The 72,089-nt window shown below is 40.6% G+C and overlaps 3 protein-coding genes and 1 long non-coding RNA gene across 6 annotated transcripts in view; 2 read left to right on the top strand and 2 right to left on the bottom strand.

Moving 5' to 3' along the window:
- nap1l4a (nucleosome assembly protein 1-like 4a) overlaps positions 1-5,777 on the bottom strand; it is an 11,372-nt gene extending 5,595 nt beyond the window's left edge. For both annotated transcript variants that reach the window (XM_051381985.1, XM_051381986.1), the window contains exons 1-9: positions 5,706-5,777; positions 4,887-4,924; positions 4,506-4,578; positions 3,461-3,605; positions 2,807-2,893; positions 2,197-2,331; positions 2,023-2,094; positions 1,778-1,917; positions 1,385-1,530 (exon numbers count right to left, since the gene is read on the bottom strand). In XM_051381985.1, the coding sequence (XP_051237945.1) occupies positions 1,385-1,530; positions 1,778-1,917; positions 2,023-2,094; positions 2,197-2,331; positions 2,807-2,893; positions 3,461-3,605; positions 4,506-4,578; positions 4,887-4,902 (814 nt within the window). In that variant the 5' untranslated portion in view covers positions 4,903-4,924; positions 5,706-5,777. The remainder of the gene's footprint in view (positions 1-1,384; positions 1,531-1,777; positions 1,918-2,022; positions 2,095-2,196; positions 2,332-2,806; positions 2,894-3,460; positions 3,606-4,505; positions 4,579-4,886; positions 4,925-5,705) is intronic.
- A 16,989-nt stretch (positions 5,778-22,766) lies between these two features.
- Positions 22,767-29,620, top strand: th (tyrosine hydroxylase). 2 transcript variants are annotated; one of them, XM_051382779.1, is made up of 14 exons: positions 22,767-22,979; positions 23,257-23,340; positions 23,460-23,663; positions 24,848-25,022; positions 25,125-25,213; positions 25,344-25,411; positions 25,511-25,561; positions 26,068-26,213; positions 26,335-26,470; positions 27,154-27,223; positions 27,311-27,367; positions 27,845-27,940; positions 28,056-28,189; positions 28,818-29,620. In XM_051382779.1, exons 1-14 carry the CDS (start codon positions 22,896-22,898, stop codon positions 28,975-28,977), a joined length of 1,554 nt encoding a protein of 517 aa, XP_051238739.1. In that variant the 5' UTR covers positions 22,767-22,895; the 3' UTR covers positions 28,978-29,620. The 2 variants fall into 2 exon arrangements, with proteins under 2 accessions (XP_051238739.1, XP_051238740.1); XM_051382780.1 differs by lacking the exon at positions 23,257-23,340.
- A 1,599-nt stretch (positions 29,621-31,219) lies between these two features.
- On the top strand, positions 31,220-39,275 carry igf2b (insulin-like growth factor 2b). The gene is made up of 4 exons (XM_051382319.1): positions 31,220-31,425; positions 32,356-32,506; positions 34,019-34,200; positions 35,658-39,275. The coding sequence occupies exons 1-4, from the start codon at positions 31,351-31,353 to the stop codon at positions 35,895-35,897; spliced, it is 648 nt and encodes a 215-aa protein (XP_051238279.1). The 5' UTR covers positions 31,220-31,350; the 3' UTR covers positions 35,898-39,275.
- Positions 39,276-46,844: 7,569 nt separating this feature from the next.
- LOC127353235 (uncharacterized) lies at positions 46,845-53,107 on the bottom strand. The gene is made up of 2 exons (XR_007881257.1): positions 53,026-53,107; positions 46,845-48,677 (listed from the first exon to the last, which is right to left on the bottom strand). It is a non-coding gene; the product is annotated as an uncharacterized LOC127353235 (long non-coding RNA).
- Positions 53,108-72,089: the final 18,982 nt, after the last annotated feature.

The raw sequence follows: 72,089 nt of genomic DNA on the forward strand, positions 1-72,089 counted from the left end.
CCCCACATAAATCAATTATAGAGGAGGCAATGTCTGACTGAAGATGGAAACGGTAACGAGTTGACAATTTCATATATCAGGCAACGAATCAATCCTATGTTTAGGTGTTGGCAAAAATAGTTTCATAATACTTTCTCACATATCCTGATAGGAGAGATATGGTTGAGAAAAAGATGCACTTCCTCAGAGATCAGGTGTGGATTTTGTGCGACTTCACATGGAAAATGAGTGATGGCTTGTTCACTAATAGACATCCAGATCCCAGAACTGCACACCTGAACACGCTCAAGGAAGAGCTATTTATATTCACCAGTTATATAGCAAGGCTGTGACTGAACCAGTAAGACAAACATTTGCTCAGCCAATGAGTGATCAGGTCAACTTCTTAAAGTCAGAATAAGTCCAGGCATGTCTGACAGGTAAGTTGACTACACAGGAAAGACAATACAGTCATTCAAATAAAAAGGTGTATGTCACCTAACTTTCTGATCCTTTGACAACTAATGACTCATTTCAAGACATTTTACTCAAGGTGGGGTATACAACTGTGGAGAGATCCAATAACATGACAAATGCCATGATATATAGTTAACGACGACACAGTATGACACATGTAATGTAACTAACTTAAACTATGCTACCGTCACTGCTGCGATGGCAACATGCAGAAAGGACGAGACTGTTTCCCAGAGCCAGCCCATCAGCTCCAGACAGCGTTACTCACTGAGCTGCAACTAATGATTATTTTCATTATCAATTAATCGGTCAATCATTTTCTCAATTAATCAATTAGTTTAGGTTCAATATATTACAACAGACTAGGGAACAATTTTGTAAATGCTTTCGGTAGTAGATAGATAGCCTCTTGTTTTTTGTTTGAGGTGGTCAACTTTGCCTTAAACTGTTGGTCAGACATTTATATTATTTATTTAGACGTTAAATGTCAGTCATTAACTGATTGTTTCGCACCTGAAAAACATAATCTCTTGAGGCTGGAAAATAATGGTCAAACCAAAGTTGATGGAAAAGTTTGATGGTCCAGTGGGCACAGCTACAAAGTCTAAAGTCAGTGAGCAACAGACATATTGACTAGTACACACAGCAGAGGCTAAATCTGACAGTTTGAGACTCTGGCGCCACCTGCTGTTGAATTCAGCTCAATGCACCAATGGTGAAACCACAAAACATGCATGTGAACATGTTGCCACACAAGTGCATGTGTGTGGTTCTCTCTCTCTTTCACTGATTCTAGGTTTTGAGGTTTAAGAGAAGAAAGCTAATTTAAACAACATACCTAAGTTGTTGTAAGACGTGAGTAATTGCTTTGAATATTAGATTTAAAATCATCCAAGAGAAATCCACTACATTTTGTGTGCGCTCTCACCTTTGACAGGGTTAAAGAAGTTGAAGAAAGAGTCGTTGGGGACCTGCTTGGTAACAGTGCGGACAGTGCCACGGCCTTTATGCTTCTGCTTCTTCTTAATGGTTTTCACCGTCACATCCTTCCCCTTGTGCCAGTCTATCTGACAGCTAGAGTGGAGGAGGTGTACACAACAGTGAAGAGGCAGCAGAAAACAAGGACACAAAAAAAGTTAAAATTTGGACAAAGTGCCAAGAGGAGGCTGATATGTGGGATGTAAAGTTAAGAGAGCTTAATATAGAAAGAGTGAAGAGATATGCTTTACAAACCACACAATCTGTATCTCTCCTCAAACCTCAACATCATATGTGTCAAACGCACAGTTTAACAAACACGTTTGTGTGCTCTGGCTCTTACCCTTCACAGTCAATGATCTCTGGCCCCTCGAATGAGAAAGGATCTGAGGCATCGGGCTCTGACTTCATCTTGTAGACTTTAGTGAGGACTGCATTGTTGAAGTAACCATTGGGCTCAAAGTGGAACTCTAATGTGAAACTCTGTGACGGGAAACACCGAGAGAGAGAGAGAGAGAAATAACTTCACTGAGCATTTAAACTCTACTTAGTTTATTAATTCAATATTTACAGCATGATAATACTGACCATTGGCTGCCCTGGCTCAGAAAACTTCACTTGAATATCTTTCAGGTGCTTTAGGATGGGCTCATCGTGTTCCTGGTCGTACACAAACAAACAGTCATATCAGAATAACAGGATACTGTTCAGAAACAGGGTGAAACGTGTACAGGAAATGAGAGATTAAGCATTTAAATGTACCTGTAACATGTCACTGAGCATGTCTACACTCTTGAATATGGTGAGCCAGAACTCAGGGATGCCTTTTGGGTCTTCCTCTGGTGTGGCTTCCTCTTTCTTTGCATCCTCAATAGCAGCTTTTTCCTTTACTTCCTCCTACAGGCAGTGCAGCAGAGCACTCATCAAAATCCACTGTTTAAACAACTGTCAAAACAAACAGCTTAATGAATCTGGTTTAAGTTTGCAAGTCTCATTGAGATTAAGATCTTTTACAAGGAACAGATCTTGTTTACAAAGAAGTCAGATACACACAAGATCACAGCAAGACTCGTCAGTCATACAGTCGTCACCGTTTGTTAGTCCTGATTCTCATTAAAAGCACATTTCACAGCAACCATGTTGTTTCCCGTTTGTCCAAATGACCTTTTTCCTTTTTTACTTTACTGAAGTTGAAAATGATTTTCCCAATAGGTCTTGCACTCATTCCTTCATCCACCAATGAGAGAAAAGATTGGTGTCTTTTTATTTTATTCAAGTAATCAGGCAGATTGTTTCCTGGGGAAAACCAGAAAAAGTAGGATTCGGCAAAGTGATTAGGCTCTAAAGACAAACAAATTAAAGAAGTACTTACAGCTAGCTCCTCCTCTTCCTCTCTGTCACTGTGCCACTCACACTCTTCGTCTGTGGGTTCCACTGTTCCTGTAACAATATCTCGTCTCTGTGACCCAAACACAAAACGCACATATTACAACAAAGATGATCATTTTAGACAAATACTTGAGAACATTAGCGTGAAATATCTGTATATAAACAAGCATTCAAGCCAGATTATTTTCAGCTAGCACACTGAAATCAACACCATTTGAGAGAGATACTGACACACACACACACACACACACACACACACACACACAGACTGACATATATACAGCATACACACAGCACAGACAGGTGCAGCAGGATTACAGCTGCCAGTCTTCAGTGTAACTAAGAATGGCTGAGTTCTTGTCACTAGCTCTGGAAATAGCCTTGACTGACAAAAGAACAGTTGACTACTCGTTGTGGCGGTTTTCAATTTAGCACCAAGGATGCGTCCTCCCCAACCTCAGATGGGACCAGAGAGGCACACTTCACCACCCATTAGTGCAGGGATCAACATGTGTGATTTATTACATTATGTATTTTGTCTTTTATTTGTTTGCATCAACATAAAATGAGCAAAGAAACGTCTGTGTGTAGCATTACAGTCAGGCTAAGTAAAAACAACAAAGATTATTAACTGTACCTTCTCGAACAGCGGCTGATAGAGGGCAGCGTACTTCCTCTCTAGCTCATGGACCTCCTCGTAGAATTTAGCCTCTATGTTGGCACACTGCACCTGTAGCCTTTTCAAGGCATGCACTCGCCTCTTCACTACTTTGGGAAGCATGCTATGAGAAGAGAAACATGAGAACTGGTGTGAATTTGAATCATTTCTAGTACAATTAACGTTATGATCTATGTTTTAGAAGTAAAACTGTTATACTGAACAAATTCTTACACAATATTTCCACTGTTAAGAATAACAGAATAGTTTACTGTATTGAACCTCAGCTGGATCATTTTATATATATTTGATTTGCATAAATTTGATTTCAGAGCCTAAGTTATTAATAATTAATTAAGTATTAAATACAAACAGTATAAAATGTCTTGTACGGGTCTCTCACGTCAAAACAATAGCAAAAGATGTAGTTTGATGTCGCTGTAAAGCAGTGTGAGATAATAGGAGTTGTCACTGATAAACAACCACCATTGCTGATGAAAATCTTTATTCACACTGCGTTTAATCGTGTTCACTGACTTTCTTCCTCTCTCCGATATATCTGATGCATCCTGTGTTTACCTGGAAGTTGTAGAAACTAGCAGCAAGTAGCAAACCCACCGTTAACTGAATGAAGTTACAGATTTCTCTAGGATTGAACATTGTGGGATAGGTCTAGCTTTTATGGGCGTTTTAATGGTAGAAATGTTACATATTATATCTTAAAAGTATTTCACAAACACTACCAGATGATATTAAGATCACAATCCTAAACGTTTATATCATCTTTACACAATACCCTGTTTAAGTCGTGTGGAAGTAACAGTAATTTCCATCTTTTGATTACCATTTATATCAATATATGTGCACTGAATGATATTAAAATCTCAAAAGGAACGTATAAATATGAATGCTGTTTGCTAATAATTGTTATTTTTCACAAAAGCTTTTACCATTTTTGCCCAATGCCATCTTTCCAGTTACCTTCTCTCTCACATAACACACACAATTAACCATCTGCACTGACCTTTCCAAGAAGTGGAAGCTGACAGGTCTGTCCATCTGCCCACCTGGATTTTGCATCCCTTGTTCCCCTTTACCTACCAAATGAACAACATTAATGCAATTAAACTTCACATTATCATTAAGCAAACTGATAATTAAATTACATTAGGGTTGTGCCATTCTTTTTTTTTTATTAACATTGGGTTTAAATTGTGAGTTTATCACAAAATCAAATTTAATAGCACAGTGAAACCTGCCAAATTCAAATTTTGATCATCTCAGGGAGGTGTTAAACTTGATTTAAGAGGTTCTAATACACATTTAAATAAGTCACAACCAAATAAACCAACTTCACTCACAGTGAATACATAATTAAACCAAGTTAACTTTTAAAATACTTTACCTTTATTGGCGTCCATTACCGAGTGGCAGCTCCTTCCTCTGACAGAAACACAACAGCATTAGACACACAACTACACAGGGTGAATCACTGACTGACTAACTACTGACACAAAAAAATAAACTGTATTTCAACACCGGGATTATTTTCAGGGTGGCACAAAAAATAAAAAAAAGTTAGCATCTCTCAATTTAAAAAAAAAAAAAGACCACCGCTGCGATGTGACAGACACCGAGGCGACAGATCAATACACACTGATTAACACCTTGTTTTTGGGGCGGTGTCAACCCCCCACCACCCCCCTAAAATAAATAAATAAATAAATAAATAAATAAAAAATAAAAGAGGGGATCTGACAGCAGCTAACCGGGCTAGCATGAAACTACGAGCCAACGTGCTGTGAACAATGCTCGAGCTAACAGTGCGAAGGTTAACACTTTACATTCACCTCGTTTTTCTCCTCTTTTACTCCCATAAAGGTCATTACAATAAAGCACGACCGAGGCATCAACCCTGTGTAAACCCCCCCCCCCCACCCACGTTTTCTTCCCATCATGTAGCTAAAACTGGTCGTTGAGGTTACAGCTATGCTACTTAGCCAACCGCTAGCCCGCATTGACGAGCTAATACCAGCTAGCCACCGTCGGCTCGCGGGTTAATTAAAAAGCACCAAGAGTGAGATAAAAGTGAGACAGTTTGATGAGTGGCTGTCGGATTGGTGACTTCAACTCGTAACGTTAACGATTAACGCGCCAACGCGGCCGCTGCGTGCTCGTATTAACGCAATGTTTGTTAGCCTACTAGCTGCTTTAGCTGTCTTACCTCTAGCTGAGCGGAGTTCAAGCTGGTCGCGTCACTCACGCGTCTCCGCGTCAGCAACCCCCCCTCCCTCCCCCTCCAGCATCCGGGCTTCTGATTGGACGGCGTGGTGCTGCGTTCAAGTGCTGGGTTGCGAGAAAATCTCAGTGCTCACGGGTGGAGGATTTAAAGAACAGTGTGTTAGTGGAGGTGAAATTACACAACAGCAGGTTTAGAGGAAATTAAAAAAAAAAAAAAAGGATAAAATGTTTCACCTGAAGATATCTCTCTATGTGTGTGAGAACTGTGTGGAAAGGCAAGAAAGCTGCAGTAGGTTACATTTGTTTAATAGGAATAGGTTTTTGTCATATGGTTTTTTGCTGAAACTTTACACGAGGCAGATAATCTGTGAAGAAATCCAGTTTTTCTTCCAACAGTATTTGCAAGAGCCCACCACGGCTGAACGAAAACAGTCAGTCAGAGACCAGAAAGATAGTTGATTGTTGAGTTTCATTCCCAAATACTGACCCTTTGGTACCAGGGAATGAGACTCAGCTCTTTCTCAGACATTTTTACCCACTGAAGCTTTAATTTTAAAACTTCACATTCACTGTGCTTTTCATATTATCAACACTACTACTACCACTACTACTAATAATAATAATAACTTTATATATACAGAACCATTCATGCATAAGATGCAACACAAAGTGCTTGACATAGAAGCAAATAATCATGACAATTGTTATTAAAAAGAAACACATCATTGAATTAAAACAACAGGATAAGATAGAATAAAAAAAACATTGCAACACAAAGCAACGGTAAAAATATCTTTGTCTCCTTCTTCTCTCTATTTTAAACAGCAACACCGTTCATGGTTGCTGCCAAACTGTCTTATTCTGCGATAGTATAAAGATCACACATTGGCCCCACACAGATGTAGATGTTTTGATTAAACAGCTTATGAACTACAGAAGTACAAATGAGGTGTGTCTGTAAGCAGATCGGTGAGGTGGTTATAAAATGTGAGTGTGAGGGTGAAATTAAAGCACAGACAAAGAGCAAACATGTTAGTTGGCAGGCCAGGGGAAGAGGGTGAGATGATCTTGCAGGTCTGCTCATGTAGACTCCTGACTAGCCTGTTCAGGTGTAGCTACTGAGTCACTGACAAGCTCTCAGCTTCACGTTCTGACATCCTTGGAGAAGAAGCCAACACACAAAGACACATCAGGAACAATTTAGCTATTGAACTACTGTCTGCTTCGCTGGACGCAGACAAGTAGGACCACATTATGATCGGTAGAAACAATTTATACTCCACTCTGTGAATTCATTAAACAAACTCAAAACTCATCTACCAGAGCTACTACTAGAGGTGTATACCATATAAAAATACCATATAGAAAGAGGGAACTCAGCCTTCTATGGAGCAGCACATATCTGGAACACTATAGCCACAGAACTGAGGAACATTACATCTCTTAACTCTTTCTCAAAATCTATAAAACAGTTTTTACTGGACATTCAAATATGCTTTCATGATCTGGAGAAGTGTTTCTGTTGTTGTTTTACTATTGTTTGTGCTTATGTGCTGTTGTATGTTTTCTTTTAATGTTTCTGATATGCCATAAACATGCGAAGAACTGCAGATGAGAATTAGCTTTCTTGGCTAAATCTGGCACATTTACATAGTGGACTTCAGTCTTAATGTGCATTGTCCCTTTTTAAATAAATAAACTTCAAACTGTAAAAGAGAAACAAAGATAGGGCCGACCCTTGGGCCATTAAACTCCCTACAAAAACAGTGACATTCAAAATTCTTACTTAACATAGTATCTGCTATAATTGTGCCACTGTGATCTGCCCAAGTGGCTCCCAAGTTGGCTAATGTGCCCCTAAGACAAAACTGTCACTGTGTACATTTGGGGACAACTTCAGCTTGCACGTACACGCAACCCAACAACAAGTGCATGCTTTAACGGCCAGGCCAAACTTCCTGTTTGAGCAGTGTCTGCTACTGCCCTGCTTCCAGCCCTTTCTTTCTACTCTGAGTTTGCCTTTGATAAATACAATACAATAAAAGTCTTGTTAGACAACAAATGAACTTCTGAGAGCTTAAAATCTGAAGCAGATATTTATATTTTTCCATGTATGCAACATCCTCAAGATATAGACATTTAAACTGTAGTGAAAGGTGTATATGTTGCTGGTATAATGTCAATATGACTATAAACATATAATTTTCACTGTTTATTTGTGCGCAGCTTGCAGAAAAACTGTCTGAAGCTGGCAATGTGGCTGCTCTAACCCTTTAACATGGGCACTAAGATAAGAAGAGGTTCTGTGTGACACACAGGTCCATATTAACATAAAAAGTACAATACATAGAAAACAACACAGAGATATAAAATCATTGCAGAGGTAAGAGTTGCCTTCTTAAATTTTACATCCTGGCCATCCCTAGAGACCCGTGCACGCCACTGCAATCTCCATGTTCTGAATTCTGACTGCCATATTTCAGATAACAGCTTCATTGGTATAATACATTGTAATAAACTTATTTAGTTCAAAAGCTACATCTGAAACTTCCAAATGAATTCAGAAGTCTTGAGTGCAACTTGTGATCCATATTGGACGAGTGTTTTTTTTTTAAAGTAATAATGATTCCATCTTAAAGCATCTTGAGCTTTGTGAGATTTATCATCATCATCTTCATCTGCTTATCCAGGGTCGGGTTGCAGGGGTAGCAGATCCAGCAGAAGACCCCAAACTTACCTCTCCCAGGCCACATTGGCCAACTCTGACTGGGGGATCCCGAGGCGTTTCCATGCCAGTGTGGAGATATAATCTCTCCACCTGGTTCTCGGTCTGCACCGTGGCCTCTTCCCAGCTGGACGTGCCAGGAACACCTCCTTCAGGCTTTTTGAGACTTAGGAGGACTCTAAATATTTGTATATATATATATGTTTATATATACATATATATATATATGTATATATTGCATATTATTACAACAACATGAATAAATTTAAGTCTATCGAAACATATTTTGTGCTTTTGTACAAAAAAGCCCTGAAGAATCAGACAGATTATGTTTAGACCACAAGAGGGCTTCATATACCCGTGCTTCATAGGAGACAATGATTCTATTAGTGTCTGTACTCTGAAAGAGGCTCTCATATTGTAGAAATTTATTAATAGGTAGACAAATGATGAGTGTGTTATGGGTGTATTTTTGTGTTTTTCATGTGTTGTATTCCTACTAGCACATGGAAGGAGGAGGGTTTTCACTCTTCTAATAGTTGTCAGGTCCCGATGGTGTTTTTGTTATTCAAAGTATTCCAAACTTTGCATACAAAACCATTACAAATAAACTGGAACTAATAAGTTTAATGTAATTGATTAAATTAATCAAATTTTTCATTCACACAAATGTCCAATCCTCACAGGCTTACAAGACACCAAAAATACAGTTGCAGTAAAGAAACATTTTATTTAATTACAAAATTACAGATTATAGATTATTATACAGCTTGGTTTTAGACAAACTATTCTAAAATATTATTATTATTTAACTATTGGTTAATACCATATAACAAGAGTCTTTTTTTCTCTATACAAGAGAAACATTTTACTTCCTGAATATCTCAAAGTAACTCTCTTCTGGAAAATGGATGACAAAATCAACTCATTAGCACAGGGATGACGATCTAAAACGTTTTTTTTAGTGAGTCTCTAATAAGACATCAATGATAAGCATTTGACGTTTATGTCTGATGTTTAGAGGTTCCCATCGCATAACTCATATACATTTAAACAAGCTGACTTTTAATCTCTTACATGACTGAAAGAGATGATCAGACGGGCTGGTTAATAATAAGCAATGAGTAAAGCTTAAATCTCTTTACAAAATTTCAAAAATAAAGTTAAACCAAAATATTATCCCTGCTGTGGAAGTGATAAAAGCAAGACACATAACCCCAGCAGCAGCTACTAGTTGGGAATGAGTGTCATGGTATGAATATAAAGCTGAAGATGATTATTGTAGCTGGCAGAAATGCTACGTTTACTTTTTATTCTTACTTTTCTGTGCTACGAAGCAACACATAAACATTGAATTAAGAAAAGGTACAAGTGCTGATAGTGTCTGTCTTTGCATGAATGAAGCAGTAGGACAAAAGCTATCATTTACCTGCTTTGTCAGATAACATCAGTGTTTTTAATTGGATCAAAGAGATGACATTGAGGGAGATTTTAAATATGTGTGACAGAGAGGTTTCAAAGAAGTGGTTGTAGCTCTGAGTCATTTTCTGTCAGCAGCCACAAATGGACCGACATGTTTCCCTTTCTTCTCTTGTCATTAGAAATGACGTCTCAAATTAGAAAATCAACAGCCTGCTCACATCATATTTATTCAGAAATAAGGTGTTTGTTTAAAAATAATTTGTCAAGTGCACAAAACATGTCAGACGAAATCAGTAGTGATCATCTGTTTATATACAGTATTCCAGGGTTTTTTTCCCTTTTGGAAATGTGCTTTTTGCGGAAATAGCCCACTGGGTAACAGACATAAAAACTACTAAAATCTTTCCTTCTTTCTGTTTGCTATCAACCACTGCGTAGTGTACACACTTGAGAGGAAGTGACAGCCCCGGAGCCCCTCAGGGTACGATTGTGGTGGCCAGGCTTTGTGCCTGTCACAGTGTGACATTTGCCAGCAGGGTCTGTACTCAAAGAAGAAATCAAATGTGATTGTGTAGCATTTGGGATGAGCCAGGGATCTAGTGTATACCAAAAATGGCTAATTTTGGAAATGTAAAGTGATTGCTGTGTTTTTTTTAAATGGGAACTGTGGCTAAATGTAGAGTGGAGCTCATTGTGCATCAACTGAGTGTAATGCGGATCTTTGAGTTGCTGCTAATAAATCAAAGAACAAAAATGACTTTAAATCCAGCCACATGAAAGCCTTTGATAGTTTTGCGACCTTTTAGCGGAATTCTTTGTTGAAGTGATATTGTTGAGACAATAGTAACACCTGCAGCTCTCACATAAAGCTGTACTTTACAGCTCCAGCTCACCAGTAAGTCCCCAACTCACATATTACACCCCCTCTCAGTCTTTTGTACCCTGCCCACCTGGTTCTTCAAATGTTGTCTAGTCAAAAGGCCGTGCCCAGCTGTGCGCATACACATTTGTGATAGTGCAAGTGTTTGCACTGATTCAAGATAAACTCTTTTCATACTTGCAGTCTGTCAGATTGGTTGATAGCAGCCAGAATGAGAAACACTGAATTGATATCATGTCTGTGAATTACTGAAGAAGTACAGAATGGATCTTAGAAAGGGAGATTCACTGGATCTCATCATACATCACTCTTTGGAGGCTGGAGAAACCACCACAGCAGAGTTCACTGGTTCCATGACTCCTCGCCTTGATGATGTAATAATAAGTGTAGCCCGAAGGCAAACGTGCCTTCTCTCTGACCCAAACCTGTATGGGTCAAATGCATTTTATCTGTCACTAAGAGACTGCTCAATCCGTCTTTCTCATTTTTCTCTTTGCAGCTTAGCAACTACGCTACAGTTCAGTACACACCCAACACTCTAACAACATGAGTGCAAGTTGCCGTTTGTTTGTCTGTCTGTCCTGGAAAAGGTGTCTCTCCTCTGTTCATCTTCTTGATTTTTCTCCCTGTTTTTTCTTGCGAAGTTTAAAAAAAAAATCTAATTCAAGGACAGGAGAGATATGTTGCTCTAATGGTAAAATCTTTCAACGGTCCAGTGTGTAACATTGAAGAGGATCTAAAGCCATGGGTCACTGCCAATGGAGTCCGCCATGTTTCTACGGTAGCCCAGAAAAGACAAGCCAAACACTGGCTCTAGATAGGGGTGTTCTTGTTTTTTTGGGCATTTTGCAACCACTGACGTTTCTCCTCTGTGCTTGGAAGGAGAGGGTGAAGCAATCTGCAATAGACTGCCAGATCCCACTATATCCTACACACTGGACCTTTAAGACACATTTTGGTTTGTCCCCACAACCCAAAATATACAAGTTAGCTGAACAGAGACTCAAAACCAGTAACCTACTGGTGGTCACACGTGATGACAAAGTTTTCTTCTTGCCTCCTGCCAGATGCATGCTTGGATAGGCTCCGACCCCCGTGACCATGAATAGAAATAAGTGTAAAATCAATAATTGAACCTTTTCATGTAATTGTCTTCACTTTTGCATACATTGATTACTCAGTTCCTCAGCATTGATTGGTTGAATGTGGAAATGTATTGGGCAGACAGATCTGGAGAATGATCTGTTTATTATTCTTGTAATCAATATTTTTACCTTTGAAAAGACATTTTATACACATATACAAAAGTAGGCCTGCAGCCAGACATAATCAAAGTAAGCCTATAGCCAGGACATTAGAGGTTGCCAGAAAGATGAGTCGGCATATATTAATTGTCTTTGGTCCTTTTCCCATGCAGGTTAATAATGAGATGAACAGTCTGCTTACATCATGAACTGCTGTGTTGTGCATTGTATGGAGCAGGGCTTTGGTTTTGTGTATAACTGGCCTTCTATCTGGAATTACAGTGGTTTAAAGAAGGTTTAACACAAAGGATATAGCACTGAGTGACTACAGAGCCTGCTAGGTTTCTAGTTAGCGTGCTTTAGGAGTTCACTAGCAACATGTCCAACCAGGAAAATAGTGCAGACAATCAGAGTGATAGCTCAGTTTATATCATTGACACAGTTTCCTTCCTCCTAAACTTTCAATTGCTTATTCTCAGATTAGTTTACGCACCTGAATGAACCAATTAATCTTTTAACCCGAGTACTTATATGTGTCGTGCCAACTTGAGTTAAGCTGTAAACCTTCTCATAACCACTGTATTTCTCTAACCCTTTTCTGATTTGTCTCTGTTTTCCTGTCTATTCTCCTCTCTTTTCACTCAGCCTTGTCTTTCCTGGACCATCAGCCATCCAGGAGCCCCTCTCCCCAGGCCTCAGTCAAGGTGGTATAGTCACTGTTGTAATGTATTGATCTCTGTTTTTGCTTTTTGTGTCCTTGTTTCTCACTTTCACACACACACACACACACACACACACACACACACACACACACACACACACACACAAAAGTGTAGAAAAGAATTGACTTTCAGGAGAATGTCATGATAGCCCTGGTATTTTTTACCACTGATTGAACACGTAGCAAAGGGGTCTACAGTGGCCCATCTCATCCCACTGGGGTATTGGTTTTGTGAATGAAGTGGCCAAACTCCCAGATGGCAGTATTGATATGGCCGGGAGGACAGGGCAGTGTTTACGAGCTATCCTGCCCCTGCATCCTCTGTCGTCCATTAAGCCCCTCTCCTCCTAACGCATGGGTAATGGCCTATCTGTACACCATAATCAGACAGACACACACATACACACTGACTGTAAAAAGCCATCAAAATTCGACACACAAACAAGCGCACACACAGTTAGCAGCCAGACTGACACAGCTGCGGTCATTATTCACAGGAGGAGGTCTTGGGTGGGGGGTAAGGGATGAAAAATTGCAAGCGGAACTACTATATCTCCTCTGAGATGACTGCGTCAGAAGGCCCTGCGTGCGTAACAAATTCAGCAAAGCCATCGATCCAACTTATGGCAGGCTGAGTTCTCTGCTCACGCTTTACACGATTTGAGTGCAATTTACTTTCATCTGCACCGATAAGCAATTTCAATCATGACATCTTGTTTGTTTGTTTTTTTTCTTTTTGTTGTCCTCTGCTGTCTCCATCATTCTGATACTGCAACGACAGCTAAACCTTTTAGCCAATAACAAAAACAACCCATAACACCTACTATCACACGTGCACACACACACACACACACACACACACACACACACACACACACACACACACACACACACACACACACACACAATGATGGACTTTCTGTGTTGACAAAATGACAAAAAATCCCCTGTAATTTCAGCATCAAAATTTTGACAACAAAACAGAGTTTATTCAAATTCTGACAGATAAGGATTTTCTGCCAAGGGCACACTTCCTTTCATCATTTTCACTATCAATAGAATTAGTATGCATATTTCCCATATTTCACTATAACAGCACAATAGGAGTTGTTTAGTTGCATGTGCTTTAAGTTAGGGTTTCCATTCTGCTAGATTTATGCAGCTGCAGCGGGTCACTCCTTTACAAACCCCCTGAAGCCCTGAAAGATGACACTTCTTTCTTTGGTAACAAGGTCTGTACATTGGGTGATGTAAGTTGTTATCTTGTAGGAACAAGTTAATTTACTATAACTTCAAATGCTTCTCTACCCTGCAGCCTACCGTCTTCAGATCCACGCATTCATCTCAAAATGGACTGGAGAGTTAATAAAGTTTAGAAATGAGTCAGTCTGTAGAAATCATATGCTGTAGGCTATATCTTAAAGCTTTACAGGCTTAGCCAATACTACACAGATTTACACTACATTGTGACATTGGCTTCATCCATGATCAGTTGTGCAGTCCAGGGAGATGCATAACTTTTATAAAATACCAAAATATTGTCACACATCTGCTCCTGGGGCCTCCATTTGAAGACAGTTGGGTTTGTGCTTTATAAGGTCTGCTGTAGGAATTGACCAGCCCAGTCTGTTGCGTGGCAGACCGAAATACGTGAGTCACAAGACCAGGAAGCAACAATCAGTTTGTAGCCTTAAGTGAGCCCAACAGGCAGTGGATAAACAGCCTCTTCCCTGCTACTGACTTAATTTTTCCTCCAATATTTGGCCCTGATGCTAGACATTTCCATTGAGTAAGCATTTCCATTTAGGGTGTGGGTTGAAGTAAGCTGTAAACTTTCAACCAGTCTTGTTGAATTAGGTCAGACCGGGATTAAGAAACGTGTAAAATATTTCAGCCTAATGTTTGTTCTTGACCCTGGAGATCATTAAAACAACATAATCTTAACACAAGGTTCAGTTTCTTCAGAACTTTGAGCTGCATTTCATGGTCTTCAAACTGAAAACTCCATCATCAAACAGATCAAACTCCACAATTTAATCAAAACCTTAAAAGCCCATAAAAAGAATTAGTAAGAGGACTTAAACTTGAAAATTAAAAATTCTTTCTTGCATGTCACTATATGCTTTCAGCTGACAGAGGTGGGGGAAATTGGGTCTTTGACAATGTGTTGATAACACATGTCCAATGTCAAACACCTGGTCTATAAGCAGCCAACACCAGACACATCTGCACATAATAATCATGTAAACATGATTATTTTGAGCAGTTGTCAGTTTTTGCACACATGCAAATGGTTTAAAGAAGCTGAATACAGTAGGACTGACAGAGCAGGCAGTAGTAACACTACAGGTGGGTTTTATCTTAGGCTCCAGCTGCTTGATTTTCGTCACGGACCCCCAGGCTGTTAGATGACAGAGGCCCATTAACGAAAGGTAAATCTAATCAGGAGTCTCTCCAGCCACAGAGCTGTGTGCCACTGCTGGAGGGCGAATGGGCAATGTTACAACATCATCATGTTGCTTCTGTGACCCCAGCAAATGGGAAAATGGTTGGATAAGACGCTAACATGACGCTAAGACTACTTATCTAAGGGCAGGTCAGAGATGAGAAATGCTGAGTCGTAAGAGAGGCTTCTATGGACACTATTCTCAAGGCAAACATCACAACAAATAGTTTCATATTTGAATAGATCCTGACATTAAATCTGTATTTTTTCCATCATTCCTTTTCGGCCTTAAGCCAGAAATGAACTATTTGTGCTATTTATGACCAGTAAGTTCTCAGAGCACTTAAAGTGATTGATGGAAATCGTTGTTGAATGACTTATAACTCCTGATTTGAATTTTTATCCTGCTGGGCATATCCGACATGACACACACACTAGAAATGTGGATGCATCCGGACCACAATCAGACTTATCAGATATGACATTTAGAAAAGCACAGGCTGCTCAAGAAACAAAGAGGACGAGAGAAACGCCACACATGTAGCCTAAAGCACTTGTCATTTAAAGTAGCGAAGCATCAACCTATCACCTGAAAAGTTAAAGCCACTGCTTCCCCTATAACTGCTCTTGTAATGAACTGGTGGGGTATTTTTAATTCATCATCCCTTTTCAATTTGAAGTCTCAGCTGTCCTTGTACTTTTTTTGAACATCTTTTTTTTTTATCCTCACAGGCTGCTGTTGATTTTCTAAATGGGCAAATGTGCAACACACAACAGCAATGATTTGTTTTTCTCTAGAGGAAAGGAAGATCAGTTTAGTCATTGTCCTCAATTTAGAAATCTTTAATCAGCTTTCCCTGTTCAGTCATAATGGGATCACGTTAAATTACATTTGCACACTGTGTGAAAGTTTATACCTCTGTGTGTGAGGATATACACACACACACAAGCCTAGACAATTTTTTTTATTTCTTTATTTTTATTTAGTAGTTTATGTGTCGAGGGCAATGCAGAAAACATGATAGAGATGTGCTGCCATTTGCTGAACCAATGGCTATTCTTTGCTTTTGTGACATCTGGACAAAGTACAGCTGGCGTGAAATTTATCAAACTACTTAGCTACTAGTACTTTTTCAATTATACATTTTTTTAATGTCTCTGCTACACAAATGAGCTGTCTAATCCAGCGAGCTCTTGATGTTTTCATTGAGGTAACAGTTGATAATTTCCATTGAGTACTCTGGGTTAAATCCAATTTTTTTAAGATGAATAAGTTTGTTGCTTATAAAGGGGTCAACTAGTTGTTCTGCAGTAACTTTTTACCTTTTTTTTCTTGAAGAATAGAATAAAATAGAATATAAATTTGTCTATAACTGCTCTGTTTTCCAGCTTTGTGGGAATTTACCAGTTCTTATGGAGAGATTTATCAGATGCATTATCAAGGTATAGCTGTATGTTTTGATGAGTGCTGTATCCAACAGATCATTTGCCTTTAAATTACTTCATTTATTGATAATATAGAAGGAATGCACATAAACACATAATAACCTGTGGCAATTTTACTGGTTCAAATTTTTCAGCAATCTCCTCCACTCAATCAGAGTGAGGTAATTAATAAATTCATTTGAAAATTCTGCACTGTCACCTAATCACTCCATTTACTTCCAGCCCCATTACTGATTTTCATTGACTGGACGTTTAGTAAGATTGCTAAGGTGTTTGAAGAGAAGAAGCGTATTTCCTTCTGATTCCACAATCAGTTGCGTAAAGTATGTGGTGTTTGCCTTATGCAGTTCCTTAACTACCTTATTTCTCAGGAAATCTGTATTCATTTCATTCTTTTTGGTGGACAGTGACTTTTCCGGTCCAACATCACTTTTTTCATGACCTGGTGGATATCAGTATTCATCCAGGGAAAAGAGATGTTTCTTCGCTTGCATTTAAAGACTTGTGTATATTTCTATTGTGAGTGGTTTTTTTTTTATTTATGTGTTTACTACAGTTATCTAGATCATTGGTTTGTAAAACATCATTCCAGTCAGTATTATTTAGTTGGTTTTCAAATGGTGTAATTTTACTTTTGGGAATGACTGCATTCAATAATTTATGTTCTTGATTGATAAACACTGTTTTGTTAGTTTTCTGACATTTAGGATCACGTTATGGTCAGAGAGGCCTGTTAATAAATTATACATCCTTATGACTGCGGGTATGTTTGTAACTATCAGGTTCGAGTGATTTTAGTTGGATCCTTCCATCTGTTGAAAGTTACGTTTTCAACTTTTGTTTAAAACTTTTATCCAGCTAATTTATATAAAAATCTCTAAATAAGAGATATTCAGAACAAACTAAAGATGTGTCCAGTTGGATTTTGTTACATTTAAGAGTGTCTCTGATATAAAACAATATGCCTCCTCCCCTGCCAGATAATCTATCCATAGTCAGCGGGTTACCTATGGTGGACGATGGTCAGTGCGTTCCCAGTTTGGAGAAGCAGACAGGACTTCTGTAAGGGAAGCAGAGCAAGGCATTGTTGTGGACAGGGGCAACAGAAAAATGGGTGGGTCACCTTTCCGCTATGTTGAACTGCCATGTTTCTACTACAGTGGCCCAAAACGGACAAAATAAATACTGCATTTTGTGGGCATCGTAGTTCCCCCTATACACTTCACAGTCCGTTTTCATTCCCAGGTCATCAAATACAGATCGGGGTAGAGTTCAGTTAGTTGCAATCTGCAAATTCACCACTAGATGCCACTAAATTCTTCTCACTGGGCCCTTAACAAATATTTTCACTGCTTTACCTTGCCGTCAGACAGCCTTTTTCTTTGGCACTAACCGTAGAACTTCCATATTCGTACGTATTAGCCCAGCTGCACCACAAACGCTATTACGCCACTGATCAGCTACTCATGACATTTTCATATCACATTTCCATATCTTAAGACAAACTTTGCTTATCCTTTGTATGTCACTCCTCACCCCTATGTCATTTCACAAACATTTCCACACTTTCCTCTCTGGTACACATACACTTAAACAAGAAGAGGTCATCACTCTTCCAGGTAAACCCATTTACACTGAGCAACCTATTCAATTATACATGGTAGATGCATAATCTTTCTCTTTTATTCAAGCAACAGCAAAGTCATACATACAAGTTATTATATTAGCAAAGAGGAAAAGGAAACACTTGGTTATTACAAGAATTTCCCTCACATTATAATTAGGGGTGATAGTCTGAACCATGAGGGGGTCACAGCAGCCTGCTGGTAATGTTGGTAATGTGTGAGGTCGTAGCTGTGTGCTCACAGCTGTAGTTACTGGCCATCATGGCACCACCGTGATGACGACAGTCCACATGGACCATTGAGCATCAGTCCCTCAACCACTCGCCCACCCCAGGAACACTTTATGCCACCGCTGTCAAATTACACATGTAGACAGAGGCAGTGGAGGAGCACTCTGTGTGATTAGTCATTCCACTTGGCAGCTGTATTTTGACACATGCAAAAACAATCACAGTCATCGCCAGTCACAGATGCTCAGATGCTGTGATAAAAAGAGGGAGAGGAGATAAAGATACCAAGTTCTACTGTGTTTGAGTAGTTTAAGATTATTTAAATCTGTCATATCATACTTTTGTTTGGTTCATAAATTTGAGTTCACATTTGATCGCTCATAAATATTGCATCTTTTTGCGTTTATAAACACAAACCAGTTACAGATCGGTGTTAAATTGAAAGAAAAGAAAGAAAGAAAACAACAAAAATGGTCTTAGTAAAATGTTGGGACACAACATGCCTTCAACAGCTGCTGAACAGCTTCAATGCTCCTTGATCTCGAAGTTCCCAAACACTACTGGAGCTCCGATTGATGTTCAAATGGGTCGGGATCTGGCTTTAAAGCACCAGTGTGGAGGATTTAGTGGCATCTAGCTGTGAAGTACCACCTTAGAAGTATGTAGGAGAAAGTAAAAAGGCTCTATCTTAAGTTGTTTTTTGGTTTGTCTATTCTGGGCTACTGTAGAAACATGGCGGTTCAACATGGTTGACAAAAGCAGCTCGTTCTAAGGAAACCAAAACACAAAATCATAAATGCATCCTAGTGCATGTGCAGGTGGCACTGATCAACAGGTGGTGGTAATGGACCAAAAAATGCAGCAATGCATCAGCAGAGGCCTTTAAACAAGGTATCATAATGTTAAACAAAATGGGTTTTGTATAGTATGTTTTATGACAATGGAAATGGATTCATGTTTTTTGATCTCAACAGACAGACAGAAAAGCCATAATAAATTTTAATGCATATGTAACAGACACACAGAGAAACACACATACAGTGTTCATATGGGTCTACCAGTCATCCACCAAGCACTACAAACTGATATGCTCATTTTGAAGTTGTTTACCCAACACATACTGCGATTAATAGGACATTTATTTTGTGTTTCCTCTCCTCTTCATCAACTGGATGAGTCTAATGACCCCCACAAAGGTGACCAACATTGTTCAGCAGCCAGAGAGAGAAAAGAAATGTGGAGGATGGTGAATAATAGCCCAGCTGGTTGCGTTAGCTGCAATTAGCCCGAAGTCCCACAATTATGCAGAGAAAAGCTGACACTCACAATGCCACAATGCTGCCGCTGAATCAATACATAATTGTAATAATTATCATCCTGATGTCATTTGTGGACGCGTCCGACACTTCCAGAAAAGAAGATGGAATTGGATAAACACAGAGGGATGAATGGCAGAGAGATATCGTCTCTTCAAGTGCAACATTTCCAACAAAAGGTAGCCTCGATACCTGGTATGAGCAATGATGGGGGTCGACTCAGTGGTGACGATGAGTCAGCCTGACCACGAGCAGCCAGAAAGGACTTTGCAACCCCTCTGCAGCTGAGCTACAGTACACCACAGCAAGAGTCGCGTAGGAGAGGGTGCATGTCACGATCTTCTAAAGCCTTAAAATCACATCATTTACGAACGCAATTCACAGCCACAATTTCTTTCAGAGTGCCCTGTTTGATACGTATTGACTACCCCCAAACAAAATGTTACATTATTATAATTCACAATCATATAAAGTATACATTTCAAATGAGGGTAACAAAATTTGCTTTTCCTTTCAAGCATTATTCTGAAAGTTTTATCAACTTGCATTTATCCGAGCCAGACAGGGGACCACATCACTGCCCTTCAAGTCCACGTAGATTTACTCAAATACTGTACTCAGTAATTTTGAGGTACCTAGTCTACATAATATTTCCATTTTCTGCTACTTTTTACCTCTACTCCACAATATCTCAGAGATGAATATTTTACTTTTCACTCCATTACATTTATTTGACAGATGGACATTAACTTCCTATTTACTTTTCAGTTGAAGATTTTACATTAAATAAGTATTGGATAAGCTTCTGAAATTCAACACATTGTTATGTATGTCCATGAGTTCTTTATTACTACTATTTTCATTTGACGAATTGTTTGAGGTTTAATAAAGATTTACAAAAAGGATACTTTTACTTTTAATACTTCTGTTACATTTTGCTGATGATACTTATGCACAGTTGATTGTAATGTTTTTACTTGTAGTGGAGTATTTATTTTCTATTGTATTGGTACTTTTACTCAAAGTTGGAGTGTAAAAGACCTGAATCCTTCTTCCACCACAGCCTTTATCATTCGGGTTGGAAATACAAGACACTGTATGACTTTATTTGCAAACATAGCAATAAAAGTGATGGGGCGGGGAAGATCGGGAAAGCGTTCTCTCTGGCTGATTTCAAATGACCAGTAATAGCCTATGGTCTTGATAAAGTGGGCTGACACAGGAAAGCAGACATTTGGAGGGAGGAGAAGGAGTGATATCAGTTTATCTTGACCCTGATTCAGCCTGTAGCTCTGCTGCTCTTCCTCAGACGGGCAAAATCTGGTTGAACTTCAATAAACCTGTGCTGCTGTATAATCATTAAGTCTCTTGTGGTTTGGGATACAGTTGTTTTTTGTGTCTATCAGTAAAGATGCTCAATTTTGTAACAAATGGATGTTATGTTTTAGTCACAGATGTATTTTTAAATGGTGAATATTTTCTGGCACGTTTTTCTTGGGGGAACCACAAATAATTTGTCAATTATTATGGCAGCAAATAATATGAATCTGTCTTACCCCCAACCAGAGGAGTCATTTGAAAGATTTCTGACTGCTTAAAAAAATAATACATTGCTTGAAAGACATGGATGGAACAAACCATGATAATTACTCCTATCTCTGAATAAATGTCAAGCTTCTACCTGTTGCTCACTGTTTTATGGCATGCACTTTCAAAAAAAGGTCAAAATAAAAAAAATAAAAAACATACAGCTTAATTTCTAAAGATTTCCAATTTACTTTGATTCCATGCAGAAAATAGGCTTAAACAGGGTGGAAAGGTGGTTATTGTCTGTTTGCTTTATCTTTCTTTCTTCATACTCACTCTGTCATCCCCCAGTAAAGGACGGAACCGCCGTTGTCTGTGCCCGGGGCTACATCAGTGCTCTTTAGCATTTTCAGTCTGTGTGTTCAGGGTTGGGGGAAGAGTCACATTGGGGCCCATTTGCCTTCTCTGCACCCATGCAAGGTTGCTGCTGTGGCAGCATGTGGCCAGAGGTCCACAGATAATCGTTTTACCTCAGCTTGCCTGTGGGCACCGTACATCACTTCACAATCATGTTAACCACCAAAGTCCTCGGCCAAAAGCGATACAAATTGACTTGATGTGGTTGCTGCAAGTAAGAAACAGACAGAATGGCCCAAACAGGAAAATAACCTGTTGTTTTCTGTTGTTCTCTCTTTCCCGGTGTGTGTGTGTGTGTGTGTGTGTGTGTGTGTGTGTGTGTGTGTGTGTGTGTGTGTGTGTGTGTGTGTGTGTGTGTGTGTGTGTGTGTGTGTGTGTGTGTGTGTGTGTGTGTGTGTGTGTGTGTGTGTGTGTGCGCGTGCGTGTGTGCGTGTGCGTGTGTGTGTGTCTTCCACAATAAAATCTAATTTGTGAAGAGCTGTGGAGATTCGATTGAGCTGATAAAGTGACTTAATTTTCCACAGTTGACTTTTTTCTGGTCCAACCTTTATGTAAAGCCCTGAGGTCAAAGCTTTGATTATTGCCAAAGCGTTGATTATAAAGTGTATCCATCTGGTAGTTGTAGCCACACAACTTCACCTCAAATATGTTGTTAATTGTTAATCATATAAACATGAAAAAAATTAAAATATATATAAACTATATATATAATTAAATATACATATATACGATTTTAGATACTAAACAATACCAAGAACTTGTGCAGGTTCCCTTAATATTCTATTATAAATAAAAAATACAAATCATAACTAATAACTTAATAACTAATAACCACTGAAAATATGCCAAACATTAGGAAAATGCTCACTTTTTCAGCTCTGTGTGTGTGTGTGTGTGTGTGTCGGCTTTACAAAAGGTCAGATATAGCTACTGTATATACATGGCACCAAGTTTGGATGTGTCTGCGCATTGATTGACTATAGTGGGATTAGCTTGTTTGACGTCAGAAACTGCAAACAAATGATCCCATAAAAAGAGGGACCCTGTCTGGGGAAAAAAAGAAAAGCTCTGGGCGCACAGCACAGCCGGAGAGGTCTAGAGAGCGCCACAACTGCACTGTCACTTCAGTCACACTTTGGCACGCAGACAATACAGAAGACTTCCACGCCTAAATATGCCCCTTTCAAGCAGCTCCACGTCCTCCACAAAGAGCATCCGCAGAGCAGCATCCGAGCTGGAGAGGTCTGACTCCATCACGGTAAGTTTACATCAGACAATTTTTTATGTTTTTTATTCAGTTGTAATCGACGATCAGAAATTGTGCTCATAGTCTTATGTCTACATTATATTCATATTACCGCTAATAACGGTTGTATTGCATGGAGAGAGCCATTACGCATACGCACCATTACGCAGCGGCGATGGCTGACGCGCACTAGATTATAGTCATATAGAAAAGAAGAATTCAGCAAAAAAAAACTAATATCAACAAAAAATTGCGCTGTGGCAGCTACTCAGTCTTAGCTATATCGTAGGTTTACCTTGACTGCACCGCTGTCCTAATGCGCATTTGGAGATGTAGAGCGCTCCCATCAAATACCAAAAGAGAAATCCCAAAGGTAAGAACATACCTGCAGTTACCCCACCCTGTTATTGTGTATATGTGCTCTGACAGTGGCTTAGTTTTTTTTTTAAATAGCTGCAATACGCCAAACTTTGATTTTCTCTTTTGGAACAGTCTCCAAGATTCATCGGCAGGCGTCAAAGCTTGATCGAGGACGCGCGCAAGGAGAGGGAAGCCGCCGCCGCAGCGGCAGAGGCTGCAGAGGCCAGTGAACAGATAGTGTTTGAGGAGGACGACGGGAAAGCGCTCCTGAACATCTTCTTCACTTTAAGAAGCTCCAAGACACCTGCCCTGTCGCGGACACTCAAAGTTTTCGAGGTATCCCAACAGTTTTTGTTTGGTCGTAATAATTTATGTCTGTGCATTTGAGAGCAAAATTGGGCAAGAAATGGCTTATTTATTGGTTGATATATCATCTACTGATGCATTATAGATCAGTTGTAATTGTCGTGTTGCTAAGTTGTGAAATATCCATTTTTGTTTTGGAAACAATGCAGTTATAAATGTATATGAATATATTAATATGCGTTTGGGTTTCTCACTCTCTGATAAGCAGGGGGCATGGAGACTTTAAGGGGTGGCAGAGATAATGCAGACTTAATCAAACAATCATATATATTAATTTTTGCTTGGAACAGCCCCCAATTGAAGATATTTTATCTCAGAAATATTACATTATTGCAGCACATTAATAAAGAATTGACTAGAAATATCTATAATGAGAAATCACTAAATTGTTTCCAAATCTTCAGACATTTTTCCAAACATGTCTTTTTCCAAAATGTGGCCATAACAGATTATTAAATTATTACCATTTCATTATCATTACATTTCCATTTAACTTAATGTAAATTAATGTTTTAAATTTGACAGCATTTGACACCAAACTAGGGTGGCAGCCGGGGTGGGCAGGCATTTTTATGCCACCCCTCTAGATCTGCCCCTGCTAATCCGCCATCATGTCTGCAGTTGTAAATGTTAATAAGTTAAATGAATTTCGGTCCAGATCATCCTTTTTCTTTGAGGTAAAGGGATTTTTCACAACCTGACAACCCTAGAGATTTAGTAATGATTTATCAACCAATCAGAAGCTTTGTAGTTTACCAACAGCAGATCATCTATGAGAGATTATGACTTCTAGAGCTCAATTAAATCTAACATGGATGGCAATGTGGTCTGTTTTGACTGGATACGGCAAAATGTGATAAAACCTCTTTTAGGGAGCAGTGACTATATGAGGACGCATAGCCAAATTAAAAAATATAATCTTCCGCTCTGCTCAATAAGATATTTCAGTACGACTGTTGTGTGTATTAAAACTGTCTCTTTGTTTTGGTGAAGTGTTCAGCTTACTATTATACAAATTGTGCCAAATATAGGCCAGAATACACGCCTTTGTATCAAATACTGTGGTGCACAATTGCAGCCCACCTTTGTAATCCTTGAAATGTAAATCAGTACCACTGCAGGAGCTGTATTTCACTGTGTTAACTGTATTTTAGACATTTGAAGCTAAGATTCACCATTTGGAGACGCGACCATGTCGGAAGCTCAAGGAGAACCTGGAAGGTCTGGAGTACTTTGTTCGCTGTGAGGTGCACCTCTCAGACGTCAGTACTCTTATCAGCTCCATCAAGAGGATTGCAGAGGATGTTAAAACCACCAAAGAAGTCAAATGTAACATCCTTTTCCTGCTTCTCTCAAAAAAATTTTTAAAACGTATTCAATATTTTATTCATTGCTGAATTTTGCTATTTGTTTCCTTTCTCTCCATGCTAGTCCACTGGTTCCCAAAAAGAATAGTAGATTTGGACAGATGTCATCATCTGGTCACAAAATTTGATCCAGACTTGGATCAAGACCATCCTGTAAGTAACAACGTTGCCAGCAGCATGTATGATGAGAAACAATTCTGTTTACTGGGTTGGTTATGTTGTTGGACCAATATGTCATGACACAGAAAATGTGATCAGTGTTTGATATATTTGATTTGAACAGGGCTTCACAGACCCTGCTTACAGACAGAGGAGGAAAATGATTGGAGACATCGCCTTCAGATACAGACAGTGAGCTACAATCTTTTGCCTGATTACAGCACAGACGTCCATAAAAAAAACCTAATACTTGATTATTCCTGATACATCTATATATATGTTTATCCTCAGCGGGGATCCGATTCCCAGAGTGGAATACACAGAGGAGGAGATTGGTACATGGTAAGGGATGTAACATGCAGTTAATGTGTGATGTGTGTATGAAGGCTGAAGACCACCAAGCATAAAATCTTAATTTACACTGAATACAAATTATCACTTGTTTTTTCAAACGTGCAGACCTTCCTGCTGTTTCCATATCAGAACATTGTTGTGTCCATTCACCACCCACTGCCTCAATTTCATCTCCTGTCTCAGACAGTTGAATATGATTTGCGTTTTATTTTGGTAAATTAGTTACAGACGAAGGGCACTGTCAAAGATAGGGCAGCTTGCGCTTTTCTGTGCAGGGGTTGACAGGAAAACATAAGCTGAATACCGATAAAACAGGAGAATAAAAAATACAATGCAGTGCAAGATCAATTGTCCCAAATTTAAACTTTTTTTTATTAAGAGTGTATTTTATGCTTGTTAATTGTTGCAACACCTCAATCAAGGTTTTACGTCTTGTTTTTGATTGAGAAGGACAGATGGAATCTGAATTACTATGCAATTTTATCCATAATTAGGAGGGAAGTCTACTCAACTCTGAGGGACTTGTACGTCACCCATGCCTGCAGTGAATACCTCGAGGCCTTCCGTCTCCTGGAAAGGCATTGTGGGTACAGTCCAGACAACATTCCCCAGTTGGAGGACGTGTCACGCTTCCTCAAAGGTAAAGATGGAATAAGAAACACCCAAAGTGAAGCAAATGTTTAGTGAATACACTGTCCATCAACTCTCTGTCTCCTTTTCTCCCACCTCCTGAACACACACACACACACACACACACACAGAGCGTACAGGGTTCATACTGCGTCCAGTGGCAGGTCTGCTCTCAGCCAGAGATTTCCTGGCCAGTTTGGCATATCGAGTGTTCCAGTGCACCCAGTACATCCGACACGCCTCTTCCCCTATGCACTCCCCAGAGCCGTGAGTATGACTGTGACTCCTCTTTGCTCCTCACATCAAATCCTACAACACATTTTAGTCATTGCCATCGAGATCTGCGTGTCAGTGTCTCAGCAATAATGTTGAGTGCACCTCCTTAAGCCTCCCATCCTTCACCCTCAGATGTTGTTCCTTAAAATAGCCTTTTCTCTTTTCTTAATTCAGCTCAGTGAAACTATATTGGAATGTCGTTTTGATCAAAAACGTGTTGCCAAAGCTTACACACCAACAAAGTGACAGCATAAAATAAATACCTACCCTGAACATATGAAAAAAGGGAAAAATATGAAGCAAATAAAATAAAATGTAGTTTAAGTGAGAAATACTTGATTTACAAAAAACAAACAAAAAACGATGTATTGCTATATATAAACGTTCACTCAAAAAACTAGCCTACATAGAAGTAGTTATATTACAGTTTAAATGAGCTCACTTCCTGAGGGGAAAAGGAAAAGTATGGATCTTTGGGACAAATATAAGTTAGTTTTACGAGCAGAAATAAACTTCTCTTGTGTCACACAGAATTGTTTTTCACTCTGTAACCATTGTTTTGTAATGCAACCAGATTGAATTGGCAGTTTGTGAAGTCTGTATTTAGTTAAATTTATCTGTGCATGGTTTCTCAATTTGGATCCAGCTGAATGTTTCTTTCTCTTTTTCTTCAGTGACTGCGTCCATGAACTGCTGGGCCACGTCCCCATGCTGGCCGACCGTACTTTTGCCCAGTTTTCACAGGTGAATATGGGGAGACTTAGACTTACACATTATTATTTTACACGCGGTATTATGTTGTGATGACAATGTATTGATTACTTGCTGCAGAACCTTGGTCTGGCATCACTTGGAGCTTCGGATCAAGATATTGAGAAACTGTCCACAGTGAGTAACAGCAACAGTACTGAGGTGTTGAGAGGGGACACCCTACTGAACAGTTCCACTAATATGTCAACCCAACCTCCATTTCAAGTGTAATATGTTCATTTTTAATCAATTTATTTTGATATTCTGGATTTATTTTTATATGCACATTTAAAATGGAAATAGCAATTGCCAAAATTATGAAAAACAGAACAAATGGGGTGTTTTTTTACTGACTGTCCAACTATTGTTTCTCAAAACTGAAATTATGGCTCTGCCAGCTATTAGATATTAAAATAAAGTGTAAAATAAATGCCTGATTGAAACCGATTGAGACACGCAACCCGAACCGATTTAACCATTTAGTTTAGTTCAAGAAGATTAAATGAACCCCACCTCCCTTCCTCGTCATCTTTGTACAGTCCCTTATCTAAAATGTGACATAAATAATGAACCCAGTATCCTTCTTTCTCTCAGCCACTCTCTTTATGTTTTCAGTTATACTGGTTCACCGTCGAGTATGGCTTATGCAAACAGAACGGGGAGGTGAAGGCTTACGGTGCTGGACTGCTTTCCTCTTATGGAGAGCTTGTGGTGCGTTTCCAGCATGCTTAATGTTTTAATCTTTCCCTGAATAAAAATGCAATAATCACAGCCAACTGAGCTGTCAGCTAATTCCCCATCTATATTTCTTTTAACTTCAATCCAGCACTCACTGTCCGACGAACCAGAGACAAGAGAGTTTGATCCAGAGGCCGCAGCGGTGCAGCCGTATCAAGATCAGACATACCAGCCTGTCTACTTCATTTCTGAGAGTTTTTCAGATGCCAAGGAGAAATTTAGGTACTGCCCCACACGTTTTCCACAAACACATGTAAATATACAAGAGCATACAGAGAGAAGAAAAAAACTAAAAGTGAGAGGGTTTATACGAGGACAAGGTCAGAGAACAGCCAGCCAACCCCTCAGACCGTAAACTTTTGTAGGTCAGCCATAGCAGCCAGAAGACAGCTGTTACTAATGTTGTCTTTCTTACCAAGGCAAAAAAAAAAAGTTTTATTTGGCAAACAGATCAAATGTTGCCCTGCAAAACAAGTAGCTTTAGTGAGTGTTTTGACAGTATTTGGTCTCTAGTAGAGTACATCACATGACATCTCTGCCACACTGAATAAGAAAATATCAGCATGGGAACGTTTGTAAAAGCGTAGTAAGAGGGAAATCTCTTGATGAATATCTCTATTCCTTATGTGGTGGAGATATAAGTAGGATATTCTAGTCTCTATTAACAGGCCAAACTACATCCAGGGGAACTTTTTCTAGTCAATCAAAGAGAAGTTTCCTCTGGCGAAGTGAAATATTTGGTTTTATGTTTCTTAGACACACTCACATTCATGAAGGGCTCAAAGACAGCCTCACCTTTGAGTTCTTTAGGTCTTACTTTTTTCTTTTCTGACCTTTTTTCTTTGACAAGAACCTACGTGACCGGTATCAAACGTCCCTTCTCAGTGAGGTTTGATCCGTACACCAGCAGTGTGGAGGTGCTGGACAACCCGCTGAAGATCCAAGGAGGCCTGGAAAGTGTGAAGGATGAGCTTAAGATGCTGACAGATGCCCTCAGTGTTTTGTCATGATGATGCCCAGTCTGTGACCACCCTGCTGTTGTTTGCTTCCCCTCCGCTGCGCTCTGCGACATGTGACAAGACCAATGTGTTCATCTTTCTGTGCTGTACCTCCAGTATGATGCTGTTTCCGATGAGTTGTTGCTTGTTTGATGCTGGCTGGTTGGCCGACAAGGTTGCAACCAATTTAAACCTCAACACGCAGTTTCCAAAGATGTTTACCGCCTCTCTGGGTATGGACCCATTTGTGAAATGATGGGGGAATCAAAAAATTTGTTGTTTAAGAAATATGTCAAAATCTGAACCAAAATCAAAGGGAACTGTGATAATGAATGTATTAAAAGAAAACTAAATGGGTATGGTGTAACTATTTTAAAATCAAAGAAACTTAATGGTATAACAAATATTAAAATGTATATTTAAATCAAATGTATTTTATTTAAGAAAAAAAAGATCTCTACTGTGTTAAAGGCTTTATTTTCCAGATATGTGAATTCAGTATTTGAGCATTACTTCTAACCTTGCTGATTTTTGGTTTTATGCAGTTTTGTCTTGCAATGTTGACGCATAATAAAAGAAATAATAAAACATACTTTCCATGTAATGTACTGTTGATCAAGAATCTGTCAAATAATAAAGAATAGCAAGTTAAAAATGTTCTGTCATGTTTAAATCATTTATAAAAGTTTATGTTCTGTTACTATATATATGTTTTTAATGATATTCTGTTCATCTCATGTCTGACCAGATAGTGAGGATTTTTCGTTTACATGTGTCTGCCACAAGAGGGCGCAGTCCAGCAGGGCAAACCTGCCTGATCTTAACATCACAGCAGACTCTTATTGAGCCTATTAAAGGAATTAATCATCCTAATGCTCTCCTCCTGCCTTTAACCACAATGGGCTATTTTGCAACGTTATTTGATGTTGAAAACAAGCTAATAAACATTTGAATGACTAAATAAACTTCTGGAGAAGTAGATGAAAAACAGCTTACAGAAATGCAGGTATTTGAATCAAATATAGTATTCATTAGCGTTGAAAAAATAATGTTGCATGACTACCACTTAAATTAATAGTAGGTTACAGACACTGGAATTAATGGTACAAGCTCACCTTCACCACATGAATCCACTTTATATTTGTTATTTGGGGCAATTGAGGAAGAAACTGGCCATTAATATCACTGAAACAATGTTAATTTCATTTTGAAAGGACACACCTCAGAGGGTTTGTCCAGACAGAGCTCCTGGTGGTCAGGTAAGAGGTTGTGAATCAAGTCCTTGGCCCTCCAACCTGCAGAAAGCATGCGAGACAAACAAACGGAGGTTCACTACCCTGACCACTAGGTGTCAGTCTGAGTCTGAAGACACGTCTTCATCCTCACCTTATGCAGAAGCCACACTTATATAAGGGCACCCTCACATAGTTTTATAAAGAAAGAAAAACCTTACTCATCTGTAAAATCACACTTTGTGAGCACCGTTTGTTGACCGACAACATCTGGATGACGGTTTTGTGCAGGACAGTGGGTCCAGTATGATCCACACTGTGTGAGTGATGCACATTGATCAGCTTCTTGTTATTAATACTGATGTTTAAACCAAATGACATCTTTTTCTCCATTACCCCCCCTCCCGCCTCCTCATTATATGATGCAGCATTTACATTGACCAAAGGCTTGGGCACTATATTTCTGCAGCAGTCAGTCTCTGATGCTGCATCCTCCTCTTCCTCCTCCTCCTCCTCCTCTGTTTCAAACCCCGTTTCTGCTCTCTTCAGGTAGGAGAACCTTAGTTGCCAATCTTCACTCCGCTGTCAGACACATTTGACCCCTAGATCAACACCTGAGTCAGAGGAAAACCCGAAGTCCTTGGCCACACTGCTCTCACTCTGAATGTTAATCTTAATTACAGCAAGGCGGAGACATTGACATTTTTCCTGGAGTCTGAGGAATTACCTCTATTCTTGTTCAGTCTGCGTCCCGTGTGTAAACATTGTGATTGTAGGTTACAGTGCGTAAACGTGGAAAATGCCTATGGAATTGTTCCATATTTTGTGCCTCTCACTCTCTCCCTCTCTTTCTCTTTTTGCTTTTTCTCCCTTTAAGCACTTTTCCATAGTCCATGTCCATCTCTGGACCATTTTTTTTTTTTTTTTTTTTTAACCAGCCGTGAAGGAGGAGGAGGAGCCAGGGGGTGGGGTGTGGGTGTAAGGGGCGTGTTCTGGTATATAATACTTGTCCCTGAGAAGTTTTAGCCTGTCGCCTGGTCGTTGGGACAGCCTCTCACACATCATCTGTATAGCCGCACCAACTGGGAAACTAACTCACCTGCAATCCCTCCTAACCAAATAACCCCCAGCTTTTTGACTACTGCCATCTGACATGGAGACCCAGCAAAGACACGGACACCACACACTTTGCCACACCTGCCGGAGAACGGAGAGCAGCAGAATGAAGGTAACCAGAGGGAACAAATAGTTGTATGCTCTCCGGTTGTGCTGTGCGGGTATTGAAAGACCTCTGGCGGGGTTATAATGATGTTTTCTTGGCTTTGTAAGTGAGAAAACCGCTTCGGGCTGAGCAGATGCATTAATCGCATCATTTTTGTTTTTTGTTTTTTTTTGTTTTCTGTGCAATATGAGCAAACCGGGACATCTTTTAATTTGCATGCAACAGAGAAAGTTCAAGATGCACACATGACACGGAGAGCGGCTGAAGCGTTGAAGCATTCGTGCAACAGGTTACCTGATAGGATAGGAGAACAAGAGTTGAAGGGTATTTCTTATTCTTCTCTCGTCTGGATGGTGCGCCGTTCTCTGGACTCGGAGCAAACAGCTGGTCTTTCTGTCGGCAGATAGGGGGCGGTAGGTAGGTCTGAGGGTCAGTGAGCTCATCACAGGGTGAGCAAGGGGAAAATATATGCTGAGTCTGGCTTTTCAGATAGTTAACTATCGAGCAGCCGGTCTTGCAACTTCTGGAGAGTTGTGTAAGAGCGTGAAGGCAAAGAGATACTGTCTCTCCCGTTTTTTCCTCCAGAATAAGCACTTCTCTCAGGTGCGAAACAGTGACAGCGGCTGATAACAAGGGGAGGGGGTGGAGGTGCTGGTGGTTGGGGGGGGAAGGCGTAAGGCTTTTTCTGAGTTAGTAGGTCAATACATCAATACACAGAAACAGCACTTAAACGCTGGTAGTCGTACATCTTGTACAAGCGAACGGGAATGCGTAAAGAGACCTCTTATATCACTCTGAAAGGCAACATCTGGCTGTCATCTGGGATTTTTTTTTATTTTTTATTTTTTTGATGTCATAACTAATGAAATGTGTGTTTGCATTTGTTGACAAGATGCTTGATTCGGGAAATATGTCTGTGTGTGTTTTTGTCTGCAGGTCAAGAGGATGTCTTCGTCCAGTCGTGCGCTGCTGTTTGCACTGGCCCTGGCGCTCTACGTTGTGGAAATAGCCTCTGCAGAGACGCTGTGTGGGGGAGAGCTGGTGGATGCGCTGCAGTTTGTCTGTGAAGACAGAGGCTTCTATTTCAGTAGGTTTCGAACCATTATAAGTTTTCACAATGGGCCGTTTCGCGTTTTATGTCCTCTCTGTTGAGTCTCTGTGTTATTCATTCGCACACATCTGTTTGGATAGCTGAGACTATCGCTCTGTCTGTGGCTGTGCGGTATGCGTGTTTGGTATTTTTCTTACTCGCGCACGCACACACACACACACACACACACACACACACACACTGGCTGACTGAGAGACACACAGAGAGAGAGAGAGAGAGAGAGATAGAGAGAGAAAGGAGGGGGGGATTATAGCCAGCTGTGTGTCTCAAGACCTGGTGCAGGCTGCTCTGCTGAGTGTGCGCATTCTGCCTACAGCCCATAAGTTACCTCTCATTGCATATGAAAGGGCCGGCGAGCTGTGAAGGCACACACGACTCAGCGCCACACAATGGGCCGCTTGTTTACCAGTAAAGTAATAGCACCCCAAGAGGCATACCAGTCACCTCAGCACCAGTGTTCCCAGGCCAGGCGGCCACACTGATGAGTCGGAGGGAGAGGGGTGGGGAGGGAGAGGGGAGGGAGTGGGGTGTTTTTGATGTCAGGTTAAGAGGAAGGATCATTACCACCAATTCTGATCATTGCCTCCATTGTAGCGATGATGAATAGCTGTAAAGCATTATGGGACTGCATTGTGGTGGTTAATTCTCAAATGGATAAGCTTCTGTTTGCACAGTCTCAGATATCAAGTCTCTGCAGCAGAAACCTATATTAGCTATGTCCCACCCACTGCTTTACACTTTTGACAGTTTCTTTGTGTGCTGCTTGCCACAGAAGCTTCTTTCCAATCAGACCTCACCTTCTCCTCCCTCCTGGATCACGCTCTCTTTCTCTCACATGTTTTGTCTTCCTGCAATCAAATCATGCCTCCACTCTCAAGAGATTTCTCTGTTGAGGCAGGACTTCAAACAAGGCCTGTATTGGTCGCAGGTAGTGTTCCCACCCGTGCAACATGGGAAACCTCCACTCCTTCACCTTGTTCTTCTATACCTTTCTCCCTTAATGTCTTAACTCTCTTCCTTTTGTGTTTTGCCTTCTTTCCCTCTGTTTTGACCCTCACACACCCTCTCTATCTCCGCACTGATCCCCTTTCTCCTGTTTTCTCTACCTCTCTGCCCCTCCTCTCCGTCTCCATCCTCTTTATCTCTGCTGACATGACAAAGGACAAGGTCACAGAAGAGTTTCCATTTTATGTATTTGCTCACTCAAAGGTCTGTCTGAGAGCTTAGATGTCTGTCTCCATCACTCTCTTTTGGTGTCTGCAGCACAGGGTGTTTACTTGTGTATTCACTCATTAAAAGACTTCCAGATAACCCTAATCAGATTATCCTCTACAAACAAAATCCTCTTTGCTCAGTGGACTGCTATGATTGCTGAAGTAATCCTGCAAAAACAACCTAGATTAATTACTGATGCCAGTGTTGTGTTCTCAGACCTTAGCCTCAACCTCCTCACGGCCTTTCTTCATCGCTTGTTGTGTTTTTCCTCAGGTAGGCCAACTGGCAGGGGAAACAACAGACGGACCCAGAACCGTGGGATCGTAGAGGAGTGTTGTTTCCGTAGCTGTGACCTCAACTTGCTGGAGCAGTACTGTGCCAAACCCGCCAAATCCGAAAGGGACGTGTCGGCCACCTCTCTACAGGTCATACCCGTGATGCCCGCACTAAAACAGGTACGTCTCACCAGCGACAACAACAACACACCAGTATGGGAAACAGTGCTAATGCTCTATCTGTCTTCCCATCTCCTGTGCCTCCATTCACCTATGAGCCTTACCCCTATGTCCCTGACACTGAATACAGTCTGAAACCCACGCAAAGACAGGTTTATCTTGTGAAATGGTCATTGGTAAGCAGTTACCTTCCATGCAAAGTGCTGACTGTCGTGGAACATATCAAGACAGTCACAGCACATAATATACTCACAGACTGAGACTGTGTACGTGCGTGTGTGAGAGAGAGAGAGAGAGAGAGAGAGAGAGAGAGAGAGAGAGAGAGAAAGTCTGTGAGATGGTGGAGACTGCTGGTCCGTAACAAAACAGCGTGTTCTGAGTGTGTGATTATTAGTCACGGAACAGCAAGCTCTCCGAAACTGGCATGCATTTTGATCCGTGTGGTCAAAAACACCTGACCTGGCCAGCAGAGCTTCTCTGAAATATGTCACAAACATACAGGGAACCGTCAAAGCGTTTCAGGTCTTTTCACTGTGGTCACAAGACTGAGCTGTGGCTGCTTTCCAGACCTCTTAAAATCCCTTCAACCTTCCTTTAGACAAGGCTGGAAACATGTTAATAATGTTTCTGGTTTGACTTGTTGGAGAATCAGTGTCAGTGGCATGAGATTTGCAAGTGATGTAAACAAAATAATTGAATACATAGTGCAAATGTGTGGAGGAAAATAATGTACCTTTTGTCTGAAATACAAAATAAGAAAGGCTGCAAGGGAATTAGTTGGGACATGTCCCTAGTTTGTCTGGGCAGGGAGAGTTGATGGGTACAGCCTGCTCTGGCTGGGCCAGCTGTTCTGTTCTTAGACTATTGAGCAGGCCTGGAGTGAATGAAGGGGGGTAAGCACTCCTCAAGTGGCAGGACCAAAACAAGCCATTCAGATGGAGCACTGGCTACTCACACTTAAATTCTAGCCTCGCTGTTACCACTCTCACTTTGTCTCAATCTCGCTAACGCTGTTTGGAATAGTTTGCTGTGTAAGCATGGAGGTTTTGAAATGACAATGTCTTTATGCGTCGTTTCATTCGTTCTGTGGAGGTTAGTCAGTTCAGCGGGTCGTTAGGTGAACGACGACGTGACCCTCATATGTATATGAGGCGAGTGACCGCCCTTCCCTTTGACAGTATGTTAAAGAGGCTGAACTGAGTATTTGTTGACAGCTTCTCTCAGTCAAGGAAACCAAAACAAGGGCAAGTTGGAGGCAAGGCGAGTCTGTTATGACGCTCTTTGCTATAAGAATTACATTTGATTTCCATTTGACTGGCCCAACAATGACTGAATGTTTTCACAAAATAAACAAGGCTTTCCTCCATTGTAATAAGCACTGGCACAGCAGCTTATCACTTCTAATGAACTGACTCTTTTCCTTTTTTCCTCTATTTTTCGCCTGCACGCCACAATAGGAAGTCCCAAGGAAGCAGCATGTGACTGTGAAGTATTCCAAATACGAGGTGTGGCAGAGGAAGGCGGCCCAGCGGCTCCGGAGGGGTGTCCCCGCCATCCTGAGGGCCAAAAAGTATCGGAGACAGGCGGAGAAGATCAAAGCCCAGGAGCAGGCAATCTTCCACAGGCCCCTGATCAGCCTGCCCAGCAAACTGCCTCCCGTCTTGCTCGCCACGGACAACTATGTCAACCACAAATGAGCCCGCTGCCAGCCCTTTGCACAGACAAGAGTTTGGAGGGAGAAAAAAAAGACTAGGGGATTATAGCTTTGTCTCTGACGTCATTTCTGTGGCAGTCCTCTTTGACCTCCCCTGCCCTGTCCGAGCCCACCAATCCCTCCCCCTGCTCTCATCCACTACTTCTTGACCCCCTGGCCCTTTTCTAATGCCCCCCCACCCCACCCCCGTCAACCTCACCCACCGACCCTTCTCCGGCACACAAACATGCCTTCACATTCTTCCTGTCTGAGCTCTTTCGCTCCCTCTCTCATTCAGTCACTGACACAAAAGGCACAAACACAAATGATGAACAAAAAGTTAACAATTCGGCTGAATGCAATTCAGGTGGATCCTTAAGCAAAAGAGAAACGGGAAAGGAGAAAAGAAGATGAAAGAGATCTGTGGTTTGCAAGTGTCAAGAGGACACCCAGCGGAATGTTTTTTTTTGTCCTTGTGGAAGACAACTGAAAGTGAAGAGCAGCTTGCATGAAAGAATCCATTCCACATCATTTTTCCTGAGGCAAAAAGAAAATCTCTGTTAGTTCTTTTTCTTATTAGTTTGCACCTCTACCTATAAAGGGACTTCCACACTGTAAGGAATTATTTTGTAAAATTAGATTCCTGTTCCAGCACCTTTTGATCACAAACAAAAAGCAGAAAAGAGTCTGCAGAATTGCACATTGCCACGGATTACGTCAAAGTAAAGAAAAAAATGGCACTATTTTTTTATGAACAATGAACGTGTAGCTTAAAAAAATGTCATGGTGCTAGCTTTGGGAATTGACTCAAAGAAGAGGTTGAAAAGCACGTTTTTTTTCTTTGAATGAATATTAAAACTTTCCGTTTTAAGGAAAGTGTGACTTTAAAAAAAAGGAAAATAAAGGGGGAGCTCCTGGCAGTGGCAATGTCAAGGGGGAAGTGTCACTGAGAAAAGATATGGGCTGTGCTGGCATCTAGGCTCACAGCGAGTGCTAGCGGCTGCTCATCACTAGCTTGCCGGCGTAAGCGGCAAGAGGGACCTGAGACCCAGTCCCTGTTCCTCCTGTCCCTCTGAGGCTGCCAGACACAGGGAGCAGTGTGGGGACACTTATGGGACACCGTGGACCGCCTGGATTGGACAGTACTACAGTTCTGGGACAGTACTTCCTGTTTGCCATGGCTTTGCAGACTGCTCTGACAGGAAGTAACATGGCATGGACAAAGAGCAAGTGGGATAATGATGATTATATTTTATTTTGTCTTTTTCTCTGTTTTCTTTTCATATCAATGTTTCAATGAAAAAAAGGAAAACCCCGTCAGTTTCTCTGGTACCGTGACATTCCTGTTTTTCCAAGTTAGGCTTTTTTTGTTTCCATGGTTATTGTTATGATGTTATTTTACAGTTCTAAAGAAAGGCACAAAATTTCAATTCAAAGGGAAAAAAACAGCAATAATGTCAACTAACATTTTATTTTTATTGTATATCAGTAGTATTCACATGCTTTTGCCTGAAAACAAATACTTGAATATATATATATACATCTATATATATATATAAATATAGATATATAATTAGTTTCCAGGGACGTTGTGTTATTTTCCTTTAGTCTGAGCTGTATCTTGCGTAATGAGCCGCCAAGCTTTTTTGTTTGTTTGTTGAAATACAAATAAGGGCACTGTATAAAGGCATTATTTATTTTGTTATAAAATATATTTGAAAAATTGGTCCAAATAATATACGTAGCACTGATGCTCAACTGACGGTTTTATTTTGTATGATCTCTGTTTTCCAATTGGAGTTGTAAGGCTTTTTTGTAGATGCTTTGTACCAAAAATAATGTCTTTTTTTCCTTTTTTTCGTTTGCCATAGTTACTTTAAATTAATATTTTAACAGCAGCATAGCCTGGATTGCTTAGGCATGTTATGTCACAGAAATAGGCACATATTCTGAATACGTTGGTCTGCATGGATTTCCAGAAGCCTGTCAGGGTTATCTGTGAAAAGGAAAGCATCGATGAGTGATTCTATTATTGGAAAAATAACTGTTCAACATTGATTGTACTCAAACCCACTATGTTTTGAAGCCACTTTAGTATTGATGGCGGGGGAATGATCAGTCCTTCATTAAATCATGTCTTTGTAATTGTGCATGGTGTCCTATGGTCTTCTAAGGAGCATCTTGCCTATGTGCCAGTGCCACTGATGTTGTCGCGTGTTGGTTTGGGTCATGAGGCCACAAATGTCCGGTCAGTTGTAGATTTAGGGTTTAGCTTACACGTGACTTACACGAGTCACTGTGTTGATGCCTTAATTGAAGGTAATGATGTTGCTATGATGCTAGTAACCATCAAAGGTCACCTAAAGGTCATTGTCTGTAAAGGAGAGAGCATATCATCGTATCACCTCACTGTTGTGTCTTTCTTTCTATCTATCTATGTCTGTCTGTCTGTCTGTCTGTCTGTCTGTCTATCTGCCTGTCTGTCCGTTCTTTCTTCTCTGTTTGTAAAAGACATTGCCCTGTGATCTTAGGCATCGACAGTATGTACCTGTAACTTTGCATGGTGGGGTGCGGGTTCAGGCAGGGCTGTTAGGCTGCCATTCACCCCTCAGCAATCTTCCAATCATCCATCCATTATGCATTTGATGAAGGGCTATCACGCTGAACCATTTCTGAAGCACTCAGGAAAAAAACAATCTATGCTCTCCGAGGGAGAAGTGGAGTAGTTGCTGAGTGTAAGTGATAATCTTGTTGTGGAAGGGCAGCTGAGGTTGTTACCCATACCTGGCCACAATGACACAGCTCTCTGTGACAAACCACTGAAGCCCATGTCAGAAACAAGGTAATTCTGTGCCACATTATAGTTTCCTTCTCTATTATGTCATGCGTCACCCATGAAATGGAGACTTTATGGATACTCACCCTGCTGTGGTGAAGAGTCAAGCCAATACTTTATATCTTCTTTCTGTCAGAGAGATCTCAATTGTCAAGGCTGCGTCCTGTCTTTAATTATATTCTACTTCAGTTGTGCAACAAAGCAGGCAGTGCAATTATTATTATTATATTATTATTGTTAATAATAATATTATTATTATATTTTCTATTTTATTCTATATTTTCCTGCTAGGACTGCATTCATTCACTATTGTAATGTTCAAACAGGCTACTCTAGTGTTCTTATGAATGGCGTGAAAGACAACCACTTCTTTTCGCTGAATATGAAGAGATATCTTGCCGAGCAATGGCAACTTTTTCTGTGTCAGTAGCTCACTCAGCCTGTGTGTATTTTATTGATTTAACCTCTGCACGCTAGAACGTCCGAAATGCACAATTCATGTACTTTCATTTTTAATATCAATAAAAAAACATTTTATCAAACATACAGTGTCTAAAAGATGTACTGCTTTGTTCAGTGTGTTTGCCTGTCCTGTGTGTTTAAGCTTTTAAGTGTGTTTTGCGCTTGCGGGCTATTTTTGAGATCTTTTTTATATCAATTAAACCTTATCCAGCCTGTAAATGATTTATTACATCCGATCCTAGGGCCTTGCAGAGAATCTCCAGTTGCTTTTAGCACCCTCTCTGTTCTTCTCACCCGCCCTCTCCCTTTTCCCCTCTCATTTCTCTCCCTTCGCTCCATCTCTGCCTGAGTCCACGTCTGTCTCTGTCTGTCTGTCTCCTGCTCTGCGATAGGGCACAGTGTGCCAAAGTGGAAATCAGCACTCACAGAGTGACGAGCGGGCTGGCCACAACTCCTCAATCCTTCCTCTGCTGCATGCCACACTAAACCTGACCTGTTCTCACTGCCTCTGACACACCCATCCGTATATCCATCCCTCCATCCTCCAGCGGCTTGCTAACTACTGGAGCAAGCTCCACTTCAGTGGCTAAGTTTAGTAACCGACATGTCTCAAATTATCACACGCATATTCTGAAAATGGCACGACCTTTCATTGTTGACATGCATGCACATACCCATGGGATGTCTGTTACCGGGCAGATTTACTGTTCAGTATCTTTGTTCCCAGAATGGAACAGTTTTGAGCACTGGGGTTATCTTGGTGCAGCAGAGTTTACTGTTGCTCTCAGTTCTGTTTTAGTTTGGCATCAAAGAGTTTGAGCTTTACAAGCAGGAGAAGCAGAAATCTCTTTTTCTTTGGCTTTGGTGCAACGTTCCGCCTTACAGTGATGAGCTGTACATGAATTGCTTCTGGGAAAGTGAACTGGATCATTGTAAAGGAGCTTCTGTTCTGTGTTTTATGGTCATAATTCGCTCAATTAAATTACCTTTGCCTGTCTTTTGAAACCTTATTGCCCTACTCTGTAGAGTCAATCCCACTTGCAAAAAGAGGAAAACAAACCCTTAGCTGGAAGTGGCATGCTGTCAAAAATGATTCATTTCTGAAGGATGCTTGAGGCTGCAAAAGTTCACAGTCATGCACGTACTGAATTTGCCTGTAAACACATGCAAATTGTCACGTTTTCACCTCTTTGAGCAAGTGAATTCTTACTCAATCCCTTTATTTATAAATGCATTATTAGTGCAGTGTTTTTAAAGTGTCACTCCCAATAAAACACTTTACTCTCACTAACTTGTTTAAAACCCATTGGCAGGTGTCTGTGTGTGTGTGTGTGTGTGTGTGTGTGTGTGTGTGTGTGTGTGTGTGTGTGTGTGTGTGTGTTCTCCAGCAGCCTCTATGGGACTGAGCCTGTTCCCTGCAGGTGTTTATACATAGTATGACTCTCTAGAGCTTGGTAATGAGATCAGGGACTCTCTGGTCCTCAGGGCTCATCACGTCACCGCTGTGCCTGAGAGGGCAAAACATAAGTCAACCAAAACAAGCCAAAACCGGGCCACAGTGCACCAAGACACATACTTGTTTTTCCGATTGTTGAGTGTGATGGTTATGCTGGTTAGATCTTGTCAAGATCATTCAAACTGATACTGCAGTTGTGGGGCTAAAAAAGAAGTGCATTTTCAGTTCTTATTTAGATTATAGTGTATTAATGACTTAGTTATGCAGAAACCTTAAGAGAACTTAACAATGTTGACGGTTGAAAGGTATTCTTCTTGTGTCCAAGATATGTATGTAATTTGGGTAGGTGCATTTTTAACTTGTTCTGGACCCCATGCATAAAATCACTATAACATTATCCTAAATAAGTAAACAATAGAAAGAGCGAAGAAATGCCACCTAAACCTAAACTGGTGGAGCCAAAAAAAACATAAACCCACGCATCCATCCCCATCAGAGAGGCCTCCTGAACTATGGAGCGGAGTGTAGATGTGGGTGGCACAACTCTCCCAGGCCTGACATTGGAAACTGCCAAAGAGCACACTAGAGTTAGTTGTGGTTGGCCGGATGCACGGGATGCATGTAAGGCCAGGCCAACTATTGAGGCACAGGGTTTGGCAAGCCCAGACCATCACAGCCCAGCGTGGCCACACAGGCCAATTAAGACAGGCCTTCTCCTCTCCTTTCTTCTCCTCCCCTCCTCTCTGTCTCTCTCATCTCTCCCTCTCTCTTTATCTCTCACTTTCTCTCTTGAACTCCCTCTCTCTTTCTCCCAATCCTCACAAAGCGTGCTCACACATTCCTCTTTTCCCACTTTGCCTCTCTAATTGCTGTGGACTGAAAAGAGGGATGGAGAGAGGGGAATGAGATTGAGAGAAAGAGACAGAGAGAGGGAGAATCAGAGGGAAAGGGGGTCATACCACAGAACCTCTATGGCCAGGACAAACTGTACTGGCCCCCTGGAATAGTCAAAACTCCGGTGTGTGGGGTGTTTATGGGCTCGAGGATCCGTCGCTCTCTCTCTCATTAATTACACGGAAACATAACCATTTAGCTAATTTCTCCCAAAGAGCTTAATTTCATAATGTAAAATATAATTCAAACGACATCCTTGCATGGGCTCTGAGGTGGTTACAGCAGAGCCGGAGTATAAAGAGGGGATTGTGTTTCTTCAGTGCCCCACAAAACTATCTAATTGTTGATTCCTAATCAACCAGGAGCTGTGAGGAGGCTTTCCTAATTATGTAACCGTAGGTTCTGCCATATTAACAATGAAGTGGAAGTTTTAGTGGATTTTGTGCAAAGTAAAACTTTGTGAGGAGAAGACAAGAGGGTCGGGGGAATTGAATTTTCTTTTTGATCAAATCTATGTTTATTTATGTTGTCTGCATGGCTGTCACGATCATAATTCTTGAATTCTATTTACAGTTATTTATTTCTATTTATAATGTGTAAAATACAGGGGTGTGAGGATGAGAGAAAATAAACTACTTGGGCACAACAACTGCACAAAGTCAGTGTTTGTCTTTGGTCTATGTCTGATCGTCTCCTACAAAAGCATGAGAAGGATCCCTACAGTCCACTCTCACACTAAACGTGGAGCACTTTGGATATTACATTTGTAAAGTTTTGCAATTTTGAGGCTTTTGGTGTCTTTGTCAATACACCATTGAAAGGTTAGAGATGGCAGAAACAGCAGAGCAATGTGGATATGACAAGACGTGTGGGGTAGACTGTATTCTGGAGGGCCAGAACAAGGGAAATGAGGTGGTTAAGCCATTCAAAATCATAACAAAGGGGGAAGTGGTTTTCAGTGTGGTCACTGGGTCATTGCATGACAATTTCCTCTTACTGGAAAACAAGGGGGTCACAGCTTTACACTGAAATATACTCTGTGTGTGGTGCCGAGACCGCCTGGGCTATACTTACTCATAGGGGTCAAATGTTACTCTCTGTGGCCACTCAGTTTTAAGATTTAAAACTATCCACATTTTCTTCCAAAATTAGAATTAAGACATCCACCCACATTACATATACATTTCCCAACAGAGGTGACCTTCATCACATTTGACATTTCTGAAATATTCATGGATTTGTTAAAGGCTAAATTTAATTGAAGGTGTTGCAGGAAGAGTGGGTGGCAGTAAATGTTTAAAAGCAGAACGCTGCACTTAATTAAACAAGGAGGTCAGCATCTTGTAACGTTTAAGGTTTCTGAGTTTTTAACTTTAACATTATCCAGGTGTGTCCTTACTTCACTCTATCAGGGCATTCATCATTGTTGCACATCAGTGTCACTATGTGGAGGTCACCGGGGCTCTACCTGGCACTACACACACCGCACATACACCACACATACACGCACTGCCTTACTGCCATGACACATTAGAGGCAAGACAGTGAAGGGTTCAGAACCATGGCAGATATCTGCTGGATACACACATTGAATTGTCGGTAAAAAACTAAAAAGAATTGAAACTTTAGAACCAAACACAGACAATCAGTGATGCTGGCACTTGTTGTGGTGGTAAAGCAGGCTGCACAATACCCAGGGACACTCCCCTCTATGTTTGAACAACATATAATTACAGATCAGGATAGGAGAGCCCATTCTGAGGGGAAAATAGCAATCTCTCTTAATTACAAGGCAGGCCATGATCCATACCTATCCGTCACTTCAAATAACTCTGTTGGATGACTCTCTGTTGGAGAGGCTGGCAATATTATTGCTGTTCAGGTAGAAATAAACAAGACAAGCAGCATCGGACGGGCAATCAGCTAAACTGAAATCTCTAGAAAGACGACAGTAAACTCGGCTGGCAAAATTCTATTCACAAGATCTTTTTATTTTTTGTTGCTAAATCTGAAATGATAAAAAAAAAGTTATACTTGATTGATTTAAAAGAAAACAAAACAGCCACGTGGGAGAAAACCACCTCCGCTAACTTCTGTTCTGCGTGTTTTTCCATCTTTACAAACCATGCACAGATCCCTGCGGATGTTATTATGTGCTTTTGAATGACAAGTGTTGAGTTGGACTTTTGTGCAACAGTTGAGTGAGTGTCAGCGTGTGTGTGTGTCCACTCCAGCTGTCATGCTCACACACACATAAACAGGCTCCAGTCTCTAGTCTCCAGTGAACGGTGTCAGCATACAGCTATGGTGGAGGTTACTCTCTCTGCAGCCAGATGAGCATTCTAGTTATCTTCCCCACATAAACAAGATAAGCTCCATTTCTTTGGCCCTTGCCAGGGCTCAGGGGTTACAGAGTTCTTTCCTTCCATTGCTCTTTTTCTCTTCCTCTCCTTGATCTTTTTCCTTCTTGTTTTTTCTGCAACTTCTGTTTTCTGTGTTGTAAAGATTCCTGCAGGATTCAGAAACTGGCATAGCGCGCAACATTTCCTGGCACATAGTAAAGTTATCTTTTGGTAATTTACACAATTCCCCAGTTATTTCACTGTGACAAAAACAAGTTTTCCTAAGAATGACAGACATTTCAGATGTTGTTGTAACCCACACACCAACACATGCAGACACACGCGCACACACACGCCACACACACACACACACACACACACACACACACACACACACACACACACACACACACACACACACACACACATTCAGACAAAAACACGACAGAGGAGTACAAATATTTGTGAGGAAATTGCTTGAGAAGGACATTGCAACTGTGCCATTTGGCTGCCCCAAACCATTGTCTGTTGAGACTTGCCATGGAAGCTGGCAGCAGTTGTTTGTGTCTGCTGTGCCATCCTTCAGCCCAAGACTGTCAATTTCATTCTCATGCTTCAGTAATGCAGATGGGAAGTTGTCCAGAAATGCCACAACTGAAAGACTATGTATATATATATATATATATATATATATATATATGTGTGTGTGTGTGTGTGTGTGTGTGTGTGTGTGTGTGTGTGTGTGTCTATGTTTGTGTGTGTACCCTTAAATATAATGGAAGTGCCACCAGTCTGGCAAGTGATGAGTGTTCTCTGTGAAAAAACCGCACATATACTCACATGTACACAAACATAAACAAACAGTCATGCATACACAAACATAAATGAAAGCACACGTGCATACACATTTACACACATTCAAATATGTACACTTGGGCACAGATACGCACCTATACTCACACACACACACACACACACACACACACACACACACACACACACACACACACAACCACACACACACACATTTGTGTTCACGGAGCCCCTACTAATGATCGGTGGCAGTATGATGTTTGTGTGTGTTCCAAAAGAATTGGCATTACTACTTGGGCCAAATCAGCAGCCAACAGCAGCAGGCTATTAACAAAACTGTTTCTTTGTTTGCTTTTTTCCTGTTTTTTTCTTGAGAGGCGCCAAGCAATTAATGGTCTGCCTATGGGAGACCAGTAAACTGTGCCACAGTGGAGAACATATGCACAATGATGCAAGACATGATGGAAAAGAATAGATGATATTATGACTGGCCAGCATTCATCATTCTGATCTATATTACGGGACGGATCAAACAAAAGACCATGTTTTGAGGCCAGCTGACATCCAAAAGGGCTAGACGTACTTTTGACCATCCTTGCCAGTGTTACAGAGTTCAATGCCTCCGAGCACGTACAAGGATGAGAAACTCTGTGTGTTTGTGTGTGTGGTGGGAGGTAGGATTACCATGCTGAATTAATCTCCTTCACCACATAATTGAAAAAGAGGCAACTTGGAGCAGACCGTTTGTCGCTTCTTTCTCACCCAGGTCTTTCTAGGAAAAGAATAATGGTGCAGCAAGGTTTTTTGTGAAGGTCAAATAAAATAAGTAAAAATCACAAAGAGGAAGGAAAACGTGAATCGTCTGTGACCATGAGCTGGTAAAACTGCAGCATTCAAATGTAAACAACTTCTGTTGAAGGGCTTTTATCTGCTGTTATATTGTACCACTTAAATAAAGCTGATAAGCAGTATAGATACGAAGACCAGGAAGAACGTTTTATTATGATTTACTTGAAACTCTTTCCACCCTCTTAACCAATTCGGAAACAAATAGATTAGATATATGATATTATAGTGCAATGATATTTGTATGTTTTTGAAAATGTTTACTTATTGTGCAGTTGCATTAAATCTAAGTTACATTTAATTACTTTGAAAAGAAAAAATAAATCTTAATTCTTACTTCAGTTTATATAGTTTCTTTATTTTATCCACTAAAGGACAATAAAGTCACAAATATTGATTGAAATTCAGACTATGAAATCACAAACTGCAATGTGTGTGCAGTTCTTGGATTTTAGACTTTTAGATTACGGTTTCTCATGTGCATGTGATATGTGCATTGTGCCTCATGCTTCTGTATGCAGCCTGTCCTCACTGGATCTGCACACATTGCATTAGTAAGTACTGAGGGTTAAAGGCACGCGGCCAGCAACCTCACCGGACGCCAGTCCATGGTTCAATATTTACACCTGTTCTATCCAATAGTACAAAAATCACTTCCACCGGCTGTCATAAGGAGAAAAGCATAAAAGATAGTTTCAGATAAATGGTGTGCAATGAGGATGGGCCTGATTAATGTTCAGCCAGATAATGCTAAAGAGGATATTGCCATATTATTACCGAGCCATAAAAGTGAGATAATGTGGATTTACAGCCCTTTGCTGGAACTGGAGTACTCAAACTTACGTGATTATTAGATAAGTTGCTGTTTTGACACTGACAGGGATTCTTCAATGTGATCTGTGAGGAGCTTGTGTGTGTGTGTAGTATGTGTCCATACTTGTGTTCAGGCAACCCAATGAAAAATATGTCAGAATTAAACCAAATACAAAATCAAACCGTAGATTCTCAGTGTCCTGTGAAAACCGTATGATCTCCAATGTCAACTTTTCAGACAGCATTTTCCATATTTTTTATAAAAAAATCTTCTATAAACTAGAACAATCACCAAACTTCAACATAGCTTTTTAACTAAAGAACGCTAACTTGATATCCAGTTATTCCTCCTGAGAGCAAGAATCAACTACAAGCCCAGTCAGGACTGGATGTGGGAGAGCCAGGGCTTTAGCAGTCACAGTCAGCGGTCTCTATTATGTATTACAAGGGAGTAATAATGCTAGTAACACAAAGCTACAAAAACACACCAAAATTGCCTTTGTTTTATTGTCAATTAACACAGAACATCATCAGTAATTTCCTGTAACTCACCAAATGCATACACCCTCTGGGGTTTTGAATGACCCCTAGAGATGAGGTAACAGCAGTGGTTTCATCTTAACTAGACATTTTTGGGAAGGAAAATTAGCTGCAAATCCACGTTTGGCTCCCTGCATGTTTGGCTAATTCATATGTGCAGTGTGTGCATGTTCCTGAACGCATGTGTGCTTTTTTTCCCTTCTGGTATTTGTATGTTAAGTGTGTTTGTGAGAAGTGGCTGCGACAGGTAACCAAGAATTATCCAGTGGCTTGCTCCCCAGACAGACTGTGTGCGTACGCAGTGTGCCAGGCTAGTAATTGTGGGCTCGAAGGGAGAGAGGCTATACCATGTTAGCCTTATTATTATCATTAAAGCGAGAGTTAGCTTGCTGTCTGAGGCCAGGTCGAACAGGGAGATGTTCCTCCAGACAAACTGATGCTTACAAGCCTTCAGTTTGTCCCACGTGTCCTCAGTGAATCAACTACTGCCTAGTAGCAATTACTGCCAGGCCATCATGGCAAATAACAGTTTATCTTTATTTGACCTCCTTGCTGAAACAAATTTTTAAAACTTTCGAAAATAAAAGGTTTTGCTGATAGTTTCATACATCTCCCTCCTGTAGCGGTGTGCTGTGTGTTAATTAATAATGTCAGTTATTAGTCCTATAGGTTGGGCCACCTGCAGTCCGCCACTCTAATAAACAATGAGAGCTGCTCAGCTCCCAGAGCTGAGAGCCACCTTTGTGTGACAAAATGTACCAATGCATGAGCTCTGGACTCTTTTAACACCTGTAACTGCTCTGACAGCTGCTCAGCCGTATTATAACCGCACTGAGAGACAGAGAGGGGGAGAGTAGGGTGCGGGTGGATTTCTTCCTAAATGGTACATTTCTTTAATCTATTTTCATACTTAATTTTTATTGAAGCAGTTACATTCCAATGAGGTTGGATATCTCTTTTGCAAGGGAGATCTGGCAAACTTTGCAGCATTAAATGTTGCAGACAAAACCATACAAAAACACACAATTGATACACAAGCAGATAGTAGCACACAAATAAGGCTAAAATAGGTAATTTACCATAGAGTTTATAATAGTCTTGAATTATTAAGTCTTGAGTTCAGATTCACATATTTAAATTACTTTTGCAGATTCTTTCAGACTATTTTATGTGACTGGATATTCTATTTCCCGACAAAGACATAATGAAAGAAAAGAGGGCGAATGAAGATCCTCAAAATATGTCACAAATCATCATTTCAAACCTTAAAAATGGGAACTTATTTTGGCATTTTCTTGCTTTCATTTTTCAGTTTCACTAATTGCCTCACCAAAAACAAACATTATTTTCTTCAAAAACAAAGATATCATTCTTACAATTATGCATCTTTCACAAGTCAGGAGGGAGACAGAGTTCTCGCCATGGACTGGCAAACCAAACAAAAACGCGAGCAAAACAGCCCTGGACAACAGACAAAGTTTTATCAATAAAGATGTTCTTTCTATGAAAATAATCACTGCGGCCAAACAAAACATAGTGCAGGATCCAGAGTTCTTTTCGGAGATTTGCCAGCAGACAGTCTTGAAGGAAACTGTGCAGCAGAGGGGACAGGGATGACGCCATAGGGCCTTTTTAACCTAAACGTCCGCCTCCACCTGTCCCAGTCCACATTCCAGAAGTATGACCTACTCATCTGTGTCCCCCGCAGGGAGATGTCCAGAGGGTCCTGGGCTTTCCAGCAGTCTGATAATAAGGGATGATGTGTCTGCCAGCTCAGCTCGGCTGTGTCATCAGTGCAGGGTTTTTGTAGAGTGGGGGAAGGGTGAGGGAGACAACAGCAGAAAAACAGGGAGATTAAAGAGCACAATAACACTTTTTTATCATTTACTATGTCCAGTCTACGTGTGAAACTGAGCCTCACAAGACCCACGAAAACAACACTAGGAACATAACATAACACCCAGGGGTCACTTTGTTTTTGTTCCCTTGTCTTCCTTTTTACAAGCAGTTCACTTAAGAAATATCAAGGAAAAAGTGACACTTCCATTTCAGCATTGCATCATCATTATTTTGGGAGAATTTGAGAAAAGTGTTTTCCCCAAATTTAATACATACTTTATAGACACTGCGGCTTATAAATATAGCAAAAAGAAAAAAATAAGTATGGTGAAATATGACCAGCACAAAAATGATAAAGGACTTATGCCCAAAAACTCTGGCGTTGTTCTTTAAGACAGGAATGGAAAGAATTTTGATTTCTTCAATTTATTAATAGCACATGGCAAAGAAGTAGTGGGAATGTGTGTGAGATATGAGTGTGTTTGTGTGTGTGTGTGTGTGTGTGTGTGTGTGTGTGTGTGTGTGTGTGTGTGTGTGTGTGTGTGTGTGTGTGTGCATGTTGAGCACACAACAGGTGCCAAACATAACAGAGGAGACGAGAAAAACATGGTGGGGTTAGCTCACAGCCGGGCTTCCCGCTAACACAGTGTCACAAACAAAAAATGGGACGGTGCGTAAGTTTGAGTGGGCCTGTGCGATTTTGTGACTATGTGTGATGTTATGTGTGTGTGTGTGATAGATAGTGTGCCAGAGAGGATGCACATGTGGGTGCTGTGTGTGTGTGTGTCAGTGTCTGCAGCTGTACGTGTGCAATGAGCGAAAACAGTACGGGGAAATGAATGAGGTATGTGTAATGGCTTGCTGCTCTGCTATGTTCATTAGGCTACAGCGTGAGTGTGTGTGTGTGTGTGTGTGTGTGTGTGTGTGTGTGTCTGTGCCGGAGTGTGTTTGCTTTGCTTAAACACAAATTCCTGGGAAACAGTAGGAGGTATGGAAAGTGTTCCCTGCACAGCTTTTGAGGTTTCGTGGTCAACATTGTCAGTATAACATCACTGACAGTAACACATGAGACAGATGCTGATACTGTAGCGGATTACCCTACATTTGTTTGGCTCGATCAACCAATGGATCATATTTCTCATTTCTCTGCTGTCTCTGTAGAGGGACATCAATATTGGGTCTTGCATGTTTTGTGGTGAAAATTTGTTATTCAGACGAGGAGTGAGAGCCAGAGTGTCATTTCATAATGTCCTCGCTGTGGTGTAGTGGGTTGCTAGAAGACCATATATTGTATATACTGTGTGTGGGCTATTTCTTTCCAATATTCAGGCAATATACATATATATTAGCTGCATGCCTGTGTCTGCCTAAGTAACTCTAGAAGGTACCTTACAGCTGTTTGGATCCAGAAAGCTTTGCATAAAGTTATTTTCAGGCTCCTCGTATATCACTTCCCTCCCATCCTATTACCTGTTCTTTCACACGTAATCATTAAGTTATTGTTTTTCTCTGAGTTACTAAGGTAATTGAGATATATTATCCATATGCACTATATAGTTCAGGAGTGCAGGGAAACATTGTGGCAGAACAATGTATTAAATATAATTCATAACAGAGTGAGATTTTTCCAACAAGATTAAGTGGATATAAATAAGATCCTAATGTGCAATGACACATTTGGCAAGCCCTGTTACATATATGTACACATACAGAATATGCTGAAACACACTCTTTGACTTCCCTTAAAAACACACTGCTCATGTGTGCCAGATCATATAGTAAACACCCTTTTTACAGCCTCAAAGCTAGGTCGTCCCAAATGTATGGTCCTTGTTAGGGAAGCCATTATGTTGACACTGTCAAAGTTTTTTTCCATATGAGGCTGTACATTTCCCAATGTACCCCTGGCTGTCCTCATATGGCTGGGCTGAGCTAGCTGACCCCCAGCACAGTTTATTGGAAGTTTCACTTCTGCAGCGGGTTCCCAAAAAGCTTTTTCCGACACAGACAGCGGTACAGCTGGCCGCCCTATAGCTGACATTTACAACAGCCTCTCATCTGACAGTGATTCACAGCATATGCACCGAAGATATATATCGCACCAGATGCAGCAGTGGAATTGTACAACAACAACCAAGACACTGATGATGAAATATGTCATGCTGAGCAGGTGAATAGGTGAAACAGCCCAAGGGACTGTGGGAGAATGTTTAATGTCGGGTTTCTTACCTTCACTGTTTGAAGTTCCCATTCTGGGCAGTGAAACACAAACCCAGGATAAAAATAACATTTCCTGATCCCAGAATCCAACAAACATCATGACTAAAACATACAGCAAGTAATTACTTTTAATGCGATTCAGTCACGGAAGTCTACTTTATTTTTATCCTGCGTGCAGCACCTAGACAAACTTGGTCTTAGTCTAACTTGAATAATGTGTCAAACATCTTTAATAAGCTTGTCAGCCCTTTAGCTTTTAACTTTCATATAGATAAACCTAGTTCTTTTTCCCCTTGGGATGCTGCACTGAGGAATCTCCAACTCTTTTCTCAAACAGGCGCCCCCTTCTCTCTTATGTCAATTACAGTATTCTTCAGGGAGAAGTTGGGCTCTGGGACATTGACCTGTGAGAAATACTTTGGTTAAGCATCATGGACGAGCCCCCAATTTGTCAAACAGAAAATCTGTGACGTCCAGTTTTACTAATATGAAGAGCAATTAAAGATCTTGTGTGTAGGATTAAGTGGCATTGTTCTAAGGTAACGAAAACATAACAATTCTTATTTTTAGGTGATTATACCCTAATGAACACATACCTATGAATATTATATTCCATTTTTGTTAGTTGACCCTCCTAAATGTTACAAACTGAATCTTTGAATTCTCAGACACAATATATGTCCTTTTCTCTTATTCCAGTGGATTATGTATTGCTTGTAAGCAAGATGTAAGTCTGAGGAAGACGCACATGAGACTGAAGAGAAATTTCTTATGGTGCAGTTTATAGGTTACTCAAATATTACTCTTTGTTATCAACAGGTGCATGTTTAGCAACAACACCTAACCCTAACCTGGTCTCCAGTCTGGAAGTCTCTTCTAACTATCTGTCATGCAGATATATAAATTGGACACTTTTACAAAGAGGAGGTGTCTCATACAGACACACAGAGACACAGAGAAGCCTAATGCTTCTTCTCCAGGCTTTGTCCTTACACTATATCATTACAGTTACAGTCACACTAGGGTATACTTAATTATGTATATACCTCATTATATTTTGGACAGCTAAGGACATGAGCACGACAATTCCCATAACAGTGCTTTGCTCTATATTTAGGACTGACAAATTTGGAATTGTTCGACATCTTAGGCCAATTCACTCACACAAATTGAGGTCTGTTTGTTTATCAGAATCAGAATTAGATTTATTGCCAAGTAGGTTTTTACACCTACGAGGAATTTGTCTTGGTGCATTGGGTTAGTTAGTTAGTTTAATGCCATCGGTGCCGTGCACAAGTTAATAATATAAGTAAATATTATGTCTTTTATATTTATCTATATGTAAAATAGCCTAAGTAAATATACAGGATGATGTTATACTAAACGTAGTATAACTGTGAGGAGTTTAATGCATCTTCAACCATTTGCATCAAATTATTGACCAGTTGCAGTTGGGGAAATTTGACAAGTTCAGTGGGCCAGCCTGCAGCCAAAGCTACATATGCTACATAGCTTCCTTTAGGTCATAACCCTCATGTTTTGCCTGTGCAAACACGGCAGAATTTACTGCTTTTAGAGTTAATTGCAAGCCTCAGTCTGAAGTTTGCAGCAGACATCACTGAGGCTTTTTAGCCCTTAGGCATGCTATAGATTCTGAAAAATCCACATTTCTTACATTTTTGTGTGCGAACTGACCCTTGACACCATCATTTGCATGAAAGAACTTGCGCTGCTTTAAGTTGTTGCTGGCAGCAAATTATTTTTAACCAGCCTTAGCTTATGAGTAAATACTTCAGCTACAGAAGCTATTTCCCTCTCCTGGCCAGCAGATGAGCAGTGATATGTGTGTGTATGTGTTTTGGGGAATAGTGTAAGGTGGGATTGTAAATAAAAGTCCTGACCCCGGGCCATGGAATTCCAGGGTCGGCATTCGAGGAACATGCCCAGCCCTAAGAGCAGGCGAGCCCAAATCCCCCTCTGGGCGACTTCAGCAACACAACATGTCTGCAACACACACATACACACATGCACTCGCACACAATGCACACACAATAAGCAGACAGTCCCCTACCCCCTTCCTTTTGTTGTTGTTGTTTTTCTCTTCTCCCCCTCTCACAATGGAAAGGCATCTCCACTCTCTAAGAGGCCACAATGAGAGATCTGCTCAGTAGCGGAACAATAAACAGAATCTATACTGGCTTCACTCTGCGCCTACCTTGGACTTTAGTCGGCCAACAGATTCTTAGATACAAGGGCCAGATAAGAAACTGCATGCTCCAGCAGGAGTAGCAAAAACACACACAAACACTCCCTTTACATCAAACACATTAGTTGATAAAGCCACTTGTAGACTGCTTCGAAGAGCATCAGCCTCTCTGGACAGGGACCGTCCGTTGCTGAGGCCCCAGTGGCATTGAGGCACTCGGTGAGTTGCTGTCAATACAAAGCTCCTTTGAGCTTGAGCATTGTCTCCTCCCTGGCTGGTTTTCTATGATTAGTCAGCAATCTGCTATCGTACAGGGCCCTGGCCTACTTCTGCACAGGAATTCGACCTATGACATCAGTCTGCTACAAAGAGGCCAAAGTCTGTCCAGCATGGGCCTTCAAAAGTCCAGGTGGAACGGTTTTAAGATTTTGGGTGTTTTGAACCTCTTATATAAGTGATCGGCCCCCTTTCTTTGTCTCATTTATTAACACACACCAGCAAACCACACATATAAACATAAAAACATTTTATTATATGAGCACAAAAGTGAGAGAATGCATGAAAAGATGACATAATAGAGGCATGACTAGAAACAGACACAAGGTAGACACAAAAAATGTTGTTGTGGTAAGTTTTTCTTATTTAACCATGACCAAAGGCTTTAAAACCCTAACCACAACCATAAACCTAAACTATACACAGAACAGTTTTAGTTTCTTAACCTTAACCAAACCTTTGCCTGCCTAAACCTCACATTAACCTTAACCATTAGGTAACCATTAATGTGATGAACACAAGATGTCACATAATCTAATTTGTGGTAGAGAAATACACCGTCGGTAACACGTCATTTCAGACTTTGTGCTCTCATTTTCAGAAATTTTATGAGTGCACAGACTCACACGCATCCACGCACACAATTGTGGATGCACACACACATTGAGGGAGGAAAACCACACTGAATGGGGGAGGGGTTAGAAGAAAGGAAAACAGAAAACGTGAGAACAGAAATGGGGAAGAAAGACTGATTAATCCTCCCTTTGGTGGTGTTCTCAAGACGTTTGATTCAACTGCTGAACCCCCCCTCCCAACCTGTCTACTTCTCTGTGAGATGGTTTGATGTTTCATTCTTTCTTATCAATAGCACCTTTGCATCAATTACCCAACAAAAACATCCTTCAGAGTGAAGGGGATGGGGGAGTTTGGGGGGGTAGCTTTGGGGGATGTTTCTCTGAGGGAGTGTGGGAGACAACCTCCTTGTATCGCATTCCAGGCTTTTGTCATCTCTGGGAATTTGTTTCCTGTCAACGTCTTAAGCCAATAGATAATATGTTATCAGGGATGAGAGGAGCCTCAGCGCCCCCATCCCCACCCCACCCCATGATGAGAGAAGAAAATATATATTGGAAAATACCTTCTTTAGTGATAAATGTTTGCTGGTTTTTGTGTGTGGCGGTAATTGTTAAAACAGAATGAGGAGACACATTGGAGTCATGATCTAAAGCACGGGAGAGTAGAGGAGAGGAAAGACCGAATAGTTTTCTTGGGACCCTCCCCCTAAAATAATCATCAAGAAAGCTGATAAAGTCAAGAGGCTGCCAGGTTCTTACTCGAAGTGACATAAAAAATGTTTACAGATTTCTCTCTTATACGGATGTTTTGGGGTATTATTTCATAGCTATTTGGCCTAATTTATGAGGTGCTCCACACATGAGCTCGTTCGGTTTTATGGCCCTGTGTTTCCCAGTGTCTGCAAGGAGATGTGTGTGCCCTCTAGACGGCCAGCCTGGGGCCAGTAAACCTCTCTCTGTACAGGCAACCGCAACCATTCTCTCTAAATTACATCACCTTTCCAGATCCCGCTAGTGAAACCGACGCTCAGCTGCTGCTGGATTCGACTCTCGTTTTGTTTCCTTTTTTGTACTTCTCTCTCCATCTCCTTTTTTTCTTCTAATGTTCAGTATGTGAAATCTCATTCTTTCTTCAGCTTATGACCCTATCAACACCCAGAGCAGTTTAAGTCAATGCACTGTCTAGAAACGCAATACTTTCCCTGCTTCATTGTATTTATGAGTCCCAGTTTTCTCAGTGCAACCTGTGCCTAACACCATCCTTTCCTTTTACGCCCCTTCTCCCTTTCATCCCTCTCCATCCATGAGACCAACTTGAAAGGAAGTGACTGTGGGTCAGTGGTATGTCTGCAGAGTAAACAGTGGCTAACGGAGGCCTGGACCAGGCTTATCAGGTCTCGTCTGTCTGATTGACCCTCCACTCCCTCTTTGTTTAGACGTCCTGACAGGCGGGTCACCACTCCACATCCTCCTCCGCCTCCATTCCATTATTCCCACAATTTTATGTTGTAAAAGTGAAAGGCCATGTTTTACTTCTTTACTTGAAGGGCAAACAAGCAGCCGGAGGTGTTTTTTGGGGAAACCAAACACTGCAATAAAGGCTCTCGGGCTGCCACCTGAGACACTACAGGTCATGACGCTTAGACAGGCATCTCTGATATGTGGCCCATTCAGCAGAAACAGTAGGGAAAGGTAAAGCATGTTGCGGGCCGTTGACAAATATTTACAGCTCACTTGGACAACAGGAGGAATGCAGGAAAACATCTCTATCTGAGCTCACTCACCCCCCACCTTCCTCTTTCCCCTCTGTGTGTGGTACCGCTGTGTTCCTCAGCTGTTCCCCAGGTCCGTCTGAGGCCACTGTGGCCTGTCAGCCTGTCAGATTAAAGCTTCGGTCTTCCAGTCTTCCTTAAATGCCGCACGCTTTGTTTTCATTGAGGTGGGGTGCAGAATGCGTGTGATCTCTTGTCTGCCTCCTTCTCATCCATCTCTGCCAGAAGCCGAGGGGGCAGAGGGGGTAAAAGGGGTTCAGGCGGGGGCAAGGGGCAGGGTCACACAGGGGGAAGAGCAGGGTCATAGGTTAAGCTAGGTTACCCCCAGCCTTTGCACTAGAGCGACGAGGACCTGAAGAGAGGCCTACCAGACACACAAACACACACACACACACACACTTCTCTGCCCACCAGTAATGAAGCCTTCCACTGACATTTCGCTCATGTCTGCAACACTGCCGTTATTCATGCAGAGTGTGGCCTGTTATTGAGTGCAGATGTGGGGCTGTAATGAGCAGTGGCTCTGGCACTGACTACCCAGTGATGAACAGAGGGCTGTGCTGTACCCAGACATGGAAGAAGTGAGAAAAAGAGATGGATGAAGAGAGTGAAATGGATGAACTGAATGAGATGAGTCTTTTGTTTAAGGGCTCGGAGAGATGAGGAGTTTCAGGGGATTTTTCACAGGTGCAGAATGTGTTGTTCATAGTCACCTGGGAGCTTTTGGTGGGGCTGTAACTGCATCTTCTGCTGTAATACCACAGGGCCACGGGGTTAGGGTGCCAACCATTAACACATCCCCATCTCTCTCCCCTTATTTTTCCTGTCATTTCTCTACTTTCACAAGTATAAAATAATATTTCATAAAAGTTCTGTTGCTTGGACAAGCTTTATATGAAAATGAATGATCTGAAGCATTTAACATGTGTAATGCACTGTGTGTTCTGCCTCCTTTCTATCAGAACCAGCATGAACTTTTTTTTTAGCAGTTTGAGCTACAGTAGCTCATCTGTTAGATTGGACCACACGGGCCAGCCTTCACTCCCCATGTACATCAGTGAGTCTTAGTCGCCTTTGACCCTGTCGCTGGTTCACTGCTTTTCCTTCCCTGGATCACTTTTGATAGGTACTGACCACTGCAGACCAGGAACACCCAACAAGAGCTGCGGTTTTGGAGATACTCTGACCCAGTCGTCTAGCCATCACAATGTGGCCCTTGTCAAAGTCGCTCAAATCCTCACGCTGTCCATTTTTCCTGCTTCTAACACATCAACTTTGAGGACAAAATGTTCACTTGCTGCCTAATATATCCCACCCACTGACAGGTACCATGATAACCAGATAATCAGTGTTATTCATTTTACCAGTCACTGGTCATAATGTTATGGCTGATAAATATGTATGTATATATATATAAAAGAAAGAGCCTTTGAGAGCTTGTTGTGATTCTTTTCTCCTAGACTGATGTTGGATTGAGTGAACATTAGTCGACTCCTGTTGGAGCCTTTCCAGGTCTTACCCAATCAGCTTGTATCAAGTTGTAGGGATCACTTATTGGGGAACGGACCTCATAGGCGTCAGCAGATTTTTATTTTTTGTCAAAGCACGGAGAATCATCATAGTTTACTCAATGCACATAATGATGCACACACTGTTTTCTTTAAGTGAATATCCTCTTTTTTATTTTGCAACTGCACTTTTTAACTGTGAGATCAGCAAAGTTATGTTCTTGCAGAATTTCCTCAGGAAAGGGAAACTATTGAGTAACTACTGAGTGGCTATTTGAAAGTTTTTTCGCTTCCCTAAATGCTGTAAACTCAGTGTCGCACTGATGCAAGTGATGCTTAAGATAGCGCGTCTTATCTAGTGATTCATCATGTGAGAGAATGAAATTTAGCAATTTGTATGAAGATACTTTTGCAAAATCTGCTACAATCTCTGAAATGATCTTTTTCTCTAGTTTAGTAAATAAGAAAACATAAGAAAAAACAGCAGTGTCAGAATGAAGGCAAATAAAAACAGTTTGGGGCCTGGTGTAGTGCTTATCAAACAAAAGGCAAGAACAGACAGTTGGTCCAGAGAAAATATCTTACTTATCTAAAAACTACCATTTTTAAACTGTCTGACTGACTGTCTGGGGAAATTACTCTCTTTGGTGCCATGACACACACTTACTGTGAAGGTCAGCATATAACACTGGACTAGAAGGTAATGGAAGATTCTATATAATTACATATATTTTGAGATAATATTTAATCACTCAAGCAAGAGTTTGAACTTGAACCTCAGAGTTTGGTTTTTTTTGGATGCAGCAGCATCATTTTCCAACAGATTCATGGTCTCCTTTAATTTAATTTATTCACCTTTATGACATTATGATGTGATGATGACAAGAGGAAGAGGGAGGCTCCAGCAGCAGAACATCCAATAACAGACTGTGCACTTGTCTGAGCCTCTGTCCATGGTCCTGAACCACTCATCTACACCCATAGACCTAGAGCAAGTAGAAGAGCCTGAGCAGATATTTTATCAACAGGATACCCAAACAGAGGTTTAGTTAAAGAAACCGGAAGCAATCAGAACTGAATTTCTTTGCACCCAGAAAAATTGGTGAAATGGCCTTTTTTGTAGGTCTTTCAGATGTAACATATCGAAAACATATCAGAAACATAGAATCACCAAATAACACTGCTGTATGAAATATGTCAGTTTTTAAATTTTTATTTACATCTGACACTTTAAAGTAAGAAAGAAGACTGCTTTACCTCAGAGTAGCCTTTGGTACAAAGTTGTGCAGATTCACTACAAATCTCATGAAAAATGTAAAGGCTATTAAAAGTTTAAAAGTTAAAAGTATAACGTAATCAGAGCAAGCTGTCTGCTAGACAACTGTCTTCTGTCCTTTTCCCTTGCCTGAGCACGCCATCCTTCTTTGTTTTCACCTTCTCTTGCGCTCTCCTGAGATGTCAAAGAAGTAAGTGTGCCGGGAAGAACAGAGCACTCACCTCAAATTGCGTCCACTCACATAATGCATGTGGAGACGTCCTCAGTAAACACCACAACAGGAAATGTTTGAATCTACGAAACATCCTGCTTTCTGAAAGTTAAATGACGTGCTGTAACTAAGTTGTCTTGCTGGCTAGTTTCTGTGTGTGTGACTAATACGAATGTCCGGGTACAGACGATGCTGCACACAACTAAAAACCATGACGTTAAACTGAATCCGTTAATTAGACAAATTTTTCACAGTTTTTACAGAGTGCTGATGTTCACGGGTTGCCTGTGACTTGCTGCGGATGTGCGTATGTGTTTTACTCACCTCAAGCCACAGACCATAAACCCAGAGAGGTCCTGCTGTGAGCTCCTGACCTTCCACCCCAATAATGTCCACCTCACTCAAATTCAATCCTCATGTCCAACACATTCATTCATCTTTGTCCTAACAGTCCTAATAACTGTTGTTGATCTATGTGTTACAGTTCAGTCAGCAGAGGCTAATTGTGAATATTATTTATTTGATTTAGTGTGTATAGTGGGAAACGTTGAAGAGATACTCTTTAGTCTTTAGGGACTAGACCCCATGAAGACTGTCCTCTCAAGCACAACCAGAATGTCACTGGCTTCAGCGGAAGCCCAAAAACAACATCTGTTCACGTTTAAGTGAGAAAGCCCTCTAGTGACCACGGGAATTATGACTCTTGTCTATTTGGAGAAAAGGAGCAAGTATAGTTATGTTGTTATAGAATCACAAAGTCCACAGAGGGAGGAGGTCAGGGTAGACGGACAGGTCAATAAACTGTTGGACTTAACCACAGGAGACCGCTGTCATTTCCACTTTCCTACTGACAGTCAACATTGTCTTTCTCTTAACCATGGCCACGGTCATTCCCCAACTATAACCAAGTGGTTATTGATGCAACTATGACAACAAAGCTCCCCTGACCTTAACAAAATAGTAATTCTGACTCAAACCATAACCTTTCCCTAATCCTAACCAAGTTGTTGTTGTTGTTTTGTGCCTAAATACCACCAAACCTTAGTGGTGTAAAATCCGAAAACAGTTTTATTTTTGAAACAGAGATTGTGACTTCACATCAAACAAATTCTTTTCTGTGTCATTCGAGAGAGAAAGGACCAACAATAACTTGTTGACCCATTGTGACGTTATTTACATTTTACAGAAGCAGTCACACCATGACACAGTACAGGAATAATCCCCCGATGGAGTCTACGCACTGTTGGTGGAGAAGAAGTGGAAAAACAAGCTAGCAGAGGACCTGGATGGATTTGATGTGAAGAAATATTCCTTGGGAGTTCACTGGAAGGACCCATTTGGCAGCCGGCTCTAAAAAAAACTGGCGGTGGAAGTGGGTCACATTGATAGGACAGTGAAATGACAGCTGGCAGTAGCAGAAAAAGAACCAAATTCGACAGCAAGGACACGATTGGCTCACAGAGACTGTGGCAAAATCTGATTGGTTGAAGTGAAAAGTGTCAACATCGTCAGTCACTTAGGAGCGAAGGTGCTAATATATCAGAGTAATTTTAGAGTAGCCATCGTGTGCATATTTAAGACTCTTGTACAGACTTCTTGTACTTTATTTCAAATAAATCAGCTGGAATCATTCAAAAGTAAGCCAGAGACGGAGTTTTCATCTGTAACTGGCAAGAAATGAGAAGCCTGCATTTGTATATTTCTGACTGAATTTGTGAAACTGTTGTTTCAACAATTACCTCAGATTTCAAGTGGTGAATCTACAATCGTCACTGTTAATTGTCCATATGCTGTGTGAGAATGGAAAGTATGACAGGCAAAGCAACATACAAAAGGATTTACTGTTAGTTCACAGTAAATTACCTAATTTGTTCTGGCAGTGCATCTAAAAATCCATGAAACAAACATCTGTAACACTGATTTATTCTCCAATCTATCCAGGTGAGATAATCCATTAGAATAGACTCTGTAGAGATCCACTGTGTGGTCATTTGCATGTAGATGCAATGTGTGGGTATACCTGAAATCCACTGTTAAGTGTCTTATTGCTATAATCCTCTATCCTCCCCTTGGTCCTTCAGCGTCCTCTTCCTTTAAATGACTATAAATATAATGCTGACAAATACATTTATGCACGTGCACAGGCACAGGCAGACCTTTTTACACACTCGAGGAGACATAAAACACAGAGTAGACTTTTTCAGCAGAAGCTCAGTTTGTGTTTAGACTCACTTGGCTCAGTATGTTCTCAGCTCAGATGGAGGCACATACTGTACACACACTCACATGATTTCTCAGGAACAGCCAAACACTTCCTCTAAACCTAAACCATTCACAGCCCTCCCTGAATTCAGCTGATTTTCGTGGTCCTTCAAGAATAATGTTCTGGGGGATCAAAGCGCTCAGCATTGACCCTTCCAATAAGCTCCAACTTGCTGTGGCCTGTCACTGATTTACCAGAGTCTTGATAAGATCTGTTGGCTGAGCTGATAAGGCCTCTTGAGTCAAACACAAGGGGAGATCATTGACACTCGCACAGGATTATGAAACACCAATGCTTCAGCAGCAACCTGTCTTTTCGTAGAAGTGGAAGATTGATTGATTAATTTTGTTCTCTGTGTGCGTGTGCGAGATGTGCTAGCTGACCATTGCTGTCGTTCTCTAGTCTTTACCAAAATGTGACTGGTACCTGGTATCGTGAAAGTTCTGCACATTCAGAAGATGCACATTGCACTCTGTAATAAAAAAGAGAGGGGGCTGCTGTATTTATTGGTTGAAACGAGGCATTTACAGATCAAGTTTAAATATTTGACTTCAAAATCTAAAATACTGAGGATGATGGGACGCAAGCCGAAAGTGCAGGTGCTACACAGAAAGTCAGTTTTTAGATCAAATGGAACACATTCATATTTTATAGTTTGGCTTTTCACCAAAAATAAATTAAAACAGCAAAATAATTTTGCATGGTTTTCACATACTAGTTTTATCCAGCAAGGAAATCATTGTATCCATTGGGTAGTACTGTGTTGTATAATATTTTTTACATCAACAAATGTCAGCATAGTGACACTATTTGTAAGTCCAATTTGTAGTACTGCCACTTTCCCATCTGTAATGAATTGGGAGAAGTTTGGGAATAAGGATGGGTAATGGTAGGTTTACAACAAGTCAATCAGACAATACCCACATGCCCACATTTACACTGAAAGAGTAATTCATTGTTGATTGATTTTAATCTAAATCATGGAAATGAATCAGTAACTCTTCCTTAATGTTTTCTGCCTGCTGCTGTTGTAAGCCCACATATGTTGATGGGTCTAGCATTGTAGAATCCAAGTCACATTTCCCCATGGGGACAATAAAGTATAAATCTATCTTCCTGTGTATGTATGGACATGTGGGCAAGACAGAATTGAAAAAAATGTGAACCTACCCTTTAATCTCACTGAACTATAAATAGCTACATTACTAAATTATTCTGATTTTCTGGAGGCAACCGCAAATAAATAATTAAACCGACGTACGCCTTTGTGAAAGTTCATTTGGAATTTACTAAACAGAAGCATGTCTTACTAGTTTAGACTTGATAAATGTTGCCCCATTTCATCCCCATTTTCATCTATTGCTCAGCAGCTTACTTTGGCTCTGTGCTAAAACACTGAGTAGATCTTGCCCCTGCAGTTCATGGCACACATGAACAAATTTGTATCCAAGCCTCTGAGGTTGACTCCAGAAGCCTGACTGTTATTCCTGGGAACAGGACGTGTGGCGGCACAGTCCAGCATAGGAAGCTCAGACACCGCGATGCTGTCAGTAGAGCTGATGATTAACAGAGAACCAACCACAAGAGGGAGAAGCCCATTGCCACCCTGACAACCAGTGATGGAGAGAGTAGACGACACAGTCATAAACCCCCTGAACCTGTTGCGCCAACATCCAATTCTGCCCACTGCTAAACCTCTCCAACTGCTTACACCCCACTTTCCAACTTTCCCTCCCAGTGGGCACAGACTTTGATCTTTAATCAGATCTTCGAAAGCCTTCATTCATAAATTCAATTGAATTTCATTGATAAAAAAATAACAGAAGTATTGTGAAGTAAGTCTTTGTTTACAATGTTTTTAATATCATATTTTCTTCCAAAATCACTTATTTTAATATATGAGAAAATGATATAATGATTTGTCCACAAAAGTGTCCCAAAACAAAAGTTTATTTAGACTTATACAGTTCTTATTAGTTCTTATCAGACTTATCCAGTGGAATTCATTGCAAGATTGATCATTAATATGGATTCAGCAGCAAGCTCAAATTACGTTGTTGGAATAAGCAAGTTTAATGGATAGTTTCCAGATGGAGACACTTTTGTCATTGCAAATAATCATTCACCTTTCCCCCTCATTCTTTTCCAGGTAACAATAACTACAAAGTTCTTGCACACCAGAAAGACTCACAGATCAAAAACCATGACCAGGAGGTTGATCACTTGTACTGATATTGAAGACCCTCATTAGGTAAATATAAAGTATAAATTTGACCTGACAAAGGTCCGAGGACACAAGCATTGTTAATTAATTGATTTATAATCTTTATAATCATTTATAGCTTTGTCTCCTCCTCTCCCTGCACTTCCAACACACTTTGATGCACACACAGTCACGTATGCACATACATGCACTACACCTAAAATACCTGCACACACTCACATACATGCTTAAGCACACACTCGTGCACACACATTTCCACTGCAAACAGCCACTTTCAAGTGAATTATACTTCCAGGCAGGGAGCAAGAAACTTTACTTAGTACAGACTGCCCTTGAACAGATAACTCTGTTTGATTTGCTAGATTTTGGACTTTGGGTTCAGAGATGGCCTGGGAAAGAAATGTTCTGAATCACGTGGATCAACAGACTAATTTCATCATGATGTCACATTACTGTCATGGTGGTTTTAATAAAAAAAAAAAAAAAAGGTATTGAAGATGTTTTCATTTCTATTAATTATAGAGATTAGAGCTTTTCATCCATTCAAGCAAAACAAATTCATTTTAAATTGACTTCACAAAAATAAAATGGAAAGCTTTTTGGAATAACATTTTTATTGATTGGGATGGGTTTCTGGGAAAATTCAAAGAGGTCATATTTCTCTAAAATAAAAAGAAGTGTCAACAGATCTCAGCATGAAGAAGAGGGAAAAAGCCAAAGGGTCACCTGTGGTTTTGTGGTATATTCACAGGCCATCGATGCCCTCATTCTTTTACAGAGTGTATTACAACAATATTTAAAGATGAAGTCATAGTTTCCCCCAATAATACTTGAAGATATTTGTTCAGAGAAAGGATTTTCATATCATGATGTCACGCAGGATATGACCTCAAACAGCTCAGATGACATAATTGCTATCACCTGCATGATGCCCAGACATTCCTGAGGCTTGTTGGCGTTGAGGCAATGATAATCATCCTTGCCATCATGATAACAAAAACTCGCCGCACTAAGAGGTTTTTGTAAGCACATGAGAGTGGATTCCATCTTACTATGAAATGTGACAGAATTTCCTACCACCAAGGCTGATGTTTCAACACTACTGCCAAAGGATTTCCATGCAGACTGTGTCTTCTTTGGCTGCCTCTGGGGATTTTGTCTGGGTCATAGTGACCTGAGTACAAGCAGCAGTAGTAAAAAAAAAAAAAAGGGGGTAAGAGTTGTAGGTTTGCTTGTAACAGCAGCAGTGTCAGATTAACTGTTTTAAGAGACTTTCTTCCGTGTCAGAGTGGAACTTTAGAAATTAATTAATGGCATTCCTGTTGATACGTTCTCACAGACTTTTGGGAAAATGCCTTCTTGATTTCAAAGACCACATTGGTATGCTGCCATCTGCAGCTGTTTACATGAGACAGAGCTCTCTCTCTCTCTCTCTCTCTCTCTCTCTCTCTCTCTCTCTCTCTCTCTCTCTCTCTCTTACTGCAGTGTGTGTTCATGTAAAACTGCACATACAGGTGTGTAATTCTGTCTTCCTGCGCTCACAATGCCGTGCCATTCCTTTAAGCTGGAACCACACTTGTCTGTGTCACTTAGTTTGTTCTGTTCGGCGCCACAGTTACATCTGACATTTAAAACAAACTGTACTCGTTAGAATTTATATCCAATGGAAGGTCAAATAAATGATCCATCTGGTCATGACAAAATGCTTTGCCAAAGCAAGTATTCATGCCAAATATATGTTTTGTCCACTGATTTAAAAAAAAATGTTTTTACCGCATCTCTCTCTATAATATACTAAATAAATATCTTGACTGGTGAGGGAGGAAAAAATGACTGTGCTATAGTTGGCATAGTTGTGGGCATAGATACTGGCTGATGATTCAGGTCAGAATAATCTTGCGAAACTTTGTGGTGTTTGGTGTCAGGGGGGAACAGTGAATTAAAAAAAAAGTTTTTGAAACTGAAAATGTTGAAATTGGTTGAGTCTAAAAATACTCCATTACAAATAAAAGTCCTGCATTTAAAATGTAACTTAAGTAAAATTTGAATAATATTATCAGCAAAATGTACTTAAAGTATAGAGAATAAAATTCTTCATTAGGAAGAAAAAGCTCCTTTCAGTTATTTTAAAAGTGTGCTTAAGTACAGTTTTTGAGTAAAGGTTAAATCTTAGTTACATTCCACCATTGAATTTTGTTTGCATGTCCCAGCTGGTTTATGAAGTCTTGTCTCGACTGATAAATTGGACGTGTAACAACCCACTTTAAAAGCCACAAGGCTACAGAGAAAATCTCAAAAATGTACTGCTGAATTTTAATTCAACTATGTGAAAACTAAGCCTCTGGGTTAGGGTTGCTACTTGCAACTACTGTCTCACTAAAATAGCCCTGACTGTCTCCAATCTCTTGCAAAATACCAAGAGCTGTTAAACACAGTTCGCTGTGAACTTTGACCCAAAGATAGCAAACAGCAACCGTGGCTACATTAACCAACTGCTCTTTCTTTACGTTATCACATGATTCATATAGTGTGGCCACATATTATTTTTCATATGCTAATAGAACCAGTCAACCCTCAGACCACAAGGATGTTTTGCAGATCTTTAATGAAAAGATGCTGCTGTGAAGTGTCTTGTCACTGGTGAATGGTCAGTGGTGAATAGTGAATGGTGAGTATGGAGCCGTTTTCCAGCCTGATTGCCCACAGGCCACATCAAGCGTCTGTAGTTTGGAATGCCTCTGTAAAAGGTCAACATAATGATTCACAGCAAGCTCTGCCTTTCTGATGAATGAATGAAATGAATTCAGCCCTTATAAACCAGTTTTCCTAAAACTATTTTGAGGGCAAAACTCTCCTTCACCAGACTTGAGAGAGCCCACACAGTAAAAAAAAAAAAAAAAAAAACCTTCTAAGCTGACATGCCCTGGAACAATGGGCACTAACACACCCAGGAGTGGTCACGCATGCTTCCTCAAGGCTGCCACGAAGGTCAAGTGTAGGTTACATGGAGCTGGCTGACCTCAGTGATAATGTTACCACAGTTTTAGAGTGAAAATGCTAGTAAGTTCTTTCAGAACTCAATTTCAGAAGTCTGAGCCATCAGCCCTGTTGATGATGATAATATTTTAGTCAGGAGGAAAATTGCTGAGATATGGGTTTGCCCAACAGAAAACTGTTGATGATGAAGGTCACAGGACACAGTATACACGTTCAAGTCCTTTTTAACCAAATGAGCCAAAACACAGAATGAAAGTGAAAACAAACTATAAATTCTTATCATCTGCAGTTTGTGCGTACAACAGCAACAAGAAGTCAGATAGGTTGGTTGAACTAGAAAGAAGCTTTTCCTTTCAACTTTATAGATTATTTAAAAAAGTATTATGATAAAGAGAAAATATGCTACTCACTATAAGCTACAACAGTGAATTGGTGCCTCGCCATAACAATAAAAACGGATCAGTATTGTGTTAAAACATGAAAAGTTTATTGGTATAACAAGATATTTTCTTATTATAACAATATATGCAATTTATTTTGTTGTAATGTGAAACGTTTCATGTTATACCAAGAGAAATAGTATATTAACAGGGAACATTTTCTTTTTATAAAGTTATAACAATATAAGTTATTATGTTATAACGTGAAACACTTATAACAATAAGTTGTGCTATAACATGAAAGTTTATAAGACAAATATATTGTTATAAAAGGAGAAGTTTCTTGTTATAATGTGATAAGTTCGTATGTTGTAATAACCTTAAAGACAATAAACTTTTAAGTAAGCAACCCCTTCATTTTACACAAAGCAACTTAATTAATTGTTAATATAACATACATTAATTATATTGCTTAATGGACCTTTAATGGAGTCCAAGACATCAGCAATCAACTTTACTTCCATGCCGCATAGGTTCAGGCTGCATTAATGGTCATAACAGATTCAAGTTTGCAACATACTGTACCTATAGGGGTCACCTTGATGAGTTAACACATTAAACTGTACAGTTTGATAAATTCAATCTGGAATAAAGATGCCAAATTATAGGCTGAATTCTGTTTTCATGCCATCCTGCACATGCTGAAGGACAGACAAGGATGATTTTAATACAATTGCTCAGTCGACACAAGCATCAGGAGTAGACGTGTCTAAGCATGTGCCATTCGATCCACGTAATGGGATGATGGTGAACTGGACAGAAAGCACTCAGATGTTTTTATGGGGCTTGCAGCATTAGCATACTAAAGCAGATGGAACAACTAAATTCAGCTGTGCACAAGTATTTCCTGAATGTCTCTATGAATAAAATCGTCCACCACATTACCATTGCAGTAGACTTGCAAGCAGTGGAATTCTGGCCACATAAAGTTACCATTTTAGAGCTGAGGATCTCTCTCATCCTCGTTTGATGGAGAAAAATAACATGAACCGTTAGCCACAATGCCACAGCAGACAGGCTACTGTAGGCTGCGTATGTCAGTGTTCATTTTACAGTAGCACGACTGCACGACTCGTTCTATCACCCAATCATTAAAGCTCACAGCTTAAATGTTGAAAACTACCTGCACTTAAAAAATATCCCTCAAAGAATGACTCAAACATTCCTCACAATTTCCTCCTCACTTGTGATAGAAACCCATTAAGAACAGCAAAATCTGACTTTCTTTTTTCATAAAAGCCGCACACTGTAAAACTACTTAAAGTCAAGTGTTGGACGGTGGCAACAAGTGGTGACCTAACATGATGACATCATCCTATTTTGACAGTTGCCCCATTTAATGTGGAAACAATTAAAAAGGAAGACAAAGAGGGATTTCACCCATTACCCATTAAAGTTAACCACTAAATTACATGGGATTTTATAGGCCATAAATAAGAAAATGCTGCTGGATTTTGCCCTCCTCTAGCCACTGTTGAACCTCCCCTGTGAGTGTGTATGTGTACGCTTGCCAAGCTCAGGGGGAGAGACCTCGCCACGGGACTCACCCGACTCTCTGCTGTAGATGCCCGGCGCACAGCACACCAGAATACGGTACACACAGTTAGCAGAGGCTTGGACGCGGTATACAACAAAAACACATACATTCATTCACTTTCAACATATTGAACTAAATGCAAGCCTATCAAATGACAATCCTTTCTTAGCCAGCCACCCCTGGCAGGGATCATGTTAACAGTGCCGACCGGTGAATGCTGTAATTCCTGGAAAGCAATGGGCAAGCTTTTTACAGTTTATTATCTCAAGCAGCTCCCTCTCATCCATCCATGCAGCCATCACAGCAAAGGATCTCTCAGCACTTTCACCATTGCGCCACTCATTCACTGGGCCATTTGGTTGCGATTTACTACCAAAGGAGTTTACAGCAAATTGTTCCTTCCTCTCCTTTTTTCTTCATCTCCTCTTCCCCTGTATTCCCTTCACATTCTGATCTGTATTATGGCATTTCATTGTGTTTTGTTTGTTTCCCCGTGACTCCTTTCATCTCTCAGTCTGTCTGGCCTCATATCATTTTTAAAGTGGACCCAAATGCTTTCCCTGGCACTTGCCAGCATGCGTTTCCAGTAAGTCTGAGACATAAATCCAATATTTGAAAAAAGACAAATAAATACAAGTGTAAATAGCCTCTTGGAAATGGCCTTAGCAACTTCTGTGTATAATTAGGCTGTCGTCTGTGAGAGTGTGCATATGTGTCCATTTGTGTGTGTGCCTGTAAGTCTGTGTGTGTGTGTGTGTGTGTGTGTGTGTGTGTGTGTGTGTGTGTGTGTGTAAGAGATGGGGGGGGGGGATGCAAGATGTTAGCAATTGCATTTGTGTGTCTCCATTAGTGCCTGAATGACTAAATGCCCTTTTTAACAAATGTGTGAAATGTTCCTGGTGGGGCTGGAAATGACTTGGAGCCCCCGAGGTGACGGTAAAAGGGTCTTTTTCATGTTGGAAGACATTAGAGTGACGACCGACCCGACCACCCAACACCCCCACACCTCCAGCTAGAGCAACATTTGACCAACAAAAACACCACTATGGGTTGGAATTTATCTTATGGCTTAGTGTCTGACTGATTCACTGCTGTCTGGCTGTGATTCCAAATTAGCTTCCAGGAACACAAGAGAACGAGGGATAGAAAAAGACAGAAAGAAAGAATGACATAGTTGGCATTGTGGAAGATGATTCAGAGAAACCAATACATGTCTGGCATCTGTGAATGTCATAATCATGATGGGATGATGGGGCAACCCCTCTGTTTTTCCTTCTGTTGTTTGTTTGTGCATTTATGTCTGTATGTGTGCGTGTGTGTTTGTTTGATCATACATCGGAGTGTGTTTTGTGCCAGTGTCGCCAGTGAGTTGGCGTATTTGCCGTGTTTATGTGTGGGTATTGTGTCTGGACTGAGTGGTCATTGTATTCCAGACATGTGGTATATTCAGTACTGAGTGATTCACTCCTACCAGCATCTGTTGTCTACCTCTGCAGTCTCTAAGAGGTCTGATTAACACCACACAACTGACCCACCCGGAACTGACCGGACATAACCGGATCTGACCACACCTCCAGAAATAAACCAGAGACAACAGGATGGAAGCAAGACAGAGGAAGCAATCATCACCACTACAAATAACACACATAAAAACAAAAGTATTTCGTAAAGAATATTTTTTCTGACCTTACCAGTGTACCAGCCATTTTTGTTTTACATTTATGTCTTCATCGTTATGAACATCAGTAAACTGAAGAGGAGACAGACATACGGACAGCGATCCGAGGAGGCCGAGTCATTACACTCATCTCAATCGGGAGACCAAGCATTTATACAGTATTTAACTTTGAAAGCTACTGTTTATATGCAGTTCATTTTCAGTAAGAAGAAAAAAAACTATTTTTCTTCATCAATTTTCTGTTTGGCAATTGGAGATAAATCTAAGATTCGGCATTGTGCAATTCTAAAAAAATAATTTTGGTATGGCAGCTGCATTGCCAATTTCAACTTCCCAGAATGCCACTCCCAAAGGCAATGGGAAAAACAAGCTTCCCCTATCCCCTCAAACTATAACGGTAATTTTATTGAAACCAGTAAATCATTTTCTTAACGTCACATAATAGTTAAGGCCTCAGTAAGCTTAAAACAAAGTGTCTAACAGCGTCTGAAACCTCCTGTCTGACAATGTGTCCGACAATCTTTGTAATTTTCCCAAACAGGCAATCCAAAAACCACTTCAGGCACTGCTTGGCCAGGTATGCAAGGGGGTGAGAGACAGGCTTTGAAGTTCTCTCTCAAGCCATTGTTTTCATTCTCCATATGACAACTTCTATCACTTTCCATGTTAGTGCCACACTATGCATGGCTTCGAGGAGAGACTGTCCAAAGGTGTGCACCCTTATCATTATAATTTGTACAATTTATCACATCAAGACCACAAAGACATGCTAAAGACACAGAGTTCTCAGAAAGAGATCAGGGGAAGCAGTATGATGCAGACTTTTTGCCAAACACTTTTGCCTTTAGACATGGTCGGACGACACGTCATACAAAAGTGTTTTTTCCAAGCGTACTGTATTACTGTAAATAGTCAAAGTTCCTTTGTGAACCCCGACTGAAGAGAGAAGCAGGCTATTGTTAGAGACAGATGTTTTACAACATCCCTTTTTGTGTGTTTTATCATATTTTAGTAAGTAGCCTCCCTGTTTTCTGATTTGCTCCCACTGGCTGTGTTAATTTGATTGTTGCTGTGGTTTGTTGTTAATACAAACTCAACACTTCCTTCATCTGTTTCACATTAAAACCCTCCCAGTGGTTGGGACACATAATCCCTTCCCTTCCCAGGAGTGCTTTTATTGTGAAATGTATTCGGGAAAGGTTGAGTTAAAGCAGCTTAACACAAGGACAAAATGGCAAAGCAAAGTCATAATGAATGAAAGTGAGTGAAAACAACTGTCTGTTAGAAAGAGAGACACAGAGCATCAGAGACTGGTGAGCAAGACATGATTATATCATGGCACTGATGGGTTAAGTGGGAATATAGATTATGCCAAAGTTACCGTTAGCCACCATAGTCCACATACTGGTAATTTAAATATAAATACATTTAATCATTCTAATTCAAATTAAAGTTTTTTCCTTGCCTTTTATGGAGCCATTTGCTCAAACAGGGTGGCTGTTGTTGAAGCTACTCTTAAATATGCACAAAAAACTGTTTTTCGCAAGTGTGCCTTTCGCAACTTTTTCTCACATTCACGGAAGTGATCAGCCACGCTTTGTGAAGTTGATTGAGCAATGTGTATAACAGCTGCTCAGGACAAAACAATTGTATCTTCCATTTAAAACAAATGCCTTGAAAACAGTTGTTTTGAAGTGGAAAAGGTTACTGACAGACCCGGGCGGGACACAGGAGAAGATCGTGATATTACCTGACTGTTCCATATTTAATAAATCCCAACTTTATTGCTCATGTTCACTCAACAGTATGCAGCCATTGTGTTCCAGAGCATTAACTCTTTATCACTTACAAAAGCTCACATTTAACTGTATTTAGTCATCGTTACGCTGATGATATCAGTTTTTCTCTTTAATGTTTCGGGTCAGTGATTCTCAATGACTGGGAGGCAACCCGGTACCAGTCCGCACAATGTCTGCTACCGCAAAGATGGTATCTGACAAGAACCGATCATCATCAACTTATCTTGACTGAATGCATTTGTTTGTTCTCTCCAGTAAAATGTGTTTTTCTTATTGTTAATTCGCTTGGCTGCTTGAATGATGAATGTGCAGAGAACCACCTTCAATCTCTGCAACTTAGGGTTAGGGTGAGTGTGATGTGGAAACTTGAAGC

This window comes from Dicentrarchus labrax, unplaced genomic scaffold (genome assembly GCF_905237075.1).
Source record: "Dicentrarchus labrax unplaced genomic scaffold, dlabrax2021, whole genome shotgun sequence".
NCBI lineage: Eukaryota > Metazoa > Chordata > Actinopteri > Moronidae > Dicentrarchus > Dicentrarchus labrax.

Coding starts and splice junctions, on each gene's coding strand:
- th (XM_051382779.1), top strand. CDS start 22,896: ATGCCCCTTTCAAGCAGCTCCACGTCCTCCACAAAGAGCATCCGCAGA. Junction 23,341..23,459: donor CCAAAAGAGAAATCCCAAAG/GTAAGAACATAC, acceptor CTTTTGGAACAG/TCTCCAAGATTCATCGGCAG. Junction 27,224..27,310: donor CTTTTGCCCAGTTTTCACAG/GTGAATATGGGG, acceptor TACTTGCTGCAG/AACCTTGGTCTGGCATCACT.
- igf2b (XM_051382319.1), top strand. CDS start 31,351: ATGGAGACCCAGCAAAGACACGGACACCACACACTTTGCCACACCTGC. Junction 31,426..32,355: donor CGGAGAGCAGCAGAATGAAG/GTAACCAGAGGG, acceptor TTTTGTCTGCAG/GTCAAGAGGATGTCTTCGTC. Junction 32,507..34,018: donor AGACAGAGGCTTCTATTTCA/GTAGGTTTCGAA, acceptor GTTTTTCCTCAG/GTAGGCCAACTGGCAGGGGA.